Below are 59,109 nucleotides of genomic sequence, written 5' to 3'. Positions count from 1 at the left end.
TTAGGGTTGAAGATGCCTATTAAAATTTCACAGGGGAGAAGTGTGAATTTTTAATATTTCACAGGGGTGGTTGATGCAAATAACTCAATCTTTATTAGTATTATGATTTATTTATCTATTTATCTATTATTATTATTTATAAAATATTAATTAAAAAATTATTTATTTATTATTATTATTATAATAAAAATATATTATATTATTTATTATTATTTTTATAACTAATATTAATAAAATAATAATAATTATATTATATTTATTATTATAATAATTATTTATTTTTATTACTTTAAAAAATATTATTGTATTAAAAATGTTTTAAAAATTATTCATATTAATATATAAGTTAAATTAAATTAAATAGAATAATTTTATAATATTATTAATTTATTATTTAATAATAATAATAATAATAATAATAATAATAATAATAATAATAATAATAATAATAATAATAATAATAATAATAATAAGAACAACAACAACAACAACACATATGAGTAGTAATTATTTTTTTCTTTTCGCTTAAAAATATTTGATTATTAAAATAATTTCATTTCATTCCTTTTTATTATTTTCGATACCCATCATTGGAATGGAATAAAAGTACCATTCCACATGAAAAGTTTTGTACTTTATATTCCTACATGTATGCTATTGTGTATATTGACTAATTAGTTTAAGTCAAGTCCAAAGGTGAGGAAGGTGCAACGAACCGAGCATGACGCACGAGCGCATTGATGGCGCACTCCGCATGAACGCATCAAATCTGATGGATCAGATTAAATCTCATCTAAGGGACACAACTATTTGTGAAAAGGCTCCTCCAACCTTTGGATGTCTATATATAGACTCCTATGTTTGAATGGAACAAAAGACCCCTTCAACCTTTGGATGTCTATATATAGACTCCTATGTCTGAATGAAAGGAGGCTACACAATCTGGAATTCAAAAATACATAGATTTTCGTGCACTATCATATTGCCACATATAAATTTAACGTTTTTCATTCCAGAGAGTTCAAAAAGCATCTTCAACATTCGTCGGATTTTAGAATTTGGAGTGCTTCTATTACAAAACATAAGTTGTTTCTTGGGAGACGATTTTTATATTCTATTAGCATTGAGTGTGGGACAAATTCGTCGTAAGAAGATAGAGTCTAACTCTACCCTCGACTTAAAGCTTTCTGTTCATGTCCTGTCTCAAGTCGTGTTGCAAAATCAGTCCAGAAACAAATTGAACAGTCTAATTTTGCACAGTATTCCGATCCCAGCAATCTTAAGACGAATTTCTCTGTGCATTTTGAGATGGCATCCGCATCTACTACCCTTGTTCAACCTACTATTCTAGCATCACATTTTGAGAAACCAGAGAATTTTTCTGGTGTTGATTTCAAAATATGGTACCAAAAGATGTTGTTTTACTTGACGACACTGAATCTCGTAAAGTTTCTGCAAGAGAATGCTCCCGCTATATCTGAGAAAGAAACGGACAAAGATAAGCGGGCTGCTTATGATGCATGGAAGAATGCAGACTACCTTTGTCGCAACTACATCTCGAATGGTTTTGACAACACGTTATACAACATGTATAGTAAAGTCAAGAGGTTAAAGGACCTGTGGAAGTCTCTGGAAAAGAAGTACCGAACTGAAGATGCCGGAATGAAGAAATTCATTGTTGTTAAGTTTTTGGATTTTAAAATTATTGATTTTAAATATGTTTTGAGCTAAGTCCAGGAATTGTAACTTTTTTGCTGCATGATTTGCACGTTGAGGGTATGCAAATAAATGAGGCTTTCCAAGTGGCTTCGATAACTAAGAAACTTCCGTCTAAGTGAAAATATTTCAAAAATTATCTAAAGCATAAACGAAAGGATATGTGACTTGAGGATCTAATTGTGAGGCTGCGAATTGAAGAAGACAATCATAAACAGTCTGATCCTAAAGGAAAATCACCTATGGATGCAAATGAAAATTTGATGGAATCAAACGCTAACAAAAAGAAAGAGTTTTCCGGGAAAAGGAAAACTTCAGTGAAGGCTAAAAGGTTCAATGAACGTGCTACAACTATGACAAGCTAAATCATATTGCCAAGGACTACCGATGTCCAAAAAAAGCCAATAAAGACCAAGTTAACATGACTGTTGCAAATCTGCAACATGTCGTGAGACAGAACTGGTTACAGACCTTTCTGCTATGGCTTTTGAATCCAATCTGGTTGATAACCCTAAAGAATGGTGGGTAGAAACTGGAGCAACACTTCACATCTGTTCTGATAAGGCAACGTTCCAACCTACTCTTCTATCACTGAAAGAAAGATATTTATGAAAAATTCCGCAACATCGAATATCATGGGTCTTGGAAATGTGGTTATAAATATGACTTCTGGATAGGAAATGACACTGGGTGATGTCCTCCATGTTTCTGATATTCGAAATAATCTAGTGTCAAGATGGCTCTTGTGAATGCCGGTTTTAAGTTAGTATTTGAGTCCAACAAGTTTGTACTTTCAAAGAATGACTAATTTATAAGAAAAGGGTATCTTGACAATGGTTTGTTTAAGATGTATGTAACCAATGTACTCCGTGATTTCAATGACAATAAAGTTATAAGTTCTTCTTACTTGCTTGAATGTTCTACTTTATGGTGTTTGAGACTTGGGCATGTGAATTATAAAGTATTGCAAAGATTAATGATGTTGAACTTATTGACAACTTTTGATGTTGATCCAACACACAAGTGTGAAGTTTGTGTAGAAGCAAAAATGACCAAATTACCTTTTCATTCGGTGGAAAGAAATACTGCTCCTCTCGAATTAATTCATAGCGATCTTTGTGATTTGAAATTTGTGAAATCAAGAAGAGAAAATAAATATTTTGTTACATTCATCGACGATTGCACTCGATATTACTATGTGTACTTGTTGAAAAGTAAAGATCAAACAATTTTAGCATTCAAAGTTTACAAAACTGAAGTTGAGAATCAACTAAGCAAGAGAATTAAAGTGGTTCGTAGTGATAGAGGAGGGAAATATAATGCTCTTTTTGATGAATTTTGTACGGAGTCCAGCATTATTCATCAAACGACCGCACCTTAATCACTCAATCCAATGGTGCAGCAGAACGAAAGAACCAGACACTAAAGGAGATGATGAATGCTATGTTGATAAATTCTGGATTACCACAGAATTTGTGGAGGGAAGTGATTTTGTTGGCTACATACATTTTAAACAAAGTACCACATAAAAAAAATGATAAAACCCCTTATGAATTGTGGAAAGACCACAAGCCTGCCTACAAATATCTAAAATTATCTAAGGTGGAAGTTTCTAAGACGAAACAAGTGGAAATTGAACCAAAGACAATCGATTGAATTTTATTGGTTACGTCAATAATAATACTGCATATCGATTTTTGGTGCACAAATCAGACATTCCTGATGTTCACAGAGGGAATAAAATTGAGTCACGAAATGATGTGTTCTTTGAGGAAACGCAGTGAAAGGACCAGAAAGGGAAACACCACTTTGACCAATGTTGTCAATGACAAGCCAATTGGGAAAACCAAACTGCGATCTTATCAAAGAAACTTTATAAGTTATAACCAAAAACTTTGTTCTCTATGAAAAAGGCCAAGGTAAGGGCGAGGGTAAGGATGAATTGACAAACAACCATTCGCAAACAGTTTAAGGCTCGAGTATCCTTCAACCCTCGAGCATTCTAACATAAGATTGTCATGTATATTGGCGGGGTTGCAAAGCAACCTCCGCAGTTGATAAGAGTAGGAAATCAACATCAGAATTGGTATCCATTGAGACTCTCTCAGTAATGGGGGTGCAAACTGTTCGTCGCCTAGGTTCGGGTTCTTCCTTAAGTAGGATGCTAGATTTCAAGCAAGGAGCATTCACCCCAAATCCTTCTTAATAACGAAGAGATCTTTTTCCATACTACAATCAGTGGATCGATGGTCCATTATCTTCTACCATTGTGTAGCATCATGTGCACAGATTACTCTAGAAACTCTTGAGCGTAGTAAGGAGGCTTTGATTTTATCATGTATTTTGACATCTGGTCATAGCCAGAGCCCATGTGGATAATTCATATAATTAGTATCTAAAAGAGGAGACTTTCTCATGATGCATCTATTTGCAATATGACCCATTGAGCCACAATTATAGCAACAATCAGGGAGACGTTCGTATCACAAAATCACAACCAATGTCTTGGAAAATGAATCCGAACATATATGAATCATGCATGTGTCTTAAAAGTTTATTAACATCAATGAGAACTTGTATTTTCATATATAGTTAAATGCACGCAACATCCCTATTACCTAGAGAGACGTTACAACCAAATTAGAAACCTTTACAAGGAAGACTAGTTGAAACGAATTTACTCTCATAGTTTGCCTAGAGAGACTTGATATTGAAATATTTTTACAACATTAATTCTTATTTCATCTATACTAAGAGCCCAGTTTGGATTTTGTAGAGATTTTTTAAAATAAGTGCTTTTTTAAGCTATAATTTTTGGCTTTTGAAAAAGCTCTTTTTTGACTTTAAAAAGTGCTTTTTTAAGCACTTATTTGGTCATCCAAATACCTTATTAGCTGAAAAAGCACTTTTTTTAAAAAAAAAGTATTTTTTGGCCTGACTTTTGATACCAAACGGGGCCTAATTAACTTATTCAAGTAGATGATTGATAAGTGTATTTTATACACTTAATTTATATATGATTTTAATTATTAAATATTTGTTTCGAGCAGATTTATGCTGTGTTTTTTTGTTTTTGTGATTACAGAGAATTATTGATTTTATTTAGAAAAGTGAAGAAAAATAAGAAAAGAAGAAAAGAAACGATCAGTGAGATAAGAGAAGAAGGAACAGTATTAGGCTTTTCATTGGGCCAAAGATTAGCGCTTTTTTTTAGCGCGCCTTCACAAGTGCTATCGCGCAAGATTTGGAAAGGCTATAGAATTGAAGTCGAACTTGAAGCGCGCCCGCTCCATCAACTAAGCGCCCGCCCTGATCAAGATTTCAGCGTTCAAATATTTTAGGCAATTATTTTTATGGGCTTTTATTGGGCTTTTGTGCAAGAGATATAAAAAGAATTAATTTCTGAAGGAAAGAAAGGGAAGCCGCCACACACACATACAGAAAATCAGAGAAGCTGGAACGTGATTTTTGAAGGAGATTTTGGAGCTTTATCTGAAGAACAAATACGGAGATCGATAGACAGGACACGGCGTCGACGACGGATTTGTTTTTTTATCTTTTATTTATTTTATTCTGAATATGTTTGAATTTATGAATTATTATTTTATTCAGAATTTTATTATGAACTAAATTTTTAGAGTCTAGAGGTCGGATGGAACCTGGTGCAGACGCTTCCATGAATTCTTGATTTTATTGGATTAAGTTTCTTCTAAATTAATTGTTTTTTCTAGAATTGATTGTCTTTTCAATTATCTGATCAATAATTGATTTGTTATATTTATTTGAAATCATTGCTCGGGAGAGGGGATTTTGAATAGGACATTAGAAACTACACTGTTAATTATTTATACAGCTCGGGAGAGTATATGATTTTAACAGAGCTTTTAAAAAGAACATTGTTTTGTGATAGATCACTGCGATAAATTCTTAATAGGAATATTGAAATTGAATTGTAGTTGATAAACATTATTTGTTGCTCGGGAGAGGAAAATAATAAACTTAAGTGTTTTTGGCTATTAATTGACTGAAATTCATGAAGATTAATCATTTAGGATTGACTGTTGTTGAAACCAGGTAAAATCTATACCTCTAGACCAATTTTCTCTGATTGATTATATCTGCAAGTTGTGTGCATGCTATCAAAACTTCACTGATTATTTTTATTTATTGCAAATTTCTCAAATATTGATTTTCTAGATAAAGTTTAGACTATTTTAATTACAAGCACTGATTATTTTCATTTTACTCCCTGTGGAATCGATATCTGAATTACTCACTATATTAAAACTTGACACTCGTACGCTTGCGAAGATTTTTCACAACAAGTTTTTGGCACCGTTGTCGGAGAGTAAATTTTGATTATTTTTTAGTCTTGTTACCAATTAGTCTAGATTTTAATTTAGAGTTTTTATTTATTTTATTTTAAGTTACTAATTAATTTTTTCTATTTTTAATTGCAGTTTTATTTAATTGATTTTTATTTTTATAATTTTTTTTCTTTTGTTTTCATTGCAGTTTTAGTGAATACATTTGGCGTGTGAGAGCGAAGAAAAAAATCAACTAACACCGATGAAAGTCAGGCTGACAACTATAAACCAAGCACTACTTGGGATGCAACCCAAGCATTTTATTTTATTTTATTTTATTTGCTTTTATTTTCAGTTTATTTAATTTTCTTTATTTAATTGTTTTAAGTTTTTATTTTATTTTATTTTTTTTAGCTTAATTTTTTTCTTAATTTTCAATTTTTTTTTTAGGCTCCAGAAATCTCAAAGTCGAGGAGAGGGCGCACCCGCCCCATTAATCGAGCGCCCGCACCATACCCTGAAGAAATTTGCGAGCAATAGGCGCGCCCGCGCCTACCCTTCGTTTCACTGATTTACGAACGGCGCAACAACAAGCGCTATCGCGCAACGAAAAGCGCTATCGCGCACCACCTCCTAGCGCTAACATTCATCATCCGCGCTCTCCATTAGCGCTCACACCAGCGCAATCGCGCGTCCCCATCCTCCATCTGCGCAACAGGAAGCGCCAACCACTCATCATCTGCGCTTAATCTCGTGCTATCGCGCCTCCTTCCTTGCACATACAACCCTCTCCATTAGCTCCTTATCTAGCGCTATCGCGCCTTCCCACTCTTCATCTGCGCTGCGCAAACGCGCAAGAACTCCAAGATGCTGCGAATTTCCTCCACCAACCAAGTCCATCATGCATGCTATTTGCTTGTCCCAGCGCATCATCTTGGGCAAACTCTCATTGCCTTTCACCAGCTGCTAAACCATGAATGATTGCGACTCATCAGCAGCCTTGTCGAAATCATGCGCCAACTTCTTCATCAATGACACCATCTGCGCAGCTGCTAAGTGCTATCGCACCCTCCTCTTCTGCACCGCCAAACTCATGCGCTAACAATTTCTAAACAGCGCTCCTTTCTTGCAATAACGCGCCCAGCCACATCTCCATTAGCATGCCCTGTTGCGTTATTGCGCATCCCTATAGTGCTACACCATGCGATAGTGCACTTCAAGCAGCCTGCTATGCTTTTTCTTACTATCTTGCTTGTTATGATTTTACTTTTGTGATTTATGGTGTGCATGTATTATTTTTCAGGATCATTTGGATGTTCATGTGGTGCTACTCAACCATTTTAACCTTGGCATTGCGGCTGCGAAATTATTTTCCATGAATATGGAGATGAAGTTGATAACGTCGAGTACTGATGCTCGGTGTCGAAGGTACGTGTCTCTTGTTCTTTTATTGTTTTTAATCATTAGGGACAATGATTACATTAAGTTTGGGGGGGTGAATCAATGTTTGATTTAGTTGGTTGGTTGAGTAGTTGAATTTTATTGTGTGCTTCATAGATTAAATTTTTGTTGAGTTTGAAAAGAAGTTGAGAAATAATTGGATGCATGGCTGAAAAATTTTTGTTTTGTGCTATAACTGAAATCCATGACTGTCTGCCTATGTGAAAAATATTTTTGAGAAAATGGAACCAATTGGATGAATAATTTTCTATATACTATGTTATTAATACTTGAATCTGATTTTTGAAACATACAGACATAGATATGATTGAGGCATTGTTTGGATTTTTTGGGCCTGATTTTCATTGAATTAATTTATCCTTAGTTGTCTAGTTGAGCCTACATGTTTATATGAGTACATTGAGGTACGAAAAATCTGAAATTTGTTGAAAAATCATCGTTTACTGCTGATGATTATCTTTTCTGCACTGATTGATATTTGTATGATTTAATTGTGGATTGAGACTTTTCTAGAACTAGTTTAAACACTCTTCGAGGCGAAATACGGGCAATACTGAGATTAGGAATGATTTAGGCAATTTTTCTGAATTCGTTTGAGCCTTTCAAGCTACCCATTAATACATGTTATCTCTAGTACCTTGTTTGAGCTTTATTGAAAATCGAATGACATGCGTGTAAACGTGTGAATAAACCCCCATTCGTCATTATTTCAAGGTCCTACATTGACTACCTAATTAGCCTAAACACTAATTCCTACCTTTAAGGGAGTAATTTGAATGCTAAAATTTTGTATGCTCCTAGTTTTATTTGTGAAAAATGGAATGGTGTGGTGGATGAATTGAAAAGATGAAAAGAGGTAGTAGAAAAAACAAAAGGAAGTTGAAAAGGGATTTGAAAGAAATGAAAAAAAAATTGTGAAAGAAGTTGTGAAGAATTTGAAAAATCAATGAAGTGGAAAAATAAAGTGTGAAGTTGTGCAAGAAAAGGAGTCGAAATTAGAGCATAAATATAAATTACTCCTTGTTTTGAATTCTTATCTTTCATTTGTAGTAATGAGCCAGACCTTACATTATAAGCTGAATAAGTCCTATTGACCGAGTCTCAGTTGCCCAATATACTAGTGGAGAAGAGTTGCGAGAATTTAGCCTATGGACTGTTGATTGATGCTTTTAATGATTATAAATTTTGATCGAAATACGCACACACGCTTATTCGTTGCATTTACCTATTTGTGAGTGTTTTTGATAAATATTCCTATTTTTGATCCTATGCTACCTTGAAAAGTCTTAATGATCTATGAATGTTTGAATTGAACTTGGATAAGGGTGTTTTGAAACGTGAGTTGAGGAGATTGCAAGTTTATGCGGTTATTTTGTTATGACTGAAACTTTCAAGTGTTAGTAGGTTGGATGAGATTGGATTTGAAAATTCTTTGAAATCATTGTCGAGGCCATTGCTCCATAATATTTTTTTTGCTATTCGTATGGGTTGAGAGATTGAGTTTTTGGAATTTATTGGTTTTAATAGTTTTGCTCGGGACTAGCAAAAGTCTAAGTTTGGGGGTATTTGATAAGTGTATTTTATACACTTAATTTATATATGATTTTAATTATTAAATATTTGTTTCGAGCAGATTTATGTTGTGTTTTGTTGTTTTTGTGATTACAGAGAATTATTGATTTTATTTGGAAAAGTGAAGAAAAATAAGAAAAGAAGAAAAGAAACGATCAGTGAGATAAGAGAAGAAGGAACAATATTGGGCTTTTCATTGGGCCAAAGATTAGCGCTTCTTTTTAGCGCGCCTTCACAAGTGCTATCGCGCAAGATTTGGAAAGGCTAGAGAATTGAAGTCGAACTTGAAGCGCGCCCGCTCCATCAACTGAGCGCCCGCCCTGATCAAGATTTCAGCGTTCAAATATTTTAGGCAATTATTTTTATGGGCTTTTATTGGGCTTTTGTGCAAGCGATATAAAAGAAATTAATTTCTGAAGGAAATAAAGGGAAGCCGCCACACACACATACAGAAAATCAGAGAGGCTGGAACGTGATTTTTGAAGGAGATTTTGGAGCTTTATCTGAATAACAAAGACGGAGATCGATAGACCGGACACGGCGTCGACGACGAATTTGTTTCTTTTATCTTTTATTTATTTTATTCTGAATATGTTTGAATTTATGAATTATTATTTTATTCAGAATTTTATTATGAACTAAATTTTTAGAGTCTAGAGGTCGGATGGAACCTGATGTAGACGCTTTCATGAATTTTTGATTTTATTGGATTGAGTTTCTTCTAGATTAATTGTTTTTTCTAGAATTGATTGTTTTTTCAATTATCTGATCAATAATTGATTTTTTATATTTATTTGAAATCATTGCTCGGGAGAGGGGATTTTGAATAGGACATTAGAAACTACACTGTTAATTATTTATACAGCTCGGGAGAGTGTATGATTTTAACAGAGCTTTTAAAAAGAACATTGTTTTGTGATAGATCACTGCGATAAATTCTTAATAGGAATATTGAAATTGAATTGTAGTTGATAAATATTATTTGTTGCTCGGGAGAGGGAAATAATAAACTTAAGTGTTCTTGGCTATTAATTGACTGAAATTCATGAAGATTAATCATTTAGGATTGACTATTGTTGAAACCAGGTGAAATCTATACCTCTAGACCAATTTTCTCTGATTGATTATATCTGCAAGTTGTGTGCGTGCTATCAAACTTCACTGATTATTTTTATTTATTGCAAATTTCTCAAATATTGATTTTCTAGATAAAGTTTAGACTATTTTAATTACAAGCACTGATTATTTTCATTTTACTCCCTGTGGGATCGATATCTAAATTATTCACTATATTAAAACTTAACACTCGTACGCTTGCGAGGATTTTTCACAATAATGATCAACACTTTTTTTAAAAAAACTAGATGACAAACACATTGAATCATCTAATCATCATTCATCAATATACTAAATTACATGACGGATAATATAAAATATAATACATCTTTACCTATTATAAAAGTATGAATGTAGCGGCAAAATTTTTGCAATGTGTATATACATGTTTATCCTTTTGTTCCATATGAATGGGATGTTAATGAGGGACGTTATATAAGTAAAATTACAAAAACAATAGGGACAAAAATGAAAAAATACAAAAGACAATTGATTGGATGTAATAATTGAGTAGGTGTAATAATTTTTCACATTTAACTTTCATCTTAATAGAAGTTATTTAATTCTATAACTTCCATTTTTTACTATTGATTGAATCAAATTGTCTAAAAAATTATCATACATAAGTTTATATGTTATTATATGATTTTTTTATTTCATCCATGTATTTGCAAGATTCAAATATAAATTTTTGTAATACTATTTTATTAATATTCAATCAAATATTGAATAAATGATTCAAAATTATAGTAAAAATTATATTGTATTTTCACTATAATTATTTATTTATGTTGCAAAAAATTTCAAAATATTTTAAGTAACTAGAAAAATATTCAATATTATGATTGTGTTTAATAATTATATACTTATATTATTTTGTTCATGATTATTCCATTAGTTTGGTTGTTTAAAAAATAGTTACATTATTTCAAAAAAAAAAAAAAACATTGGTTATGTCAATTTATTATTGAGTAGCTTATAAACCAATAATTGTTAATATTTCTTTACGAAAGATACACACTAATATAAAAATAAATTATCATGAGGACAATTTAAATAGTATATTAATAAAAGTTTTTGCAACATAAATAAATGATTATAGTAAAAATTATATAGTATTTTCAAAAAAATTAAAAATATTTTAAGTAACTGGACAATTAATAAAAATTTCAATATTTATTTCAATTATTTATTATGATTATTTATTTCAAATTTCTATGTGTTTGATAATATATTTTATACTTATATTCTTTTTTCATGATTATGGTATTAGTTTGGTTGTTTAAAAAATGATTACATTATTTCAAAAAAAAAAAAAAAACAATGGTCAACCAATTTTTTTATTGGATAGCTTATAAACCAATAATTGTTAATATATTTTTACGAAAGATACATTCTAATATAAAAATAAAAGATAACGCATTCTAAATTTATTATTGTATAGTTTCTAAACCAATTCATTGAAGATGAGTTTTTATAATTAAATAAGAAGACTGCGAATTGACATAATGTATTTTTAATAACAAAAAAACTATATGAAAATAATTTATTCCTCGATTGAACTTATATTGTAATATAATAAAATAAATTATCATGAGGACTATTTGATAGTATATTAATAAAACAAAAATTGCAACCTAAATAAATGATTATAGTAAAAATTATATAGTTTTTCAAAAAATTTAAAAATATTTTAAGTAACTAGACAATTATTCAAAAATTCAATATTTATTTCAATTATTTATCATGATGATTTATTTCAAAGTTCTATGCGTTTGATAATATATTCTATACTTATATTATTTTTTCATGATTATTGTATTAGTTTGGTTGTTTAAAAAATGGTTACATTATTTTAAAAAAAAAACATTGGTCATCTAAATTTATTATTGTGCAGCTTATAACCAATGGTTGTTAATATTTCTTTGCGAAAGATAAATTTTAATATAAAAATAAAATATCTTTCATTTAGATGATCACTTTAATAAATTAAATATTATGCATATATTTATATCTATATATACACACACACATATGAATTGATATAAAAATAAATAAATTCATAAAAATGTAGCAAATTATAAACAAACATTACTTTTAATAGAGTTAAATAAAATTTTTAGATAAAAATAATTTTTCTACTCGGTATAAAAAAATTCAAATGATGGAAAATAAAAATATCAATTATCATTAAATAATACATAGTAAAAAAGTTGAGCAAAAATCATTTATTTGCAAATAATACTTTGAATATGTAAATTATTATGGCAAGGAGATTAATTTATTATATTTTATACTTTTGTATAAAAACTATTTTGTTAAAATATTCCTCAATTTTTATGTATACATGTATTTTTTTTAACATAGTGATTGATAGGTTTGAGTAATATGTCAATAATCAAATCTTTTCATAAAGTGAATAAAAGGTATAGAATAAATCATACTAACTATTGATGAAATGTTTATACTTTAAAAGTTATTATAAAAGTATCTTTATTATAATTGTTATGTTTAATTTTTAGTTGGTAAAAGAAAAAAAATAAAATGTTAATTAAATATGATAAATTTAGAACGAATATTAAAATAATAATTAAAACTATTAATTAATAATACATAGTGAAATTATCATTTATATATAATAATGATTAAGAAAAAATTTATTTAAGATGATAATTAAGATATAACTATTAATTAATATAAAATATAACTATAGCTTTTGGTAAAGTGTCAAGCGATCGGTCCTACAATTGATATTAGAGCCAAGGTCATAGGTTCGATTCTCATTGATTGCAAGGAGTGCAATTATTGGGAGGAGAGATTGTTGGGTGCAATAATTATCTCTCCTTGGTAGAGCGATCGAACCATGACGCTTGGGCTGCTGTGCGGTTAAAAATATTTAAGTTGCACCATTACCACCAGCTATAGCTTTTGGTAAAGCGACAAACGCTCGGTCCTACATTTATTATCAAAATTCAATTTGATATAATTTTGAAAGTTTTTAATGCAAATAAATGAAGTGATCAATTAATATATCAACATATTAAATATTATTTAAATACTTTAACGCTCTAATTAATTTTTATAGAAATAAAAAAGTGATAATATATAATAAGTTTAAAATAACAATACTTTAAGTTATTATTATAATTTTTTTACTTCTTTATGAAAGTTTATTTTAACTGTTATATTTATATGTTAAATTAATCATATAGTACTTTAACACTCTAAGTAAATAATTACAAAATTATTATTATTATTATTATTATTATTATTATTATTATTATTATTATTATTATAAAACAAGAGTTTGAAAATTTCAAATAAAATATAAAGTAATAAAATATATGACAAAAAATTAGAGACTCGGAAATTTTATTTATTATGTTATTTGTTAATTATAAACACTAATTTCATATATTATTATATCTAAATATTAATTATTTCAATTATATCATATGCTTTGATTTCTCATTGCTTTTTATCATTTAATATTGAGTCAGTGTTTTAGAATATGCATTTTTACTTCTTTATAATTATGTCTATATATCATTTTGTATCAAAGGTGTTAAATGTTTTTACAAAGGTATTTGATTTTTTGGCTTATGATATATTATGTTTCAAGTTATATATAGACTCCTGAGTCAATACTTTTTATTAAATTAGATAGTGAAGTGGATGCATATTGGAATATGTGACATGATTATATATATATATATATATATATACTAGCAATTCACTATCCGATGAAAACATGATTATGAATATGTTCATGCAAATGTTAAAATAAAACCCCTAAAATATTTTTGAATTCGATATCATTTATGTTTTTGATAAATTTATAACCTTTTATAGATTTTGTTTATCTTTCTCTATTTGTGTTTTAGAATTATATATTCTATATAGTTAATTTTGTATAAAAATATTTCTTTTGTAAATTAATATTGATGAATATTAATTTTCATTGAACATGATATGAATCAAATAAATAAGTGTACTAAAACACATATTAATAAAAGATAATACATTAAATAATCTATATGTGTTTTTTAAAGATGAAATAATCATAAGTAAAAAATTAATCTCTAATAATGCTAATAATTTTCTCTATAATTCATATTTATTATAAAAATTATCTCATACATTAAGTTCTAGATAGTAATATTTCATCTATTTTTTAAATGTCTCGTAAATTTTTTTTTTTTTTGAATAAAATTGAAAGTAAATAAAATTAATCAAATTATATAATGTAAATAAAAATTTACAAAATAGTACTTAAAATTCATATTCTCAATGCTTGGTTTCATTGTATAGGCACTGTAAAAAAAAGAAAGAGAGAGAGAGATAGAGAATTATGTTTTGATCTTATGTTTTTTTTTTTTTTTTTGGCAATATTGATCTTTTATGTTATCAAATATCTGGTGTAGTCCGCTATCTTTTTTTGTTGTTGAAATTTTAGTCTCTTTTTTGACTGGAAGCTGACATGGAACCAATACAATCATGATGTCATGCTAATGTTTACTATGTCACCTCAGCACTCCCAATGAAGTTGACTAAAATTATAAGAAAAATAAAAAGTTATAGAAATAAATGTGAAATTTGACAACATAGAGGAACAAAATCGTAAAGTGACAAAATTGCAGTTTTTCTTAAAAAGATAAAGGACATTTATTGAAGTTTTTCAATTGAACTTGTGGAAAAGTATTGTAGTGTTTGTGTCCTTGAAGCAGTTGACCTCGAAATCTTTCAAGATGAGTTCAGTTGAAGTTGATCAACTAAACTCTATTCTTTTCGTGTGTCTATATTAATCAACCAACTTAGGTTAGTGCGGAATGAGGTCGATTAACAGATTGAACCTATTATGGACTGATAAGTGCATTTTGTGTGCATTATTTTGTGTTATTTTTAGGTTTATTAGGCATAAATTCATATGGTTTCATGTAGTTTTTACATGTTTTATTTATAATTTATTTCATGCATGTGTATTTCACTCTCCGAGTTTTATTTGAAGAAAATATTGAAGAAATCAAGAATTTAGAGCAAGAGAAGAGCCACAAGAATAAATTTTTAATGATATATAGTTCCAAATCCAATCTACACCATTCAAAATGAAGTTCTAGATATTATAAAGCTGATGTCCAAATTTCAGCTTGATCCGACGGTTAGAACTCGAGTTATGAAATTTTCAAGAATTATGCACGAGCTGTAATATTTTAATGGGGAGAGGGCAGAAGAGGGCTCACCCGAGCGCACGAATATGCGCCCGAGCGAGCCTGGAACAACGTGAAAAAAATAAAACAGATCACATCTCGCTCGAGCACAAGAACATGTGCTCGAGCGAGTTCGGAGAAGCGTAAAAAATATATATTGGCAGAAGTTGCTCGCTCAAGCGCATCTTCATGCGCCTGAGCGAGAAAGACGTGCATACTTCTTATTTTTGAAAACTCTTGTTCGAGTAAGAATCAATATTTTGAAGATTTGGGGCATATAAATAGATCTTATTTCATCAGATGAGGGGTTCCAGATATGTTCTATCACAAGCAGGAGGCGGCTAGCGCGGAGGCTTGGAGATCCGCTCCATATTCTTCAGAGTTCTTCTTCCTTTCTTCTTTAGATTATTAAACTTTTGTTTGAATATTATTTTCGTTATTTGATTAGTTTTTTCTTCAACCAAGAACGCGAGATTTGGCCGAACAATTTTATGTCGAGCATGTGGATTTTGATTTGGGATTTTTAGATTTTTATTAAAGTTATTGGTTTTTGGATTTATATTTTGTTCTTGAGAATAATCTGATCAATTATTTACTTGTTTTTTTAATTGATTCTGAGTCTACAGATTAGAAATTGATTTTGATCGCTCCAATAATTAACATATGGTAAACCGACTAGAAATAGTATTCGGTTTCAATATGCGGCTTTAGGTGAAAACTGAATTCTCGTAATTCCTAATGCATTTGAATTTGATTAGAATTATGAAAATTAATCCGTCAATATTTGAATATATTTAAATGTTCCAGAAATAGACTGTTAAATAAATTAGGAGAATTCGCCGTGATTTAAGATTAAATCTGGATCCTAGATTTGCCACTTGTTTGCATAATTTGTTTGGTACATGTGTGTGTCTTGGTTGTCTCTTTTTAATTAAATTTATTTTTCAGTTATTTTATTTCTTATTTGTTTTATTAATTAAATTTTTATTTAATTCATCGCAACCTTTTTATTATTTTGTCTAGATTAAGCTAAATAATTAATTCTTGAGAATTGACTACAGCCTCTGTGGGATCGATACTTGGACTCATTGTCCACTTTCTATAACTTGACCTGATACGCTTTCCAGTATAATTTATTCAAACCGAATTTAAGCCGGTCATGGACTGTATGTGATGATGAAATGAAAGTAAAAACGCTAAAGGTTGTTCATGGATGTTCGGAGATTTCAACAACTCTTACGTCACCCCTTCTTCCACCTTGGAATGATTCACTCTAGAGGATTTTAACTACTACAATAAACTTGCAACAACCCACTCCAAGACCAGGATTTACACACTGCTTATCCCAGAACTCTTAGAAACACTTCAAGGACACAGTTCACGACTGCTCCTTGTTGCAACCAGGTTTGCAGCACCTTAACTGATCACACTGATACAGCAATGTTTGCAACACAACACTTAGCACTTGATTGTTCTTCTAATCACGGAAGTTTGCTAGTGTTCTTTGGCTTGCTTGAGTATTATCTTCAGTAAGCGTTTCTTTTCTCGGCTGATTGTGTATGAGTAAACTAAATGTGTTCAATTTACCTATTATTGTGAGAGTATACTTGCGAGTGCTTTTTCAAGATGCCGGATGTCTATGAAATGTCCTGAAAATGGGTATTTATATTCCAACATATAATGGCTCTGTTTTGAATTCAAATCATTTTGCCATTAGTTTGTCTTTTCCGCGACATTCTCTGGAAACATCGTACATTGATGTATTTCTGTTTTCTGCGTTTTTGTCTGATACGGGAAAACCTTATCTACAAGAGTTCCGTTTGATTTGGATTGGCTTACACAGATTCTTGATCGGCTTAGGTTTCAATTAAGCCCAACTGATTCAGTTTATCTCTGCAAAACTGAATCGAGTTGTCTTCATACTTTCAGTTGAATTCTTCTCAACTGCTTCGATGACTGATTAGATCGATTCTTCCTCAACTGAGTGCAGTCATCTCTTTTGCAATGGTCGATGGTCAACGCAGTTGATGTCTCAGTTTAGCTCGTTAGTTTATATCTTGCCTTTGTTTTTCTTGATGTCAATTGCAGAATTCAGTTTGGCGACTTTTTGAACGAATAGTTTCGTAGATATCAACACCTTGAAAGTTTCAACATACATTAATTAAAAAAACATAATTTTTAAAATTAAAAATTAAATAAAGTCTCATATTAGGGTATTTTTTAACATGTTTAGTCAATTAAACAAAATAATTAAACACGGTGCTTCCAACACTGTTGTGACTAGGGGTGCAAACGAACCGAATCGAGCCGAATAATGATAAAATTTTAAGGCTTGAATTCGGCTTGATAAAAGTATATTCAAGTTCGAGCTCGATTCGAAGTTCGATAATTTCAAATATTTTGGCTCGAGCTCGACTCGAAATGAAGTTCGAGTTCGAGTTCGTTCGAAATATTCGAACCTATTCGTGAACTATTCGGATATTATGGTTCGAAAAGCTCGAAAATTTTGAAAAAGTTTGAAATGTATATATATTTATTATATAATTATATTATATTAATTAAATATTAAGGTTCGCGAACTATTCGCGAACTATCGAACAGAGTAATTTCGGCTCGAGCTCGGCTCGAAAAAAAGTTCAAACATGTTAGAATTCGGCTAGAGTTCGATAAACTCGAATACGAATCAAATATTTATCGAGCGGGCTCGTAAAGCTCACGAACATGTTTGGTTCGTTTGCACCCCTAGTTGTGACCACCACCACGACCAAGGTCAATAAATTATTTACTTTCAAGAAAAATTAATTTAATAGAAATATTACCATTACGTGAGAATTGAATGAGTTACTTTGTACAAATAAATATATTTGGTGAGAAATATAAATAAAATAAATTATTTTTTGTAAATATTCTCTGGAACTAATATTTTTTTAAAATATTTAATAACATTTTTATGCAAATATTTTTCAGAAATAATAAGAAAAAATTAAAAAACAAATTTGATAAAGAAAATTTTAGTTTAAGTAAAATAATATAATTGTTATAATAATATACAATAATTTTTTCTATAATATATAGATGATAATTAATAAAAAAAATTAGTTTAAGTAAAATAATATCATTTTTATAATATAATACAATACTTTTTGCTATAATAGATAGACGATATTTAATTAAAAACCAATTAAGTTTTTTAACATTTAACATCAAAAATAAAACGGAAAGGAATTATGATTATTAAATAAAAATAATAATAAAAACCAATTAAGTTTTTTAACATTTAACATTAGAAATAGAACGGACAGGAATTATGATTATTAAATAAAAAATAATTAAACAAAATATTTTTTTATACAAAAATCTTACAATTGGAAGCTAAGGAAAAAACATGAAAAATGATTTTGGGATACCTATTATTAAGTATATTATTAATGGCTCTTCTAAGGTAACATAGAGAAAGACATAAATAACCTTATGTATAATGAACAACTAAGATGTCAAAATATTAAGCACGCAATTCAAACTCACATATATAATATAATATAATATAATATAATATATGAAAATTTGACAAAGAAAATTTTAGTTTAAGTAAAATAATATCATTGTTATAATAGTATACAATAATTTTTGCTATAATATATAGATGATAATTAATTAAAAATTTAGTTTAAGTAAAATAATATCATTTTTATAATAGTATACAATACTTTTTGTTATAATAGATAGATGGTAATTAATTAAAAACCAATTAAGTTTTCTAACATTTAACATCTGAAATAGAATAAAAAGGAATTATGATTATTAAATAAAAATAATAATAAAAACCAATTAAGTTTTGTAACATTTGACATCAGAAATAGAACAGAAAGGAATTATGATTATTAAATAAAAATAATAATTAAACAAATTATATTATTTTATACAAAACTCTTACAATTTGAAGCCAAGGGTAAAACATGAAAAATGATCTTTGGGATACCTAGTACTAGTATTAAGTTTATTATTAATGACTCTTCTAAGCTAATATAGAGAAGGACATAAATAATCTTATGTGCAATGAACAACTAAGAGGTCATAATAGTAAGCTCACAATTCAAACTCACTCTTACAATTTGAAGCCAAGGGTAAAACATGAAAAATGATCTTTGGGATACCTAGTACTAGTATTAAGTTTATTATTAATGACTCTTCTAAGCTAATATAGAGAAGGACATAAATAATCTTATGTACAATGAACAACTAAGAGGTCATAATAGTAAGCTCACAATTCAAACTCACTTATTTATAATATATATATATATATATATATATAATACTTTTCACTGTATATGTCATTATTAGTATAATTTTTAATTTAATTATATAACTAATTTGTCATAAAATAAGTAATCTTACGTGCGGAGCACGTGCATTTTACTAGTTTACCAAGTATAAAAAAAAATCTAAAAAGTAAAATCACCATCAAAATTCAAACTTTATAAGTAGTTTAAGTAGGTTTAGAGTAAAAATTAAGGTTTTTATATTTTATTATAATTTTAATTATTAAGTCAATTAATAGATTAAATAACACATAAAAAAGTAAAAATTTTAACAATAAATGCATAAATTTTCAAGTTATCAAATTCAAAAGTCTCAAAATCACAAACAATGTGGAATAAAACTTTTGTTAATAGTTGATTGGTAAATTGTTGTATCTTAGTCGCAAGGAAAAGAAGGGTACGACACAAATTTATTTTCGTGGGGTTTTTTTATAATTAATTTTAAAAATAATTTTTTTTTCAAAATTACTTTAATTGGTGGAGTTTTGCAAAATTACTGTAAAACTCCACCACAAAGAGGTCCCAATTAAAATGCAGGGTCCTCTCAAGGCTGCAGCTTCCTCTTTTTTTTTTTTTTTTTTTTAATTTATTGTTTTTTAGTTTTTGTTATTTATTATTTAAATATTTTTTATGTGTTGAAATCGGTAAAAAGATTTCTATCAGATATTGAAATAATATTATTCGATTTTTGTTATTTTGAAATGATTGGTTTACCAAAAGATTATTTTTTTTGTAAAATTATTTATTTTAAAAATAATAGTTGATTTATTAGATATTATTTGATTTAAAAAATTAATATTTTTTATAAGTTGCAATTAGCACATATGTATGAAAATTATCATTGTTATTTTTGTGATTTCAAAATTAAAATGATTGTTAACTTCTAAGGTGGAATAGGATCGGGACCTGTCCCGTAACCTTCGAACTCAATTCTTATCCCGAAAATAATCGATAAATATTTTTTCTCTCGATCCCATAGCCAAGACATTTTGGAATCCGAATTTTGCGATCTCGTTGGATAGAGAGATAATTATTAATAAAATATTTGGATACAGAGTTCTGATAAATTTTGTTAAATATAATGTTAAATTTCATCTCTTATTAATATTTGTTCTAATTAGATACTTATAATTTATAAATATGAGTAAACTAAATTATCAATATAAATTTTAAAAAATACACAAAAATAAAATTTTATTTCATGATTTATTATTCTATGATTTCGACAATAAATAATTATGCGAATAAGTCGTAGTTTAATTATTATATAAGCTGAGACATAATAATATTCAGTTCAATATATTAATAATATTATTAATAAAATATATTAAGATATTATTTAGGGACGGGTCGGGAATTCCGTCGAGATAAAAAATATTTACCGATTATTTTTGGGACAGGAATTGGATACGATATGAGGGTTACGTTACAGGTCCCGACCCTATTTCACCTTATCAGTTAACAATCATTTTAATTTTGAAATCACAAAAATAACAATGATATTTTCTCACATATGTGCTAATGCAACCTATGAAAAATATTAATTTTTTAAATTAAATAATATCTAATAAATCAACTAATATTTTTTAAAAAAATAATTTTTTGGTAAACCAATCATTTCAAAATAACAAAAATCGAATAATATTGTTTCAATATGTGATAGAGATCTTTTTATCCGGTCTCAATACATGAAAAATATTTAAATAAAAAATAACAAAGACAAAAAAGCTAAAAATTTAAATAAAAAGAAAAAAGAAAAAGACTGCAGCGTTTAAAAATTGAGTCAATTATGAATAAATCCCCAAACCCAAACCTTTCTTTCTCCCAACTTCCTCCCTTAAAGATTCTTTCTTTGCACTCCCTAAGGACCACAAAACTTGATTATTTTAATATTTAATTCTTGTACTCAATATGGGTTGTTTTGTACTTAGATCTGAAGGTTTTATACTTATATCTAAAGATCTATGTGCTTATATCTCATGTTTTAATGCTTATTTTGGTACAAAGAATTATGTGCAAAAATTTAAGGAAACCGAATGACAAGTAGGAGATGGGACAAATTTCCTATTCAAGAAATTCCACCAGAAGAAAAAGAGTTTTCTATAATAGGAAAACTTAGATCTCCAGAAGGATGGAAAGAAGTAAAAATAGTATTCGATATTACAAGTCATCGGAACCAGTTCCCTTGTAACTCGATTTACTATTTGGAACAACATGAAAAGGGAACTTACCAAGGATTGATAAATATTGGAGAATTGGAAGTTCAAATATGTGGAATTCCAGGAAAAGAAGTGGATCAGCTCATTCTTGGCCTAGAGTTTCTGGAAGACCATAAACCATGGAAACGCCTTGAAAAAGGAATAGAGTTCATGGCAGAAGAAAAGACTTGGAGGATTCAATAAGAATTCTACGAGATGGAAAACCAAGAGAATTGGAGAAGGGACAATCCCTTAATCAGATTCTAGAACTCTGTTTACAAACAGAGGAAGAAGCAGCTGTTGAAATTAGTAAGTCATGAACATGATTTACTAGATCGCATTGAAGAGGTAGAAAGGAGTAACCATACTCTACCTTCTGAAGCCTTAGGAAAACTAAAGGTGAATAGTCTTAATCGGATTACTGAGTTACAACACAGTCTGTTAAAAATGGCAGGGCCATTTAGTAATCCTTTTAAAAAATGACAACAAGTCCTTTCTCCATATACATTCCGATAGGGATGTTGTATGAACAATATAAGGCTGAATACTTTGCAGCTTATATTGATTCGGGAGCAAGAATTTGTACAGCAAAAAGAGGAGTCTTCCCTGAAAAATGTGAAGAAGATTTGCCAAAAATTGCTGGACGAGATTTCTCTCGAAGAATTTTAATTCTTTGCAAAGGAAGAAAACAAGCAGAGATCCTTATAGGAGGAGTAGGTCAGACACCTTGGTACAAGGTAAAGACATCACCAATCTATTTCCATGATACAGGAGCTGATATCCTGTTAGGAAATAACTTCTTACAAATGTTTAAGAAGTACACACAAGACAATGAGTCAAGAAGACTTATGTTCACTACAATTTGTGATCATAAAATTATCGTTCAAAGACTCAAAGTTGCTTTTTATCGACAATTGCCGATAACATTTCGCAGCCAGCGTGGTGATAAGGGACAACTTTTTCACCGAAAAATGAAAGATCCAAGAAGGTTTGGAGAAACCATGTTGAAAATAACAACAGAACAAGAACTCCAAACAGAGGATATGGAGCTTCTCAAGGTAACTCTAAATCATAGAGATATAGAGTTAGAAAATAAGGTATCCCTTGAAGATGTCAAAAAAAGGCTCAAAGAAAGTTATAATGAGCATCCTTTGGCATGGTGGGATAGAAATCAACTCAAAGCCAGTCTTACTCTAAAGGAAGGCAAAGAGTATGAATTCGTCAGATATAAGCCTATCCCGATGAACATAACAGATCAAAGGGATATGAGAATGATTATCAAGGAACATTTGGACCTTGGTCTAATCAAAGAAGGAGTTTCACCATATAGTAGCCCAGGTTTTCTGGTCAGAAATCATGGTGAAATAAAAAGAGGAAAACCCAGATTAGTTATTAACTACCAAGGTATTAATAAAATCCTGGAGTTTGACGGGTACTTCATACCTAGTAGAGAACATCTAATTAGCTGTGTACGAAATGCTAGAGTGTTCTCAAAATTTGATTGTAAGTCTGGATTCTACCAGATAAGAATGGAAGAAGACAGTAAAAAATTCACAGTCTTCTCTACTCCACAAGGACACTATATTTGGGAAGTTATGCCTATGAGATTGGCTAATGCACCCCAGATATTTCAAAGAAATATGGATAACCTTTTTAAAGATTATTTCAACTTTATGTTTGTTTATATTGATGATATTCTTATAGCATCAAAAAATATAGGCGAACACGTTAAACACTTAGAGATTTTCTCTAAAATTTGTAAACAAGAAGGACTGGTGTTATCTGAAAAAGAAAGCAGTCATAGCAACAAGGAAAATTGAATTCCTCGGTATTGAGATTGATGAAACTGGAATAATTCTACAACCCCATATTGTGGAAAAGGTAAAGAATTTTCCAGATAAACTCAAAGATGTAAAACAACTCCAGAGTTTTCTTGGAGTAGTTAATTTTGCAGGGATGTTCATTAACAATCTAGCAATGTACAGAAAGGTGTTCAGTCCTTTGTTAAAAAAGGATGCTAGGTTTATATGGACCGATGACCATACTAAAGGGGTAAACCAATTAAAAGAGATATGTAAGAATCTCCCAAAAATGGCTATACCCGTAGATGAAGATGATCTGGTATTATTTACGGATGCCAGCGACGATTGGTGGGCGGCAGTCCTTACCAAAATCACTCCAGATGGGGAAATACCATGCAGATACTGTAGCGGTCTTTTTTCAGAATCTGAGGTCATTAGATGGCATATCAACGAGAAGGAATTTTATGCGGTTAAAAGGGCTTTTGAAAAATGGCCATTATTTTTACTTGCTAAAAAATTCACTCTGAAGGTTGATAACACCCAGGTAAAAGCTTTCCTAAAGAATAAGATTGAATCTAAACCTGAGAAAGCTAGGTTATTAAGATGGCAAGCATTATGTCAAAATTATATTTTTGATATTGTTATTATTAAATCTCATGAAAATATCTTGCAGATTTTTTAACAAGAGATGGAAGGCAGTGACGTGGATTCCATCCTGAAAATGCAGAGGCATCTCAGGGAACACCTTGGGTTGCTTCAAAACGAGTTCAACCAGTTAGCCATTAATGCTGAAATGGCCGGCAGGTTACAACAAGCTGATCGGATCAAAGTATCTAATCGAATTACAGGATGTATGCAAGCTCAAACACAACTATGGGCTGCTATTCAAGGGCCAATTGTGAAGGCTATAGAGAAACCATTGGTTTCTCATAAACAAGATATATTAAAACCATTGGTTTTACAAGAACAAGAAATACAACCACCGGTTGTGAAACAAGATGTTGAGGAATCTAAAACTCAAGAAACAAGAGCTAATCTATCATCAGCCTTTGATGATCTGGATGAAGCAACAATTGATGAGGATAACTCATCAAGTCAACCTTCCGCCTCTGGGGTAAAAGAGAAAGAGATCAATCTTAGGCCCAACACTGACAAGGGCAAATCTAAGATTGATACTAATCCATCTATTATTTCTCCATTCCAGGTTTATCAACAGAAGTGGGAGAAATTGAATACAAGGAATGAAATCAACCCGAATACTTGCAGGGTTGATGTTGTAGGAATATATCCAAGGGTTTGGCTAAAAAACAATGTCAATCCTAAAGATGTAAAACTCTGGTATGAATTTGGGGCTTTGGCCTCAATTTATACAACGTCACCAAGCTTTCTGGAGATATCACAATTACCAAAATGGATTCAGGAAGCAGTCCAAGAAACATGGGCAAATAATGATCATTTTTCCAGAGGAGATGTGCTTGAGTTATATTTTTTCAGTGCAGCTCCAGAACCAACAGTGAAAGGATCACACGAACCCTTTCATTTTATCAAGCTGAGAAGACCTGATATAAACAGTCATAAATTTATCAAGGATCCTAAAACTGAAGAAATACCCTTGGTGTCCACTTTCGGGGAAAATGAGATCTCAACCAGAAGGGCATGGGGTATTTGGGTCTGTCTTACTGAGATGGACAAAGTCAAGTTTCCATTCAAATTTTATCAAAATTCTGTGAACGGATCGTTCCTGTTGAACACAATGACAGAAAAGACTACAGCATTTGCGGAAGAACTCTTCGAAAAGAAGAGAAATCTTTTGTGGAACAACAAGCTGCCGGGGAGTAAAGAAACTCGCCAAAAATTTTGTAACATGGCTCATATTGGACGATGGTCAGAGAATATCTGCCCAGAATGCCCAAATCAGAAGGAGCCAGAATTTGGAAAAACCTTTAGACCCCGAACGGATCGAAAGGATTTTTTCGAGACAAGCAAAGGTGGACAAGGACCACCAAAGATGCGTTTTCACAGGGGTCTACTTCAAAAGTAAAAGATGCCCCGACAACAATAAAGCAGGCATGTGAGAAGAATAAAGCCAAAAAAAAGTGGCAGGCATGTGATTCCTCCACTAGTAAAAAATGCCATCAATAATGGCATAAAAAATTCAAGACAGCTGCCTCCTCCACCAGTAAAAGATGCCATCAATAATGGCATAAAGAAATACAAGACAGCTGTAAGATTCCCTGAAGTTTTTCGGTAAAACGAGTGGAACTACAGCTATAAATACAGGCATTTGAGGAAGCTGAAGACATCGATCATTTTCTTCAGTTTTCTTACGAATAAAATTGTTGTAATATTTCTCTTTCTATTGTAATAAGTTTGCTTTTATGTATTTTAAAAACGAGGCTACTATGAGTATCTAAACAAGTTGTCTTCTCCTCTTCAAAGGAGTTGATTTATGTAATAATATTATGTCTGAATAAATTTTATAAAGTCTCTTGTTCTTTCATGTTCATGTTTTATAATTAAATTTATATACCATACGCCTTAAGGTAGAAAACGAATTAAGGCTGTGCTGGGTGTCGTTGAAGGAGCTTGTGCAGAAACCATCTGTTGCGACTGCGTGGTTGGAGTGTGAGGAGCACTTCGTAAAACTCGGCAGGTATGACCCGACGACATTATGGTCAAAGAGGTATTTAAATTTGATTCACTTTACGGAAGCATGTTGGACCCTAATCTAAAGTATATAGGCTAGAAACCTTGCGCAACCAATAGTTCTTCACGACATGAACTGGTTCGATAGGTAAAAACAATGCCAAAGTACAAAAGATTAGTTAAATACTTGTTTAATCAAAATTGGGGACCACTAGGGAGTGCAAACTAAAAAATTTGAATGTAGGGAGTTAGGAGAAATTTATGTTTAGGTTTAGGGATTTTAAAATAATTACCCCTTAAAAATTCCGTAATATTATTAAATATATATTATTTAAAATAAAATTTATTAAAAAAAATTAACTTAAATTTTGTCTCTAAAATTGTGTTTTTTTCTCGCTTTTCATGTTTTTTCCGGTCAACCAAAGATTTACCCATTTTTTTTCACATTTTTGTCAAAAACAAAACTTTTTCCTCACACTTTACGTTTACTTTGGTTTTTTTTTCCCCTTCTACATTTTCACTTTTCTAAAGCACTTATATCTTGTATAATGATGAGTCCAAAATCCAAATATAAACTCGAGGACCAAATTAATATCAAGGACAGGCAGTTTGGTGGGTTATTGAATATACAGTGAACCACACCAGATATTATTTTTCGCAAAGAGCAGGCTCAGCCTCTAGATGAGGGACTGTCCTTTGATATCATAATTTAGTGGGACAACTTTCACTCACAAAAATCTTGCAAAAATTATTATGTCAGTGACCGTTTGGTTTTTCCCCTTGAAAAACTATTTCTATGTATAGTATGTTTTGCAAATAATAATATATAATAATAATATGACACAAGGTACAACATTCTTAAATATATTCATAACAAGGATATCAAGGATTCATTCGAATTAAGTCAGTCGCAATTATGTATAAATACAAAATGCATGTGTAGAACATTTGACATGGAAAGATGATTGCTCACCCAAATTTGAATCGGTTGGGAAAGTGTTTATAAAACGTTTTTAGAAAATGTTTTTAGGAAATTTTATAAAAAAATATTTTAAAATTGTTTCAAGAATAAATATGTGTTTGAACAATTATATTATAAAAACATTTTTAAGGTTGAAAAAATGTTTAGACAAATATTTTTAAAAAAAAAAAAACTATTTTAAGAATTTTTTTGAACAAATATTATATAAAACATTAGCTTTTAAACTCCAAAACAACTTATAAGCTTTTTTTTTAGAACTTATAAGCTCAACCAAACATCCTCTTAGTTCTCGTTTAACCCACATTTTTTCCCCTAAAAACATAAAAAAAAAAAACATATTTCAATTGTTCTTAAAAAATATGCTTTGTTAACTTTTTCAAATTTATTTTTCAAAAGTATTTTACAAAAATCTTATCCAAACACAAATTTTAATAATTTTTCATTTATAAAATAAAAAAGGCGTTTTTAAAAATATTTGTTCTAACATAACCGAAACGTTCATCTAGTAAATAAAACATAATTTCACTACTCTTACCCGATCTTCAATAAACCAAACATATTTTCATCTACCGATGACCGGTCTATGTATATCTGTTTATTTCTTTACTTATAATGAAAGAGTGTTTTAGTTATGTTTTTGGTGCAAGCTGTTTGAAAACACTAAAATAACATCAGAAATTTTTATTCAAATAAAAAGAAGGAAAAATAGAAGACTACAATTAAAAATAATTATGTAAAGCCAAAACAATAAAAACAATTTTCTGAAAGAAAAAAAAAAATGAGCCAGAGGACAAGTTAACCCTTCATCTAAACCCAGCTGGGTTAGGATTTGATCAAGCCAATGAGTTTATGACCGTTGGGGATATAAATAAACCAGAAACACACATACACATGCATAGTACAATGAAATCGAGAGTACATCTAAAGCTTTTGGATTTTGATAAACCCAAAAAAAGATATGAATATGTTTTTGGCTAATATCAGCTCATGTTGTCATTGTTAATTAACCAACATATAATAATACTGTCCAAATGCAGGCATCAATGGCATATTATATACTGGGGATATGCAAGAAAAGACACTTACATTGACACCAATAACTCCTTTCACTGTCAAAAAATCCTCTCACCTTTTTCCCCCACTTTCTCTTCTTTGGTTTGTCCAAGTTGGCCATTTTGAGTGCACAGTTCTGGTCCCTGGATTTTCTCTCAAACTCTTGAAGATCTTGAAAATCATGGCTGTTTTCTTAGTGTATCCAGTGATTCTGTTTGCCATGGCTATTCATTCAGGTAACATTCTTGGCTTTTTGTAGTGTGTGTAGTCATCCGTACTGATACATTTTTTTTGCCCTTTTTGAAGGGCAGTAAAGGGCTTGAAAAGATGTGATCTTTATCCACTTTCTTGGTATTTTACTACAGTCTCTTGCTATTTTTCCGATAATTATGTGGGTTAATGATTCACAGAGGCAACTTACTGCGTTTGCAATAGTGGGGTGAATGATTCACTTCTCCAGAAAAACATAGATTATGCTTGTGGAAAGAGTGCTGATTGTTCAGGAATACTTCAAAATGGGGCTTGTTTTAACCCAAACACTGTCAAGGACCACTGCAATTATGCTGTTAACAGTTATTACCAGAGGAATGCCCAAACTCCTGGGAGCTGTGTTTTTGACGGCACAGCCTCAGTTACTCCAAATACCCCTAGTAAGCCTCAATACATTCACAAATGAGTTTTTTTCTTTTTTAATCCATTGAAAAAGAAAATACTCAACTTTTGTCCCATTTTCTTGCTTTGTTGATAATTTGCAGATACTGTTTCTGGATGTGTGTATCCCTCTAGTCCAAGGTTTGGTGTTCTTTTTGTTTTATAACTCTGTTGGATGTCATTAAATTCTTGTTTAATATCAAGAAATGTTATCGAATGGGAATAGAAGGAAAGGAGAAAGTATGAAGTGAACTGGGACAAATCGTCCCGCATTCCAATGTAAAGATCTGAGAAACAGCCATTGGAATGGATGATGGTCCAAGACTGTTGGTCCCAGCAGAGTCCTCGTGTCTATAGATATTTAGCCACACACGAAATGAATCGCAATGTTACACCCGGTGGATCATAGAATTTCCCCGAGCAGATTAGATAACAAAAAGAAACTTAAAATATTGTGCACCAAATCCAATAGTGAAAACTTCTCACTGTTTCTGAGGTTTAGTTCTAACATAACAAGTTGCTGGTTATCAACTGATTCCCATGGGCAATGTTTTCAGCTAAACTATCAACTTTTAGTAGAAAGTTTAGAAATACAGCTGATCTAATTGCCATTTGAAGAGAGTTTTTAATGCATTTGGTTCCAGGTCTACACCTAAATAATGTATGCATTTTGTTCATGATATGCCATATTTTAAATTAGGTTACATTATTCTATTACAAATGTAGGCTTACTAAATTAGACATTTTGGATATTCAACATATCTTGATTCTATGCAGTAACGCCGGAGGAACATCTACAAACATCAACGGCACCAACTCGGGTACGTTTGCAGGCTCACCTCTAGGTGGCTCCGGATTCGACAGCAGTGCTGGAATGACGCTACTGTCTCGAAGCACTATGCCCTCTATGTTATTACCATTCTTCTTTTCAACCTTCGTCCTTTATGGTTTGATGTGATTAAGAATGTTAAAGGAAAGACAAATGTGAGTGTAATTGGCATGAGGGTTTGGTGTGCACTTGGAGCTTTCTTTTTGTGTTCCTCATAAAGTGAGGAAAGGGGGAAAAAAGACTCGGGGAAGATTATATTCCTCTTGTAAGCTTTCTTTTCATACCTCTTGCTCCTGTTTAGATTTTTCCAATGCATATCTAGACAGGAAAGCATCAAGTCTTTGTTATTTGTTTATTTTTTTTTTTATTATTAGAGAGATCTTGAGACCCTCATGTTTCATTGTTATGTTAATTTTTAAGCATTTTGTATATTACTATTATTATTATTATTGAGTGACATTCATCTCCACAATATCCTCCTTTTATGAAAACAAATGAAATTACAAAAAAATTCAAACATGATCTTTCATTGCATGTGAAGAAGAGATACACGAATTAGTAATTTAACTGGGCCTTGATAAATGTGCGACTGTTCTCTAATAAATTTCAACATTCTAATGATGGAAGGGGTATATTTTTTTTTTTAAGTTCAGCCTTTCCGCAACGGGTTGTTACACTCTGTGATGCAATAGCATAAAACTTCAGATGCAACATAATCCCTGCGGCAACATAATAATAAAGTTTTCTAGTCGTTGAAGTTTTTGGTAGATGGAATTGCACAAAAGCAGGCATTTAGGACTGAGTTTTTCATTAATACGAGAATCCTCATTTTCTAAATCAATTGTTTCAATACCTGGATTTCAACAAATAGGCCCCTAAGCGCGAGATCTTATTTCGTTCCCTGTTTGATCTTGAATCTATACTGAGAAAACCCTAGAACATTTTACTCCTTCTGTAACAAGTTTGGTTCCTTCAGAAGGGACCGAGGATATTCGTAGGCAAATCCAAAAACCTATTTGAACAAAATATAATAGGAAGATTCAAAAACACTACAAGAATGTTACAGAATTTTCACAAGCAAAAAATTGGGCCCGAAAATGAGTTGAAATATAAGTGCAAACCAGTGCAGCCAATTTTTTTTTTATACAGGAAACAATGTGCAGCCAACAACTTACACTACCATGAATAAAAGCTTAGACTTTCTAGAGACAGGCTAAACCAGCTGGTATGTCTACTTGTTCATCAACTTGAACAAAATCTGTAATTAACTTGGAGACAGCAGCAGGCTTCTCTACATGTGGGATATGCCCACAATCTGGTATTTGCCGTATAATTGCATTTGGTAATTCACCCTGCAGCCTCTGTGGATGAAGGAATCAAGTCATGTATGTCACCTCGTATTCTCGTGTCTTAGAAATAGTAAATAAAAAACTCAAGAACACATACCACAGATAGCTTACTGTCAATAATTTGGTCATTTTCACCCCATATAACAAGTGTTTTCTGCTTTACCTGTACGCAGCAACATTTAGTAGGGAGTACAGAGAGCAGGTCAATGAAATCATGGGGCGGAGATCATTGCAGCCGCTAAGAAAGACAGATTATCATGTCATCTCATATTGATTCTGCAGTAATGTTTCTGCAATTATCACTGGAGATAGATAATTGCAGCCACCGCTGTTAACGAAATATTATGTGATCCCATATTGATTCTGTTATAAGTAATGTTAGGATCAAGCATTTACCATCATGCCAAAAAGCTATAGCTACTACACAAGGCATAAATTTGTTTCCTTAAATGATGAAAATGGAGTTATATAATAAACTACACGTGGACGTGAGAGGTTGCATATATGTGTGCTAATGGGTCAGGGCTTGTTAAGCCTTAAGGAGTGCAGCTACCCATGAGCACACAGAAGAATTGATGGGTAACACCCCAACGACATCCCTCCCTCCCTCCCCCGAGAATTGCTTTTGGGACGGCTTGAACATATGACCTCGCTCTGACCTGGGAAAGCGTTACTGTAAGGTCGCTATCAGTATTGTGGTCGTGTTCACATTAGATGTTGTTCAGAATGCATGCAAGGAATACTGATACGTTAATCAAGATTGTCCGAAAATGGGTCATCATAGCCATCCCCTTCTCAAAGTATCTGCGCAGACAATTGCGAGTGGCTAATGAACTTTAGGGTAAGCTCTCTTTTTGAGCATATGACCTAAACAAACTACCACGAAGTACAAGCAATGAGTAATCGACTGTTTGATCAGCCCACTTTGTATAATAACTCAATTCTCACGCTTAAACACAAACTTTCCTCCCACTTAAAACCATGTCCGCTTCTTGAGTGGAAAGATATGTAAAGTTAGCAGAGGAGTTTGATAGTTATCAGTGTCATACATGCTGGATAAAAGAACCGACATTGTAGCCTCCACTTATCATAAAATCAACAGTTGCATCCTCCCACCAAGGTAATAGACAATGCAGACGACCAATCTGAATAAGACAATATTATTCACATTTAGCTTTAAGCAGTAATACTGGTATATAAAATCAATAACAAATTTGAATATGAAGCGGAATTAATGCAAAATTTGAGTGATTCTTTCATAGCTTCACATGGCCATGACAAATCTTGGCAGCACGTGGACTCAGATTCAGAAATAAAAGAAGAGGTCCAAAAGTCTAAACCTACTCCTAAAATTTCCACATCTTCAAGGACTCACAGTTTGAGGCCAAGGAATGGCAGAAAATAAATTTTTACTATGTTATTTTTTTTTGTTGCCTTTTTTGAACATTAGTCGTTATTGCATAATTTTAGGCACTTTTCACCTTATGTTTCACGTTGCTTGGAAGGTTTTGGCCTATTATCCCTTCTATGTACTGTTTTTTAATATAAATAAAATCAGTGGCACAACGCCACCTTAAAAATAAACATCAATAACAAACTGGAAAATAAAAATATCCTAGTTTTCAATTGTTACACATTTTCAACACTCACATTTGTCCAGTCCACGCAAGTATTCCATGATAATCTAGTAAATGCCAATGAAGTTGCATACAAGCGCAATGGAATGCTCTTCAATAAATACACCTGTCCAATAAGAATATACACAGTAAAATTTTTAATGCTAAGATTGGGAGGTCTTGAAAGGGAAAGCAGCAATGGTTCATCAATATGAAAAATTGGAAACGCAATAAAATCTTTAAAATGTTAAGATTGGGAGAGGTCTTGTGAAATTCTTCACGATCAGTTTTTTTTTTCCGAAGGAAGAATATTTTCGTGTTTGTCTGTCCTTGAAATGGAAAGGACATTAAGATGAGCCTCCTATAACAATCAAACGAGTGTATCAAAAAGGGCTGGACGAATTTCCCATCTAAAGGTACTTCAACCAGTAATTGTATTGCCTCATCAGAAAGGCTCTCAATTCTCTGAAACATAAACCATACATTAAGGGTGTGTTATATGTATGTATAGATGTGTTTGGTACCATCACTTTCACAACAAGCCTAGGAAGTCTGGTACAAAAGAGGTTATTGGGTTTCTAATAAATTGAAGAAGGATAAGAACCATACTTGAAAGTATTTTTTGAATGTGAACACAAGAATCAACACAACATTGGAACTAAAAATTGTTGAGAGACTCACCCCAGCATATGCCATCACTTTAGGTAACTTAGTGAGGTTTCCTGTACCTTCAGCATAGACGCTTGCATCGATGAAAATCAGCTTATCAACCTAAAATAAAAGAGAACATGGAATCCATAATGTCGGTTGTGGAGAAACCACAAAAAATGAAAATCACAACAAATGCATAAGAATTCGAGGCCATGCAATACGTACAGCTTCTGGATAGTTGACAACAAAGTCAATGGCAACTGCTGCTCCTAGACTTGGTCCAACTAATGTCATGGGCCTTCTGATATAAGTATTCCAAAACTGTGGGAATGAATAGCAAAAGTTCAGTAAAGCTGCAAGCACTTTGACTCGGCCCGTATCAGCTGTGTCGGTAATTAAACAAAAGAACCAGCATGCCAATATCTTGTAAGAGATGAAAGGCCAGGTCACTTGATGTTTGGAATCGCCGCAAGCAAGTTATCAACTAAAGCATCACAAAGGGAAATCTTGATTACCAAATCTAGCAAATAAGGCAGACAATAGGATAATGTGTGGCAACACCAGAATTTCATCATCAATTGGAATTATTAGCAGAATAATTTAATCTATTACGCTAGTGGAGAACATGAGGCCTGACATAAGAATGCTTTAATGCAAACTTCAGAGTGATCAATTACGAGAAATTAAAAAGACGCATTGTACTGACACTCACAGTGGAAGCACACCTGGTATAGGTGATCGCGTTTTGAAGCTACATTGCATGGTGGGAGATTCTCTAACAAAATGAAAGTGAACAAAACAGAAAAGGTAAAGACGTTGAGTTGTAGAATAATAATAATAATAATTCTTGCTATCCAAACTTTTAGGAAGTAAAAAAGGCAAAGTAGGAAAATAAAACTTGCCCAAATCAGAGAAGCCCCACCCTAGAACGTCAAATGCCCACGTCTCCAATCCTGCCTCCTCGAGCAAGGGAAGTGCATATCTCCATTCTAGCAAGGAGCTGAATAATAAGAAGTGATAAACTGTGGAGGCAAAAACGATATCAATATCCTGAAAAGGTCATGTGAACTTATAGAGCCAGACCTGTCAAAACCATGAAGCAGAACTAGCGGACTGGTCTTGCTCAGATTTTTTGGCTTCACACAGCTACTCATGATATGATTCTTCGTCAAACTTAGCTGCAAATAAAGAAAACTTGTCAATCCAAAACTTCAGCTAATAGGCCATGACCAAAAAAGCCGAGAATGAAGTTTTATAAACCACAATACCTCATCATCATGATAGCATAAAAAAATTAGTTACATATCTTCTAAATCCACAAAATTTCCAGAAGCACTTACAAAAATGTCACTTAATCGGCAATGCATCATGGTGGAGGAGTCATACAGTTGATAATTGTATTATCAAAAAACAATGAAAAATAGTAGGGAAAAGAGCTAAGTTCAAGCAGCATTTTACGCTTCCGCCTTATGTCAATGCTCTATAAAATAGCAAGAGATTATATCATGAACGATGGCCGAATCAACACATGCACAGTGATTTATAAAATATTTGTCTATTTTTCCGTATACTTAGAACAATGTGCGAGTGCGAGGAAACAGATAGGAAGCAATAAAATTTTGCACCAAATATAATTAACACGAGCCACCAAAAATAAACAAGCAATCGAGGCCGATTACACAATAACCCTGAGCTTTTTTTTTTTGGGTGGGGGGAAAGCTGAAAACCTTACAGATACAGGCAGCCTCTCAATCCTTGAAGCCAGATTTCTGGCAGATTGGTCCTTAATATTTTCCACTTGTTTGGGAAGAAATGCGGGAAATTCACTTGCCCGTACTCTGAAATCATGGTTTCTTCTTAGCAATTGACGCGTGCGTTTCCAGTTGAATTCTGTTCCGATAATCGCGGAAGCTCCGGACGGAGAGGCGGCGAGCATCGCGTACGGAAGCCGATCCGGGCAGATTGAATATCTTGCGATGGGAATTTATTATGGAGACGATTCATCAGATATAATTTAAAAGGCGCCAAATGCACGCGTTCTCTTCAGTGCGTTCACTTCAAGTTTCTAAAGTTTAACCTGAAGTCGTGTCACAAAGTGTTGAAGTCGGGTTTTGAGCTGTATTGTTATAAATGAACTGTACTTGTGCGCATTTATATTTGTCTCCTTTGCTATTTCCTCCTCTGTTCATTTTGTTTGGGAAAGCGAGAGTTTTTCTTTTCAGTTGATTGATATTGTTATTAAAGATTTGTGTGATTGTGGATTTTAATAGTATTCAAGGTTCTAAAAAGCGTGAAGCGTGCCGAAGCGCGGGAGCCAAGCTTCAAGTTTTTTAAACTTAAACGCGATTACTGCGAGCTTAAACGTATGCTTAAGCGTAAAAAAACGTTTTTAATTTAAACTATAATTTTAGTCATCTCAAACAAATCAAATGTAATGCATTAATTCTTTGTGGGATTCTAATTCAATTTATTTCATCATTCATTTCATATCCCGTGTCATCGAACATAAACTAAATTAATTGGTCTAATTTAAAATATTAGCTGTAAAATCCCTCAATATGTTCTACATTCACATCATCGCTACAATTGGTCATACAATATTATACATTTCTAGCATTGCTAACAATCACTCACTAGTAAAAACACTAATTTATAATCTATTTTCGTTTTATTAATCAATTTTGGTTTTTAGAAAAATCACATTTATGCGTATTTAATGACACTTTACATGGTCAACCTATGTCTGACCGTTTTTTTATCACTTTTGGACGAAGACTTCAAATTTAAACGAGATTAAGCGAGGCTTAATCAAGCTTTTAGAACATTGATAATACTATATCTTCCTCTAAAAAAAAAAAGTATAGCTTGGCGAAACTAGAAATTTATAGTTAGGTTATATGTCGAGAATATGTCAATTAAGTGAACAAATGAATATGCCAAAAAATAACAAATATGCATAGTATTATAAAAACAAAATCAAGATTCGTATTCCAAGTATTCGACTTTAAAACAAAAACAAAAATTTTCATTCTAAATATTTTATTTCAATAATCTATTCGACTCTTTGATTGTAAAATTTGTTTTGAGCTCTGTGATATATTTGATATGGAAAATAACTTTCAATTTTGAGAATATTAAAAATGATTGATACTTGATTATTGGGACACTTTCATTACATATAAAAATAAAAAAGAAAAAGTGAGTAATGAAATCTCAAGCAATATAAAACACAAAAACATGAAAAAATCAATTTTTAAAAATTAAAATAACAAGTGAATTTTTATTTTTCTTTATACTTGTGGAATATATTATAATTAGATATGTAATGGGCTGAAGTATTTTAAAATATACAACTTGAAATACTTGAAATATCTCCTCAGTTTTGCTAATTGAGATGCATGAGTCACAAAAGTTTGTTGGACACAATACTGGTTTCGGTTTTGTTAACAATGACTGCATTGATGAGTCAAGCAATAAACCAAAACTGAATATGTGCAAAAGCAAGTATATTCACTTTGTTAAATCCAGTTTGGTACATGAACAGAGTAATCTTGCCCCACAAAATGACAAACTTGTTGAAACTTTGAACAATTGCAGGATGTTTTGATTCGATATGTGTCACAGAACTCTTGGGCAAGACATGACTGGAAATCCAGTCAAGCCACACATATCTTAATGACTGAAAAACACAACCACGGACCCTACAAAAGGCATTTTCAAATAAGATATAGGTAAAATTATGATGTGGGAAACGTGAAACAACATGAAAGATATAATACACATCATCCACAATCTAATGCATATTATCATCCACACACACAAAGGCATCACTCACACACATCTATTTATGCACAATCGAATCGGAAAACCGCTAGTGGTCGACTAGTTAGGTTGATCCAAGTATGGATTCCTAAGGGACTATTTCATCGAGGACCCACAAAAACTTGGGTACCGTAGTCTAGTTTAATTTGATTTTGTGCTTATAGGTGACATAAACTAAAGAATTCAAGAACTCAGTTTGGCATATGTAAACTGGTCAACTATAAAGCTAAACTCATACCTCATCAGTCCTCAGGAGTTCAACCATATGAAAATCAGTTTTAGAGGAAAACTAAAGTGAGGAGGGACATCAGTCTTTGCAAATTAATACAAAGGATTGTTGATCACGCTGAATGTTTTATCAAAGCTCAAAGACAACGGCGGATTAACACATCTTGATTAATGACTAAGCTTTCTTATCCTTATTTCTTATTTAAAGCATTAATTGGTTTTATTATTTCAGTTTACTTCACGATCGTTGATATGTATATGCAGTTTCAGTCTCATTTTCGATCATTTGTAAGTAATACTTTGCATGGACTAAATGAAAGAGTGGGTGCCCGGTTAGCCAACTTATGGCTAAAGGCTTTTGTGACTCTATGTATAAACAATCTTTGTTTAATATAATTTACATTCATTAATGTCATTTTCTTTGTCTTTCTTCATATTGTTATATTGTGATATACTATTGATTTTTTGATAAAGACCTTGAATATACTATAGTGTAAGTAAGATGAGATAGTGAATAAAGAGATATCACTATTATGAAACACATCTTATAGTCACTGTATATTCTAAATAGTTCCTAGTCAATTGAGCCGTCCGCTAATAAGGATAAGGATCGCTCGAGATTAAGACTAGCATTTGTGATGCCAAGTACCACGTTTCATTGGTAATGGACATGGAGATGTTCAAAGCATGCAAATGGATATTCATATGATGAATGATCGAACTACCCTATTCGGACTTTCCAAGTGGTTATCACTTATCGAGTGGATAAAGTCCGCATTTTTGGTTGTACACCATTAGTCCTTACTACTTGAAACATCATTGAGACTATATATGCTAGTACTGTACTTTGACTCGTTTACCGACTCTATTGGGGTCAACAGGTGTCGGGATTGGGTACAGTTACGACACATATAGGAGTCGATGCTTTGTTGTCAAGGATTCACCACATACTTGCGAGTGTGGATATCCTATGCGATCTGAGGAGATATTAGTGTGACGAATCTCTGGCCAGAGTACATGATGTGTTTTAGGTTACTCGGTTTTCTTACTCTCGATGCACCAATGGTTGTTGATTCGATCGGGATATATGGATGAAGGGACCGTACTGTACGCTAACAAAAATTTACTGGTTCTTGCAGGTACTATCAGTGATACCTAGGGAATCATGGAGCGATGTTGCTAGACGCTCTTACCATGATTCATTGGGCAAGTCAGAAATTGTTGTTCCGAGTCACAAGGAGTTGTGAGCCCACGGCTAGCTGTATCCCTGAACCATTGAGGGTCACACAAGTAATGGATTACTAAACCCCGTTGAGATAGTTAAATTTAAAGAGTTAAATTTAATGAAAGAGAAGTTGGACTTCTTAACTAAAAGGGAGTGAAATTTCCTAAAATGACATAGGGATGGACATTTTTGGAAATCACTGAATTCGGATTCAGAAAAATTATCTTGACTTTAAAAGATGCAAAAATGGTTTCTGTGTACATTGGTAAAATCAGTTTATCAATAAGAGTCACGATGAATTTTATATTAATTTCTATAATAACAGGGTTTGGCTTGTTGGGCTTAAGTTATGGATTATGGGCCCTAAGGAGTTAGAGTCCTAATATAATCATAGCTTAATCTAGTCTAGAAATTATCTATAAATATATGAGTAGTGTTCGAAAATCATAATTATTCCATCTTGTAATTTTCGAAAATCACTCATAATATTCAAGGGGAATTTTCGAATTCCTCTGTCCTTTTTGAGAAAATTCGGCCTGTGATTTTTGTGAAAAATTACATTCCGAATTAACAGATCAAATCTGTTTATTCTCATCGATAAACATCTGATTGATTTCTAGTGCAATCAATCAGAGGGTTTCTGTTTTCTGTTCGTGGACCTTATTCCAAAGATTGATCGTGAAGCCATCGGTTCCTGGGATATACAAGAAGAGCATATTAAATTCTGTTTGTGTCCATAATCAAGCCGTTGCTTGAAGAGGTAAAAATTTAATTGTGATTTTATTTTTACTTGCATAATTTAATCGTAAATTTTTGATACCCATGATATGGAATCGTTCCATATAGAAAAATAAAATTTTTTAAACTTTCGCTGCACCGGGTATCAATTCTTAATTGATCTGAACACGTTTTCCAACAGTGGTATCAAAGCCAGGTTACTCAGATCAAACGATTAAATTAATCGATTGTACAAAATATTTGGCCTCGGTTTTTGAAAACAAAACGAATTTTAAAAATTAAAATTTTGACGTAACAGGGGCATCGGGGCAGCGATTTGATCGCTGCCTAGGGCAGCGCCCGCAAGGGCAGTGACGAAGCTGCCCGCCTCCACATGGGCAGCCCTGTCCCACGTGGAGGAGGGGGCTGCCCGGGAAAATTAAAATTCAATTTTTAATTAAAATTTTGAAATTTTGAAATTTTAGTTTTTGGTCCGATCGAAAATTATTTTGATTGGTTCACGAGGCATCGGGTCGAATTGTTCGAGTTCGAAATTTTTAAAATTGATTTTTGGATAAATTTGAATTTTTGGAAAATTTATAAATTTTATCCGTTAAATTAGATTTTATAAAATCAATTATTTTGGTACAATTGATGATAAGATATGATCTTATGAAAGGATAAGATAAAATTTGATTTTATCTTTTTAAATATGATGTCATTGCATGTTATCCAATTATTTAATTATTGAATTAATTATTGGATAAAAGGATGATCGATTTCCATGACCAAGTTTGTAGATGTATGTTAGGTTATTTACATTTGGTTTTATTGTTGTTGGGTTTTATTAATGGGCTTGGTTTATAGACCAATTTGAATTGTCATTTGTAATAAAAAGTGGGCTTGGTTTATGGCCCGTTCCCACCCCTTAAATATGTATCCCCTACTTGTCATCGAAATTTATTGTAAATTTATTAGACTTAGTGGGAGATAAAGATTTGAAGACAATGGTGGGCCCAGCAGACGATAAAGACCGAAGAAATGTAAATGAAAGCTCAATGTAATAGGATTGCATTGCATACTTGCATATCACCTAGGATTGGACTTAGACTCGTGATTGGCAACCACGGGTCGATTAGATAATGGGATCGATCATCCTTAAATAATATATGATATTATTGATGTATGCATGTTTAGACTAAATTGTATGAATCCCGCAAGCATACATAAATTGCATGATGAGACAAATTTTCAAAAAAATTAAAATCCCTCATTTTAAATATGATTTAAAATTGATATCAAGATTTATAAAAGAGAATTTAAATATTGTTTAAATGTTCCTACCTTCCATCAACGATCAATGTATGAGATGCTACCCGCGGATACGGTCCGGCTCATATTATTGGGGGGCCCGTTCATCGGAAAGCTGTACATTGGATCGACACATGTTGTAAGTTGGGTGGAACTCCCATGGGATTGGCTCATATTATTGGGGGATCCACATGGCGACCGTCCATCACAACTTAATATTGATGGGTTATCTTGACATGTCACAATAAACAGCATCATATTATTGGGCTCTTATTGGACATGAGATAAAAACATGGAGGTTACTTTGGAAGTAATTGGGCACTATCTTTTGAAAATTATGGTTGGCTGATATTATTCGGGACTATGATTTGTCAATTGGACTCCATGTTCCCACTAAGAAAAAGAGTTTCCCGTTTTCACTAGAGGGTAGTGAAATCGTTAAAATAGTGGGAGTGTAATTCATAAAATTAAAATTTGCCATATTTTATGTCTTAGTAAATTAATTAAACAATCATCGATTATTGTCTGTTTCATCTCAGTATATCATTATGATGAATCTTCGTAATCCACATGTTTCAATTTTCGAACAAAACAAACTTTCTGGCGCAACTATACAGAATGGTTTAATAAGTTAAGATTGTCCAGAGTTCGGAAAAGATTTTCTAAGTGTTAGAAAAGGCTTCTCCGAAAACAGCCCCGGCTGATGTAACTGCCGAAAGGTTGGCCGAACTAGAGAAATGGTTGGACCATGATCTCAAGGCCAAATGTTACATGCAAAATTGGACAAGTCTAAACAAGTTTGCCATCACTGCAAGAAACCCGGTCATTGGAAACGTAACTGCAAAGGGTATGTTTTACATTGAAATAAATGTTTTACTTAATACTACTTCTTGGGTATTGGATACCAGATGTAGATCTCACATTTGCAATGAGTTGCAAATGATGACAAGAAGTAATAAGCTTAGGAAGGGTGAGACCCAGCTAAGACTCGAAAATGGTTCTAGAGTTGAAGCCCAAGCTATAGGAGACATTTATTTAGTTTTGCAGAACGATTTTAAGTTATTTTTTAGAGACGTTTTATTTGTGCCAGATTCTATTAAAAACATTATTTCTATTTCTATGCTTGATAGAAATGGTTTTTCTTGTAATTTTGTGAATGCGATTTGCAATATTTACAAGAATGAATGTTTGATTGGAAATGGACAACTTGAAAACGATCTATATAACTTAAAATTAAAAGACGTTCCAATTAATTATGTTGATAAACCGGTAACAACAAATAAAAAGAAAAACGATAGTCAAAACCTGGCAAACCTTTGGCATGCTAGGCTAGGTCATATTTCCTCAAGGAGGATGAACAAGCTAGTGGGAGAGGGCATGTTTGATATGTCTGATATTAACTCTCTACCTACTTGTGAGTCCTGCCTAAAAGGAAAAATGATTAAATCTCCTTTCAAAGGGAAGCCTGAGCATAGTCAAAATCTGTTGGATTTGATCCATATAGATGTTTGTGGACCATTTAGTATCGGTACTAAATTTGGTCACACCTACTTCATTACCTTTACTGATGATTATTCTAGGTATGGGTATTTATATTTAATGAAATATAAGTATGAATCATTTGAAAAGTTCAAAGAATTCAAGGCTGAAGTAGAAAACAAACAAGGTAGAAGTATTAAAGCACTTCGATCGGATCGAGGTGGAGAATACTTAAGTACCGAGTTTTTGAGCTATCTAAAAGAGAATGAGATTCTCTCTCAGTGGACTCCTCCTATGACACCTCAGCTGAATGGTGTCTCGGAGCGTCGCAATCGAACTTTTTTGGACATGGTTCGATCTATGATGAGCTTCACTGAGCTCCCACCTTCGTTTTGGGGCTATGCACTTGAAACGACGGTATTGTTGTTGAACAATGTCCACACTAAAGCAGTAAATAAAACTCCATACGAGTTATGGAATGGCAAAGCTCCTATGTATTCGTACTTAAGGATTTGGGGATGTCCTGCTTACGTGAAGCAGACAGTGGGAGATAAGTTGGATAGTCGATCCACCTTATGTTATTTTGTAAGATATCCGAAGAATTCAAACAGATATTATTTCTATCATCCTAATGAAACAAAAGTGTTTGTTTCAAGGAATGCCACCTTCATGGAGAAGGAGTTTTTATTAGATAAGAAAGGCAAGATTATGGAACTCGAAGATATTCGAGAAGAACCCGAGATACAAAATAACGATCCCATACCTCAAGAACCTTCAGTGGACACGCCAACACCTAGGAGATCCGAGAGGACTTTTAGACCTCCTATTCGATATGGTCTTCTTCTTGAAGGGGATCAAAGTGAACCCGACATTGGATGTGATCCAAGAAACTTCAAGGAAGCTGTAGTGACCCTTACCCGGATCACCTACTAAACAAATACTTAGGCATGAAATTAACTTAATTAAACAGATATCAGAATAAACTGCGGAAACCATAAACAATATACAATCCCAAGTAAAGGAATCTGTAATTTATCCAATAATATACAACCAAATCGAATAGCTGTATCAACCCAAACAACAGTAATAAAACCTAAGCGAAGCTCCAGCAGGCCAACCACTGACTAGCCCCTCCTGGATCCACCCTCCTCGTCCAATCGCAAACCTGCCCCATGGAATAGGGTGTCCAGAAAATACAGAGTACTAGACGTGAGCATAAAACGCTCAGTACGAGAGTATGAGTATACATGCATGCAAAGTGAACTCCCTATAACTTGAGATCAAGGATCAAATAACAGAGACAGACCGGGCCCTGGTATGTAGCACGCTGTGCCGTCGCTTCAGGAGGTGGCTCCCATACCGAGATAACCGTGGATACGCCGGACCCAAATCGATGGAAGTCCATCCACTAACAGGATAGGGTACAACCCTACTAACAGACATCTCGAAAGAGATACAGCAAGATGCAAATGAATGCAGCATAAATCAATGACATATAAATCATGCAGTCACATAATACATGCATACTCAGTCAGGATATCTCGAACAGTACTTCCGTACCTCAAAACAGTGCAAGCTCTACCAACTCTAGGTCCACGCCTATAGTCTGCTCTACACTGCCAAATGATACTACTATCATTATGGTGCTCTAAAAGCCTTAACTAAGCTATTGCATACTCCTAAATATTTATAGGAATCAAAAGCTATACCTTCGTCCGTCGTTAGCCCTTTGATGTCGATACCTCCAGAACTTGGGCACAACTCCGCTACGACTACCGAACGTCTCGTCGACCTCCGGACCAAGCCTAAGAAGACTAGAACAGCTCCAAAAGGACTAGAATGGAAAGGAAAACTCGGAATTGGCAAATGAAAGTGAAGCCTAGGCCTTCTATTTATAGACAACGATCGGAACTTCCGATCCTTGATCGGAACGTTCGAACCTCGATCGGAACGTCCGATCCTGCCATCGGAGCTTCCAAAGATCCTGATCTGCCACGTGTCAAAATATCACTTGATGACTTCGGATAGGGGTGATCGGAACTTCCGATCCTGATCGGAGCTTCCGATCCAACCACACGTCATGCCTAACGTAATATCATCGGTGCCTCCGATCGCTCATCGGAGCTTCCGATCCTATTCGGAGCTTCCGATCGTGCCTTCGGAGCTTCCGATCCGTCCGATACCCAATTTAATTAATTAACATTAATCCTTTAATTACTCAATTAGGGTACGGGCTACTACATTCTCCTCCACTTAAGATATTTCGTCCTCGAAATCAGATCTTAAGTACCGAATGCAAATACAGAAATCAGAAACATTCTTTATTTCAAATCAAACGTTTACAGAGTTTGCAACTGAATACAACTTAAAGAATGAAATCAAAACAACTCAGGATGGTCTTTATGCATCTTGTCCTCAAGCTCCCAAGTAGCTTCCTCAGTGCCTCGGCGCTGCCACTGAACTAAAACCAAAGGAATGACTTTGTTCCGTAAAACCTTATCCTTATAATCCAGGATACGAAGAGGTTTCTCAACATAAGTCAAATCCTTGTCTACCTGAACCTCAGACCGCTGCAGAATATGAGATTCATCCGCCACATACCGTCGTAACAGAGATACGTGGAACACGTCGTGAATACTGGATAGATGCGGTGGCAAAGCTAGTCGATAAGCCAAATCGCCAATGCTCTCCAAGATCTCAAACGGATCGATAAATCTGGGAGACAACTTGCCCTTAAGGCCAAATCTGAGAATCTTGCGAAAAGGTGACACTCTCAGAAACATTTTCTCCCCGACCTCAAACTGCAAGGGCCTACGCTTGATATTAGCATAACTGGCCTGACGATCCTGTGCAGTCTTAATCCGTTTCTTGATTTGATCAACAATGTCTAACGCCTGCTGGATAAACTCCGGTCCCTCAGCCTGTCTCTCCCCCACTTCTTCCCAGAAGAGTGGAGTACGACAACGTCGCCTGTACAACGCCTCAAAAGGTGCCATCCCAATACTAGTATGATAGCTATTGTTGTAAGCGAACTCGATCAACGGCAAAATCCATGACGCACGCTCTAAGCATATCCTCTAAAGTACGGATAGTGCGCTCTGACTGACCATCAGTCTCCGGATGATAGGCTGTACTCAAATTGAGAGTAGTACCCATCGCACGCTGAACACTCCCCCAGAATCTAGAAGTAAACCTGGGGTCCCGATCGCTGACAATGCTCACAGGCACTCCATAAAGTCGGACGATCTCCTGAATGTACATCCGTGCCATGCGATCCACAGAGTACTCTCGGCTATAGGAAATGAAATGCGCTGACTTGGTGAGTCGGTCCACCACAACCCAGATAGCATCACAGTTCCTCGGGGATACCGGCAAATGGGTCACAAAGTCCATTGTGATAAACTCCCATTTCCATTTAGGAATAGACAGACTGTGAAGCAATCCTCCAGGTCATCGGTGCTCTACCTTGACCTGTTGACACATCAAACATCTCGAAACAAACTGATAAACACTGCGTTTCATTCCCTTCCACCAGAAACGAGTACGTAGATCCTTGTACATCTTGTTGCTCCCAGGATGAATACTCAACTTAGTGCGATGTGCCTGAGACAAAATCTCCTCTCGCAACTCTTCATCCTGCGGAATCACAAGCCTACCAGACAAACACAGAAAGCCATCTGACTGATAATGAAATCCAGACGAGCTACCCTCGTTAGCTAGACGAGCTAAACGCTGGGTCTTCGAATCAGACATCTGAGCATCTCGGATCCGCGAATACAAGGCTGGCTCAGATAATATCGCAAACATCTGGATACTCTGCATACCTTTCTTATGCTTGAAGGTATAACCTGAAGTACAACAGTCACTGATCGCACTAAACATCGAACAAGTCTGAAGTGCGGATAGTCGCACCTTGCGACTCAAAGCATCAGCGGTGAGATTAGCAGCTCTCGGATGGTACTTAATCTCGCAATCATAGTCCTTAAGCAAGTCCATCCAACGTCTCTGCCTCATGTTCAACTCCACCTGAGTGAACAAATACTTGAGACTCTTATGGTCGGTGAAGATCTCAAATTTCTCGCCATACAGATAATGACGCCAGATCTTCAAAGCAAACACAATGGCTGCTAATTCCAAATCATGGACTGGGTAGTTGTCCTCGTGAAGCTTTAGTTGTCTAGAAGCGTATGCGATCACATGCCCATTCTGAGTCAGGACACAACCTAACCCCTGAAGAGAAGCATCCGTGTATACCACATACCCTCCAGATCCTGACGGTAATGCCAACACCGGCGCAGAAGTCAACCGCCGTCGAAGCTCACAGAAATTCTCCTCACACTCGGAGGACCACTCGAAATCCACACCCTTGCGGGTAAGCTGCGTCAACGGTCGAGCTAACTGAGAGAAGTTCAGAATGAAGCGACGATAATACCTTGCTAGACCCAGGAAACTACGGATCTCAGCAACTATCGTCGGACGCGACCAATTAAGTACCGCTTCAATCTTGCTTGGATCAACAGAAATCCCCTCCCTGGATATGATATGGCCAAGAAAGTCCACTCTATCCATCCAGAACTCACACTTGCTCAGCTTGGCGTACAACTGCTCATCTCGAAGAGTCTGTAGTACCAACCGCAAGTGAGAAACATGCTCTTCCGTATTACGTGAATACACCAAGATATCGTCAATGAAGACCACGACAAACTTGTCCAAATACTTCCTGAAGACACGGTTCATCAAATCCATGAATATAGCCGGCGCATTAGTCAAACCAAATGGCATCACTAGGAACTCGTAATGCCCATAGCGAGTACGGAATGCAGTCTTGGCTACGTCCTGATCACGGACTCTCAACTGATGATACCCAGATCTCAAGTCAATCTTGGAGTAAACTGATGTGCCCTGCAGCTGGTCAAACAAGTCATCAATACGAGGCAACGGATACTTGTTCTTCACAGTGACTCGATTCAGCTGCCGATAGTCAATGCACAGCTGCATCGACCCATCCTTCTTCTTCACAAAGAGAACAGGAGCTCCCCAAGGAGATACACTAGGACGAATGTACCCCTTGTCCAAAAGATCCTGTAGCTGATTCTTCAACTCACGCATCTCTGACGGAGCCAGATGATACGGTGCTCTAGAAATAGGCGAAGTACCCGACATCAACTCTATGCCAAACTCGAATTCCCTAGCAGGAGAAAAACCCGGAATCTCATCAGGAAATACATCTGGAAATTCATCCACAATAGGAATGCTCTCTATCCCAATACTCTCAGCGGACAAATCAACTGCATAGATAAGGTAGCCTTCCCCACCAGACTCTAGAGCTCGACAGGCTCTCAAAGCTGATACCAAAGGCATCGGGGGTCGCGCTCCCTCACCATAGAAAAACCAGCTCTCACTCCCCTCCGGATGAAAGCGTACTAATCTCTGATAGCAGTCCACTGAAGCTTGATAGGTAGTCAACATATCTATTCCTAGAATGCAATCAAAGTCGTCCATCGCCAGGACCATGAGATTCGCTAACAGAATGTTCCCTTCGAACTCTAAAGGGCAACCCATCACTAGACGCTTGGCCAAAGCAGATTGGCCCGTCGGAGTAGAAACAGACATCACTACGTCTAGTGCAATGCATGGTAACTTATGCCTCTTAACAAAACGTGCAGAAATGAAGGAATGAGATGCACCAGTGTCAATAAGTACAAGAGCAGGTATACCATAAAGCAGAAATGTACCTGCGATGACTTTCTCATTCTCCTCCACTGCCTGATCATGTCTCAGGGCAAACACCTGGCCAGAAGCTCGTGGCCTCAAATGAGAACTCCCAGCAGACTGTCCCTAAGACCTCTGCTGTACGGTGGCCTGAGAACCCGATCCTGAACCAGAACCAGAACCGCCTCCCCCAGACAGTGGATAATCCCTCCGGATATGACCAGTCTCTCCACAACGGAAACAAGCTCCAGAAGCTCTACGTCACTTGTCGGATGGATGGTTCTTCCCATAGTGATCACACTTGTCCTTCTTACCGAAATGGGCAACACCTCCAGAACCAGAGGAAGAAGAAGATCCAGACTTCTTGAAAGTTTGGGCATGGGGACCCAAAGAACTAGCAGGTCTCGACTGAGAGAAAGACCTATTCCGCCGAATGCTGTCCTCCGCCTGGTGACAACGGCTTACCAAACCCTCGTAGGACATGTCGTCGCCAACCGCCACACGGTCATGGATCTCAGGGTTAGGGCCCTGAAGGAACATATTATACTTCATCTCTGAGCTATCAGCAATCTCGGGGCAATAGGATAGCAGATCAAAGAACCTCTGCTGATACTCATCGATAGACATGGCTCTCTGTCGCAGACTCAGTAGCTCGCCTGCCTTCGACTGACGGAGTGCCGAAGGAAAATACCGCTTTTGGAAAGCTGTGCGGAACTTGGCCCAGGTGGCCACTCCTCTCGCCGCAACAAAAGGTGCAGAAGTAAACCTCCACCACCTGCGCGCACGCCCATCCAAAAGATAGCCAAGGGTCTCCACCTTCTGCTCCTCGGTGCATTGGAAAGTCTGAAAATTCGTCTCCATGCGGTCTAACCAGTTCTCCGCATCCTCCGGAGACTCACCTCCAACTAAGGGCTTAGGACCCATAGCTAAGAATCGACGCACAGTGAAACGCTCGTCGTCATGATGACGATGACGCCGTTCTCGACGAGGCTCCCGGTCGGAATCACCCCAACGCCCACTAACACTGCCATGAGAACTCCGGTCGTCACGATTTGCCATCTACAAAAATACCTCAAGATGAGACTAAATCCCAAGAATTCTTTTGCATGCTCTGATACCATAAATGTAGTGACCCTTACCCGGATCACCTACTAAAAAAACACTTAGGCATGCAATTAACTTGATTAAACAGATATCAGAATAAACTGCGGAAACCATAAACAATATACAATCCCAAGTAAAGGAATCTGTAATTTATCCAATAATATACAACCAAATCGAATAGCTGTATCAACCCAAACAACAGTAATAAAACCTAAGCGAAGCTCCAGCTGGCCAACCACTGACTAGCCCCTCCTGGATCCACCCTCCTCGTCCAATCGCAAACCTGCCCCATGGAATAGGGTGTCCAAAAAATATAGAGTACGAGACGTGAGCATAAAACGCTCAGTACGAGAGTATGATTATACATGCATGCAAAGTGAACTCCCTATAACTCGAGATCAAGGATCAGATAACAGAGACAGACCGGGCCCTGGTATGTAGCACGCTGTGCCGTCGCTTCAGGAGGTGGATCCCATACCGAGATAACCGTGGATACGCCGGACCCAAATCGATGGAAGTCCATCCACTAACAGGATAGGGTACAACCCTACTAACAGACATCTCGAAAGAGATACATCAAGATGCAAATGAATGCAGCATAAATCAATGACATATAAATCATGCAGTCACATAATACATGCATACTCAGTCAGGATATCTCGAACAATACTTCCGTACCTCAAAACAGTGCAAGCTCTACCAACTCTAGGTCCATGCCTATAGTCTGCTCTACACTGCCAAATGATACTACTATCATTATGGTGCTCTAAAAGCCTTAACTAAGCTATTGCATACTCCTAAATATTTATAGGAATCAAAAGCTATACCTTCGTCCGTCGTTAGCCCTTTGATGTCGATGCCTCCAGAACTTGGGCACAACTCCGCTACGACTACCGAACGTCTCGCCGACCTCCGGACCAAGCCTAAGAAGACTAGAACAGCTCCAAAAGGACTAAAATGGAAAGGAAAACTCGGAATTGGCAAATGAAAGTGAAGCCTCGGCCTTCTATTTATAGACAACGATCGGAACTTCCGATCCTTGATCGGAACGTCTGAACCTCGATCGGAACGTCTGATCCTGCCATCGGAGCTTCCGAAGATCCTGATCTACCACGTGTCAAAATATCACTTGATGACTTTGGATAGGGGTGATCGGAACTTCCGATCCTGATCGGAGCTTCCGATCCAACCATACGTCATGCCTGACGTAATATCATCGGTGCCTCCGATCGCTCATCGGAGCTTCCGATCGTGCCTTCGGAGCTTCCGATCCGTCCGATACCCAATTTAATTAATTAACATTAATCCTTTAATTACTCAATTAGGGTACGGGCTACTACAGAAGCAATTTCTGATGCGGATTCGAATTTATGGCTTGATGCTATGCAGTCAGAAATAGACTCGATGCATACAAACCAAGTTTGGCCTTAAGTAGATCCTCCCGATGGAATTGTTCCAATAGGGTGTAAATGGATCTACAAGAGAAAACTTGGGCCTGATGGCAAGGTACTAACCTAAAAGGCACGATTGGTAGCAAAAGGTTATACTCAAAGACAAGGAGTTGACTATGATGAAACCTTTTCACCAGTCGCAATGTTCAAGTCCATAAGAATCCTTATTGCCATAACAGCATGGTATGACTATGAGATATGGCAAATGGATGTGAAGACTACATTTCTTAATGGAAACATTAAGGAAGAAATCTATATGATGCAGCCCGAGGGATTCACATCCATGGGAAGCGAGCATAAAGTATGCAAGCTTCAGAGATCAATTTATGGTCTCAAACAAGCATCAAGAAGTTGGAACCAGAAATTTGATGAAACAATAAAGGACTTTGGTTTCATCAAAAACCCGGAGAAACCGTGCGTGTACAAGAAAGTAGTTAAGGATGCGGTGACGTTCTTAGTGCTTTATGTTGATGACATCCTACTCATTGGGAATGACGTAGGGATGTTGCAGTCAACAAAGATATGGTTATCAGGTAGATTCTCGATGAAGGATTTGGGTGAGGCCTCCTATATTCTAGGGATACAGATCTGTAGAGATAGATCTAAGAGAATGATAGGACTCACTCAAGCAACCTACATCGACACCATATTGAAAAGGTTTTCTATGGATGAGTCCAAGAGAGGACATCTACCTATGTGTCATGGAGTTTCTCTATCCAAGTCTATGTGTCCCAATACTGACGAAGAGATAGAGAAAATGACACACATATCATATGCGTAAGCCATAGGTAGTATTATGTATGAGATGATATCTACCAGACCGGATGTAGCCTTTGCTCTGAGTGTCACGAGCAGATATCAGGCCAACCCCGGTCAAATGCATTGGAAAGCCGTGAAGGATATTCTTAAGTACTTGAGAAGGACTAAGAATATATTCATGGTTTATGGAGAAAGAGAATTGAAATTGGAAGGCTATACCGACTCTAGCTTCCAAAGCGACGTGGATGACTCGAAGTCAACCTCTGGATTTGTATTCATGCTCAATGGCAGTGCTGTCTCTTGGAAGAGTTCCAAGCAAGACACCACAGCGGATTTCACCACTGAGGCAGAATACATTGCAGCATCAGCTGCTGCTAAAGAGGCCGTTTGGATGAGGAATTTCGTCCAAGAGTTGGGCGTAATTCCTGAAGCTGTTGGTCCAGTTTCGGTGTACTGCGACAACATTGGTACCATTGCTCAGGCAAAAGAACCAAGGTCTCATCAAAGATCCAAACACGTACTGAGGAAATACCACATCATCCGAGAGATTGTGAAAGAGGAGACATCACTGTCGAGAGAGTGGCCTCTACAAACAATATCGCTGATCCACTTACTAAGCCCTTGCCAGGACCATTGTTTGACAAACATCGCGAAGCAATGGGATTGCGTAGTGTGACTAGTTGGCTTTAGGGCAAGTGGGAGATTGAAAGAGTGGGTGCCCGGTTAGCCAACTTATGGCTAAGGGATTTTGTGACTCTATGTATAAACAATCTTTGTTTAATATAATTTACATTCATTAATGGCATTTTCTTTGTCTTTCTTCATATTGTTATATTGTGATATACTATTGATATTTTGATAAAGACCTTGAATATACTATAGTGTAAGTAAGATGAGATAGTGAATAAAGAGAGATCACTATTATGAAACACATCTTATAGTCACTGTATATTCTAAACAGTTCCTAGTCAATTGAGCCGTCTGCTAATAAGGATAAGGATCGCTCGAGATTAAGACTAGCATTTGTGATGCCAAGTACCACGTTTCATTGGTAATGGACATGGAGATGTTCAAAGCATGCAAATGGATATTCATATGATGAATGATCGAACTACCCTATTCGGACTTTCCAAGTGGTTATCACTTATCGAGTGGATAAAGTCCGCATTTTTGGTTGTACACCATTAGTCCTTACTACTTGAAACATCTTTGAGACTCTATATGCTAGTACTGTACTTTGACTCGTTTACCGACTCTATTGGGGTCAACAGGTATCGGGATTGGGTACAGTTATGACACATATAGGAGTCGATGCTTTGTTGTCAAGGATTCACCACACACTTGCGAGTGTGGATATCCTATGCGATTTGAGGAGATATTAGTGTGACAAATCTCTGGCCAAAGTACATGATGTGTTTTAGGTTACTCGGTTTTCTTAGTAACACATGCGATGTCACTATTTAATCTCCAAGATGTAATGCATAGTTATCGAATCTCGAACGACTCTCGATGCACCAATGGTTGTTGATTCGATTGGGATATATGGATGAAGGGACCGTACTGTATGCTAACCAAAATCTACTGGTTCTTGCAGGCACTATCAGTGATACCTAGGGAATTATGGGGCGATGTTGCTAGACGCTCTTACCATGATTCGTTGGGCAAGTCGAAAATTGTTGTTCCGAGTCACAAGGAGTTGTGAGCCCACGGCTAGCTGTATCCCTGAACCATTGAGGGTCACACAAGTAATGGATTACTAAACCCCGTTGAGATAGTTAAATTTAAAGAGTTAAATTTAATGAAAGAGATGTTGGTCTTCTTAACTAAAAGGGAGTGGAATTTCCTAAAATGACATAGGGATGAATATTTTTGGAAATCACTGAATTCGGATTTAGAAAAATTATCTTGACTTTAAAAGATGCAGAAATGGTTTCTGTGTACATTGATAAAATCAGTTTATCAATAAGAGTCACGATGAATTTTATATTAATTTCTATAATAACAGGCTTGACTTGTTGGGCTTAAGTTATGGATTATGGGCCATAAGGAGTTAGAGTCCTAATATAATCATAACTTAATCTAGTCTAGAAATTATCTATAAATATATGCGTAGTGTTCGAAAATCATAATTATTCCATCTTGCAATTTTCGAAAATCACTCATAATATTCAAGGGGAATTTTTGAATTCCTCTGTCCCTTTTGAGAAAATTCGGCCTGTGATTTTTGTGAAAAATTACATTCCGAATTAACAGATCAAATCTGTTTATTCTCATCGATAAACATCTGATTGATTTCTAGTGCAATCAATCAGAGGGTTTCTGTTTTTTGTTTATTCCGGAGATTGATCGTGAAGCCATCGGTTCCCGGGATATACAAGAAGAGCAGATTAAATTCTGTTGGTGTCCATAATCAAGCCGTTGCTTGAAGAGGTAAAAATTTAATTGTGATTTTATTTTTACTTGCATAATTTAATCGTAAAATTTTGATACCCATGATATGGAATCGTTCCATATAGAAAAATAAAAATTTTTAAACTTCCGCTGCACCGGGTATCAATTCTTAATTGATCTGAACACGTTTTTCAACACTAAAATACAGGGAAATCCATAGCAAAACAAGAATAGATTTTATTTATTATTGATGTTTTACAATTTGTATCTCCCACCCTACTATCATCATCCAGTAGCTCATCGAAGTGCTCAGTTCACCTGCAGATGTCTCGTGAAATTCCAGAGAAGAGGAGATGGTTTCTAGAGTCTGAAGGTCTTTCATAAGAATCAAAAAGAAAACTCCTTCAGATGTGAAGAGATCTTCAGACTGAGTAGTGCCAAGCCACATTTTATACTTGTTTAGTCTTATATCTTCAATTTGCGGAAGAGGAGCAGTCATGAGTGACTGAAACCTCTCAATTTTAGTCTTGATAGACTCCGTCTTCATAAGAACGATTTTCTCGTAGATCTTCTTTTGTGCTTCTAAACTGGCCTCCGAGTTTTGATTTTTAACAGAACGTGCATTCTCTATTTTTTTAATGATATATTCAGGCTATTGGTATATCTTTTATAGACAAATTCAAGATATATGAAGAGTTACACACATGCTCACTATTTCCCATAATATTTCAGGTACTTTTGAGAATACGAAGAGACAACACGATCCCCAACACAAAACCCAACAAGTGGAATCAGCTATTGAGGAGAAACGAAGAAGTTATGTAGAGCCAACTGACAAATTCAGTTTTGAAACCCCAAGTGAAGTAGAAAGACTGAAGCAGACTCAACTCCAACAAGAAAAATCAGTCGAGGTCTAACAAATCAATTTACAGAAGATCAGTAAGATGTCATCCATTCAAAGGGAACGTCATCTTCTCGAAAAGGGAAAGTATGCAAATTGTTAGCAGCTGAAAAGCAAAAGCCAGATATAAACTAAAAAACAGTCTAACATCAAAATATTCAAGATTTCAAGATCAGAAATTGTCCGAAGATGAAGTTATATGTTGAGGTTTTACCAAACAAAAAATGGAAAATTGTTGGAATATGCTTAGTTTCGGTGTAAACAAAACTATATAGGCAAATATAGAGGTAAACTGTTTCTGTCCAGGAGCTGGACTGAAGACGTAAACGGGACAAATTTCCAAGCCAAACTGAAGTGCCTAAACTGAGTTGACTATGACCAGAGCCAAACTTAAGTCATTAATCAGTCAAGACAACCAAACTAAGTTCACATAGTAAACTGCATTCAGTTTAGGAAGCTACACTGAATCAGTCTTCCAGCAAGCCAAACTGAATTATCAAGAATGGACAGTTTCAAGACTGAAGCATCTTAAGACTGCATGGATGACCAAGAATGAATCACTGATATTAGTCCATCTTTTGATAATTCAGTTTGGCTTGCTGGAAGACTGAGAAGCAAGAAAAAGTACAAATGCGATAGACAAATGATACATTGAGACATACACACGATACGATGAAATACACATAAAACTTATTTCTGCATTCAAGAAGTTTCAACTGAAGAAAACTGATCAAGCACATGCATATCGTTATATTTGATCAAGTGTAGGATCACTTTGTGCAAAGCTTATCGAGTTGTAAATCTTGTAATAGATCAGTTTAGTGAAGTGTAAAAAACTACTGTTGTAAAAAAAATCAGTCGAGGGCTGAGTTCTTGAGATTGAGTCTAGGGGTTCTAAGATAGGCAGGTGGGTAAGCCCTAGTCTTGGAGCGGGCTGTTGCAAAATGTTGTAATAGTCAAAGTCTTTCAGAGTGAATTTTTTGAGGTAGAAGAAGGGGTGACGTAGGAGATTGAGCTCCGAACATCCATAAACAAATACTTGCATATTTTACTTTCCAGTTTCATTCACATTTCAGTCGAGCACACTTACTCGTCCACAAATTCAGTCTAGTCATTTGATTGTGGTTCTAATCTGTTAGTTGGCATCATTTCGCACATAATATTTGTTTGTCAATTGATATCGACATATGAGAAAGAAGCAGTTCAATTTACCAGCCTCAGCTAAACTCAGTCTAGCATTTTGAAGAGTCAACTGCTACAAGCACATTTAGTTTGGAAAGTCCACGTATTAACCCAAACTGATCCCCATCATGTCATCACCCGATCCTTTCATATGGTTATTTGGCATTTGACCTGGACTTTACCTTAACTTTCAATAAATTACTTATTTATCCATTTACTGCATTATATTGTGTATTTTGTAATTTAATTGACATACATGTTGGATTGTCTGATGTATTTGACTCTTGATTAGTTTCTAATCCTACTTGAATACTTGGAAAAAAAATTCTACACCGAATATTGGTGTGAACCACCCATTTATCCCATGTATTTACTCTGGAATCTGAAACTGTCACTACATATTTTTGACATTATTATATAGTCATGTTTCCTTGCCATACTCATAATATGTTGTTTATAGTCTTGGTATAATATTATTTGATTTTTTTTTATATAAATGTAATCCATTAATTATTACCCTTGTGAAGTCCTCAAGGCTCAAAAACTTAATCTCTATTTTCTTTTATTTACTGTAAATTCCAGATCCATGAGAATAAGAGTCGCCCTCGGAGGAGAAGTAAAAAGGGTTATTAATATGTGAGATTGTTATGTATTGTTTTGTAATATAATATGTTGTATGGTCATTCTGAGTCCACATTGCTTGACATCATGCTATTGATTTAAATAAACTGTAGTTACGTTGTCATTATTATTAATATTAGTATTATACGTTATGTCGGGGGCCTACAGAAATATTTTATTAAGATAGATGTTGAAACACTGAGCACCAAAAACCAATACCACACACATCAGAAACAATAACCGAAAACACAAGAGCACAAGAACACAAGAGATTACTTGGTTTGGATTATCAACAAATCCTACATCCAAGGTTCTGGAATTCACCAATATAAATTCACTAATAATCGACCAAAATCAAGTTCAATACAATCCACTCTAAACTATAAACCTCAAGCTCAAATACAGAAACTCAGTTTATATGAATCAAGAACCAGAAACACAAGGGTGGAATTCAAAGTTCCAGCTCAACACATATGCTCTTTTAAGTTGATCCTTCCATTCAGATTGAAATCCCTTTTGAGTTCTTCAGAGGATATGATCGAACGAGAAAGAGAGAAAAGTCAGTCATATTTGTTCTCAATTGTGATACATCTCTTATCCACAGATTATCACCCTTAAAACTGACTTTGAGCTAACTAACGGCCATAACCAATCCAAGCTTATGTCCTAGCCATTGGATCAAGCCTCTAATCTCATGATTGATCCGAGTCTTCTATTAGCAACTAATGCAAAGTCAACATAAGTCATCACAAATCTCCACCTTTTACTAATTTGGTTGCTTACCGTGAGACCAATGAGGTCCCATTGAAATGGAGTTTAGATTACTCCACCAGCTTGAGCATGTCCAATGCTTGATTGAGTTTGCTCACAGGTATCACCTTTGTCAACATATCCGCTGGATTGATCAATGTATCAATTTTTTGAATTCTAGCTAAGCCTTTTGATATGATGTCCCTCACAAAATGCAACCTAACATCTATATGTTTAGTCCTCTCATGAAAGACCGAATTCTTTGACAGATGTATAGCACTTTGTGAGTCACAAAATATGATGGCATCCTTCTGCTCAAATCCCATTTCTATCACAAAACCAGTGATCCAAAGTCCTTCTTTTACAGCTTCAGTTAGGCTGATGTATTCTGCTTCAGTAGTGGATAAAGCAACCACACTTTGTAAATTTGATTTCCAGCTCACTACATTGCTCCAACAGTAAACACATATCCTGAAATAGATCTTCTCTTGTCTAGATCGGCTGCGTAATCAGAGTCGCAATAACCAGTGACCTCACATGTGTTTGAAGGGGATTTTGAGTACTTTAGCTTCAGCATTTTAGTTCCTTTTAAGTAACTTAGTAGCCATTGTACTGCCTTCCATTGCTCTCTGATTGGTTTACTTATGTATCTACTTACAAGACCCAATCCATATGTGATGTCTGGTCGAGTAGAAACCATCATGTACATAATACTTCCCACTGCATTAGAATAAGGGATGTTCTTCATATGAATAGCCTCTAACTCCTCTTGATCTCCTTGTACTGACTTAAACTTAAAGTGAGCACCAATAGGTGTGCCAACTGTCTTAGCTTCTGCCATCTTGAAGAGATTTAGATCTTTAACTGTGTACCTTTCTTGTGACAAATACAGAGTTCTCAGCTTTTTATCCCTTCTTATCTCAACTCCTAGAGTTAAGTTGATGTTTTAGCTTCTGAATCTCCTTAAGATCTTTACAAGCTATGAGCATGCCATCAACATAAATCAACATGTAGATGAAAGACTGATTTTGAAGCTTCCTGTAGTACACACAACTATCAAACATTGATCTAACATATCATTGTTGTAGCATGAAGTCATCAAAATGCTTATATCATTGCCTAGGTGACCGTTTATGACATAGAGAGATTTTTTCAGCATAAAAACTTTTCTAGCTTGAGGATCAATCTCAAAACCTTTGGTTGAGTCATCAGAATCTTTTCTTCAAGATTTCCATGCAGTAAAGCTGTTTTAACATCCAGTTTCTCAAGTTTCAAGTCTTGTATTGCTGTGATTGTCAATAGGATTCGAATAGAGGAATGTTTCACCACTGGAGAGAACACTTCATGGTAGTTGATAAGTGCATTTTGTGTGCATTATTTATGTCTATTTGGCATGAATTCATATGGTTTCATGTGTGTTTTTATATGTTTTATTTGTAATTAATCTTATGCATGTGCATTTCACTCTCCGTGTTAATTTTGTAGGAAAATAGATTTTTTAAGAATGAATTACAGAGCAGCCTTTGTCAAAAATTAATTTTTAATTTTAGAGGGATCCAAACCTAATCTCCACCGTTCAAATTAAATTTCAAGATTTTTGAAGCTGCTGTTCAAATTTCGGCTCGATCCGAATGTTAGAACTCAAGTTATGAATTTTACCAAAATGTTGCGCGCAGGACAAAACAGAGCCGCGCCCGAGCCGCCAAATTTTGCAAATCGGGCGCACCTTTATTGAAAATTCACCTCGAGGCAGTGCACTCCAGCGCCCGAGCTGCTATTTACTACCGCTCGGGCGGTCTCGCGATTTGGAAATTTTTATTTTTTTCGGATGTTTGACATGGAAAGGACTCTTGGGCACTATAAATGCACAAAAATCTGACATTTTAGGGGTTACACACATCAGAAACGCAAGAGAGGAGGTGACCATCCAAGGAGAAGAACGAAAAGAGGGAGAAAACTTGAAGAACTCAAGAACCGCAAA

At 34.6% G+C, this 59,109-nt stretch overlaps 2 protein-coding genes across 6 annotated transcripts; one reads left to right on the top strand and one right to left on the bottom strand.

Moving 5' to 3' along the window:
* Positions 1-28,407: 28,407 nt before the first annotated feature.
* LOC140876041 (PLASMODESMATA CALLOSE-BINDING PROTEIN 1-like) lies at positions 28,408-30,283 on the top strand. Its single transcript, XM_073279881.1, has 4 exons — positions 28,408-28,615; positions 28,790-29,029; positions 29,135-29,171; positions 29,808-30,283. Exons 1-4 carry the CDS (start codon positions 28,561-28,563, stop codon positions 29,986-29,988), a joined length of 513 nt encoding a protein of 170 aa, XP_073135982.1. The 5' UTR covers positions 28,408-28,560; the 3' UTR covers positions 29,989-30,283.
* A 595-nt stretch (positions 30,284-30,878) lies between these two features.
* Positions 30,879-35,496, bottom strand: LOC140886139 (alpha/beta hydrolase domain-containing protein VTE7-like). 5 transcript variants are annotated; one of them, XM_073292673.1, is made up of 11 exons: positions 35,203-35,342; positions 34,559-34,653; positions 34,378-34,475; positions 34,201-34,250; positions 33,885-33,959; positions 33,701-33,796; positions 33,506-33,595; positions 32,859-32,951; positions 32,258-32,353; positions 31,306-31,371; positions 30,879-31,220 (listed from the first exon to the last, which is right to left on the bottom strand). In XM_073292673.1, the coding sequence occupies exons 2-11, from the start codon at positions 34,627-34,629 to the stop codon at positions 31,062-31,064; spliced, it is 894 nt and encodes a 297-aa protein (XP_073148774.1). In that variant the 5' UTR covers positions 34,630-34,653; positions 35,203-35,342; the 3' UTR covers positions 30,879-31,061. The 5 variants fall into 5 exon arrangements, with proteins under 5 accessions (XP_073148774.1, XP_073148750.1, XP_073148756.1 ...); XM_073292649.1 differs by having other exon boundaries at positions 30,881-31,220; positions 35,208-35,496; XM_073292659.1 differs by having other exon boundaries at positions 31,076-31,220; positions 31,320-31,371; positions 35,208-35,496.
* Between the last annotated feature and the right edge of the window lie 23,613 nt (positions 35,497-59,109).

The sequence above is a fragment of the Henckelia pumila genome, chromosome 1 (assembly GCF_033568475.1).
Source record: "Henckelia pumila isolate YLH828 chromosome 1, ASM3356847v2, whole genome shotgun sequence".
NCBI lineage: Eukaryota > Viridiplantae > Streptophyta > Magnoliopsida > Lamiales > Gesneriaceae > Henckelia > Henckelia pumila.
Note: the sequence above shows the minus strand (reverse complement) of the source record. Positions and strands in the feature narration are given on the sequence as shown.

Coding starts and splice junctions, on each gene's coding strand:
- LOC140876041 (XM_073279881.1), top strand. CDS start 28,561: ATGGCTGTTTTCTTAGTGTATCCAGTGATTCTGTTTGCCATGGCTATT. Junction 28,616..28,789: donor TGCCATGGCTATTCATTCAG/GTAACATTCTTG, acceptor AATGATTCACAG/AGGCAACTTACTGCGTTTGC. Junction 29,030..29,134: donor AGTTACTCCAAATACCCCTA/GTAAGCCTCAAT, acceptor GATAATTTGCAG/ATACTGTTTCTGGATGTGTG.
- LOC140886139 (XM_073292649.1), bottom strand. CDS start 35,411: ATGCTCGCCGCCTCTCCGTCCGGAGCTTCCGCGATTATCGGAACAGAA. Junction 33,960..34,200: donor AACGCGATCACCTATACCAG/GTGTGCTTCCAC, acceptor GTGATGCTTTAG/TTGATAACTTGCTTGCGGCG. Junction 31,372..32,257: donor TCGGTTCTTTTATCCAGCAT/GTATGACACTGA, acceptor TGCTGCGTACAG/GTAAAGCAGAAAACACTTGT.